The sequence below is a fragment of the Polypterus senegalus genome, chromosome 7 (assembly GCF_016835505.1).
Source record: "Polypterus senegalus isolate Bchr_013 chromosome 7, ASM1683550v1, whole genome shotgun sequence".
Taxonomy (NCBI): Eukaryota; Metazoa; Chordata; class Cladistia; order Polypteriformes; family Polypteridae; genus Polypterus; species Polypterus senegalus.
The window spans coordinates 166,669,321-166,741,409 of record NC_053160.1 but is presented as its reverse complement, the minus strand read 5'-3'; the positions used below and the strand labels follow the sequence as shown (position 1 = coordinate 166,741,409).

At 39.1% G+C, this 72,089-nt stretch overlaps 2 protein-coding genes and 1 long non-coding RNA gene across 5 annotated transcripts in view; 1 reads left to right on the top strand and 2 right to left on the bottom strand.

Annotated features, from left to right (window-relative positions):
* Positions 1-1,972, top strand: part of LOC120532986 — a 50,738-nt gene extending 48,766 nt beyond the window's left edge. The window contains exon 2 of the long non-coding RNA XR_005634415.1: positions 1,547-1,972. This is a non-coding gene — a long non-coding RNA (uncharacterized LOC120532986). The remainder of the gene's footprint in view (positions 1-1,546) is intronic.
* taf1c (TATA-box binding protein associated factor, RNA polymerase I subunit C) overlaps positions 1-8,484 on the bottom strand; it is a 29,909-nt gene extending 21,425 nt beyond the window's left edge. The window contains exons 1-6 of one of the 2 annotated variants that reach the window (XM_039759548.1): positions 8,213-8,484; positions 5,613-5,709; positions 3,469-3,575; positions 2,113-2,208; positions 1,921-1,991; positions 1,408-1,655 (exon numbers count right to left, since the gene is read on the bottom strand). In XM_039759548.1, coding sequence (XP_039615482.1) covers positions 1,408-1,655; positions 1,921-1,991; positions 2,113-2,208; positions 3,469-3,575; positions 5,613-5,709; positions 8,213-8,362 — 769 coding nt within the window. In that variant the 5' untranslated portion in view covers positions 8,363-8,484. Of the gene's footprint in view, positions 1-1,407; positions 1,656-1,920; positions 1,992-2,112; positions 2,583-3,468; positions 4,653-5,612; positions 5,710-8,212 lie in introns of those variants that run through there. The other variant, XM_039759549.1, reaches the window with a different exon arrangement.
* Positions 8,485-33,998: 25,514 nt separating this feature from the next.
* LOC120532978 (integumentary mucin C.1-like) lies at positions 33,999-67,318 on the bottom strand. 2 transcript variants are annotated; one of them, XM_039759538.1, is made up of 14 exons: positions 67,170-67,315; positions 61,890-62,024; positions 58,988-59,140; positions 57,703-57,837; positions 56,188-56,340; positions 52,155-52,289; positions 50,193-50,345; positions 49,061-49,195; positions 47,270-47,422; positions 45,325-45,459; positions 42,951-43,103; positions 39,761-39,907; positions 36,279-36,413; positions 33,999-34,204 (listed from the first exon to the last, which is right to left on the bottom strand). In XM_039759538.1, exons 1-14 carry the CDS (start codon positions 67,231-67,233, stop codon positions 34,179-34,181), a joined length of 1,812 nt encoding a protein of 603 aa, XP_039615472.1. In that variant the 5' UTR covers positions 67,234-67,315; the 3' UTR covers positions 33,999-34,178. The 2 variants fall into 2 exon arrangements, with proteins under 2 accessions (XP_039615472.1, XP_039615473.1); XM_039759539.1 differs by lacking the exons at positions 45,325-45,459; positions 47,270-47,422 and having other exon boundaries at positions 67,170-67,318.
* Between the last annotated feature and the right edge of the window lie 4,771 nt (positions 67,319-72,089).

Sequence of the window (72,089 nt, the reverse complement as noted above, 5' to 3'; positions counted from 1 at the left end):
AACATACAAGGAAAGAAACGGAGGATTCTGGAATGGTCAAGTCAAAGCCCAGATGGAGAAACTGTGGGAGGATTTTAAAAAGGCTGCACATGTAAGACACCCCTCAAACATAACCCAGCTTAAAGAATTCTTCATGGAGGAGTAGGAACAACTTTCTCCCAGTCAAAGTCAGAGACTTAGACAGTTCTAGGAAAGTTCTACTTGAGGGGGCAATATCTGCCATTACTTTTCCCATAGATGGAACTGGCATAGCTGATCATTTTTTGTTGAATAAATATTTGCAAAGTCAAATTTCGATATATTTTTTTTCCCCAATTATATCACTTTTATGTAAAAAGACGCTGCTTAAATGTAGATCACATCTGGATATGCCCCCATATGAGGAGACCCAAATAATTTTTCAACAGCATGGGAGTAGGGTGTAGTCATCAACTATGCTGCTAGGTATTTCATGCCTAATGCTTGTCAATCACTCTGCCAAAAGGCATTGTGCAGAGTTAATTGAGATGCATATTTCTGACATTTATTCTACAATTGTGCATGTAACTTTGGCAATTTCTTTCCAACAAGCTGAAAAAAAAGCACATCAGATCACATCAAATATCAAGTCAACAATGATTGTATTTTCTATATTAACAGACTTGTTGAGAATTTTCCTGTAAACAGACATGAAATACGTAGGTGTCTGCAGGAAAGCATCAATAGGGGAAAAAAAATCTAAAGTGGTGGCACACACAAAACTGTATTTTGCACCACAATAGCATACGTGCAAACAATGTATTGTCAGTCAGTTTATAACGAAAAAAAATGTGCTTGTTGCTTCACACCTGGCTGCTTTACACCTTGTGTATACACCATATCTCACTTCTTCTTTCGGCTGCTCCCATTAGAGGTTGCCAGAGTGGAGCATCTTTTTCCATATTTTTCTGTCCTCTGCAACTTGCTTGGTTATATACACCATATCTCACTACCTGTGACTTTTTGTGTTTACAAAATTACAATTTGGACTGAAGGAAAGACAATTTGCTACCTGTTAAAAATGTAGGTGCTAGACAAGGCAACAAATTATGGAGTACTGGAAACACTTCCAGGAATGAAGTCCAGTGACTAAAAGGAAATTGTCATCATTTCTTATTTAATTTTTTCCAACAGCTTTGGTAATTTATGGGTTCCTCCTCATATGTTAAAGAAAGAAAAAAATTCATAGAGTGTACTTACCTTTTCACATAACTGAAACGAGTTTGCAAACATACATGAAATTGTTAAAAATGTGAAACTTGGCATCAGGAAGATATCCAAACTACATAATGTAACTTAAACATGTCACATACTCCATAACACAGAAACTAAACTGTTAAGAAGAAAAAAAAAAAAGTTTCTAAACTTAGACACATTTCTGAAGGATACTGAGTTTGTTCATAGCAGATCTGCTGGGGTAAACCAGACAGCACTCCAAAGTCTTTGACTTGTTTTGTAATGGGAACAATTCCAGGGCTCCTCCTGTTGCTACGCTGTTAAAAAATATTTTATATTTCTCTGCTTTCAGTTCTTCATGGAGATGCTCTGCCAGAAGTACTGGAGGAATATCATAAATGACCTCCTTGAACAAATAGCTCTGAAGTCTTGCTCTCTTACAACTTCTCTGAAAAGGACACCTGAAAGACAAATTTATTGAACGGCATCAGACAACATGTTTGCAAAAGAGGTTCAGACATTTCACACCAGCAAAAGTCACATTTTTAAAGGATGCAATTGATGACTTCTTAAAGAATGTATTGAAATCAGCCTTGGATGTTCTCATAGCTGCTGTAAATTTTGTGCATTCTTTTTCCATCCAGGTAATGACTTCCAGTACCAAATTTAACCAAAATAAATTCTAATGAGAAAATCAGGTTAATAATCTAAGAAGAAAGTACTTACTTTTTAAAATTGATATTATCCAAAAATGTATTTGTAACCTTATGACCAATGGTATTTTTCCTTTGATTGTACTAAAATAAAAACAAAACAAAAAAAAAATCTGAAAAAGTCCATTATAAACCAGTTTTAATGTTAAAACAACTATAAATTAATACAATGTATTTTAAAAATGAATGCTATATCAATACTTACATTAAGTTTTTTATAACCAAAATAGAAGTTTTCTTCAAGTAGAGAAGACATACAGCCAAAGGCATCATTAAAGTTTTCTAGATAGAAAGCTTCCATCTGAAAAAAAAAACCAAGCAATTACTGAAGTATACATTTTTAACAGCTGTTAATATGACTGACAAATGACTATATTCAAGACAAGGAATTTTCCAAGTGTGTGTGTGTCTATAATATATAGAGAGTTTCACAATTGTTAAATAGTGTAGTGGATTTTTGCATCAATTTATTGGCACTGCATGGAAAATGAAAACTCCTTCTGTTTCACTCATCACTTCTCACACCACCTCACCCAATTTCTCATGACAACAAAATCTATGACCTCTTCTTCATCTTGAAATTCAATACATCTGTCTGGTTATTGCAGTTTCACTGGTCTCCAATTCTGCTTCATGTCCTACCTTTCTCTGCCACATCTCAATCCTATACACCATCTACATAAAAAAAAATCTCATTCAATGCCAGCGAGAGAATATTCTGCAAAATAAGAAAATACTTCACAGAATATCTGCATCAGATTCTCACTAAAGGTTAACACTGCAGAGTCAGCAAATCTAACTGTGATTAATAATTCATCAGAGTAACAGAAACTATTTTAAAACAGTTCCTGTTCTACTGATATCTAAACTTACACATACTGTAGCATCTGGCATTTATCTTAAACATTTTCAACCAATAAAGGACATACTGATCAACTTAGGATACAATGTCACGTAAATACATCTTTTATGAGCCTAATTCCAGCAGTATGTGCATGGTATAATTCTTTAGGTCCTTATCGATGTATTATAAGGACATGTTTACTTAACCATGTGTTGCTATTATGCCACTATGTTTCACCTAATTTGTAATTTAGATGTTATTATCATTACAGAATTATTGCCGGATTAAGCATAATGCAACACAATTCATGGCTATATGAGCAACATTCTCTGTTTGGTATGCTACCATAAATTAATTTCTTCCCCAACATACAAGTGATGCTGCATATTCTACTAGCTATTTTCCTCTGTCAATGTCCATTCAGTTGGTGCAATTCCACTTAACAAAAGATTGGGCCAAGGCCCTCCATCACAGACTTGTGCCTTGACTTCACAGATGGTATCTCTCAATAGGCTGGCAAGAACACATTTCCACATACCGTTCACTTAATAAGATGTAGATAAACTGAAATAATTTAAACATCTAATATTAGCAGTAATTATGTTAATTTCAAAGATCACATAATTTAATAAACCATCACTGGTTTTAACAAGTTACACCATTTAATCAGTTACTAGCTGAGCTTTAATAAATGAAAAGTAATGAACATTAAAATACATGTTTTGTAAAATCCAAAATCTCTTTAGGGCCACTTCCCCGGACGCTTCTTGATAATTGTCCTCTGTGGGTTATATCTTGCAAAGTTAAGGGTGGTATCCTGCAAGCTGGAAAGGGGAAAAACAAAAGTAGTTTAGAATCTCTATTTTCTGATCACAACTAAAAACTATTGATGCGTTCAGGCCATTTCCACAGCTAACTTCTCTTATACCGTAGGAGAACAAAAATCTTGTTATTTAGGCACCAATTTGCCTTCTTATCAAATATAACTAAATGTTTTAACACAGCTTCAATTCATTCAAAACAAATGTAACAAAACAGATATTTATTTTGGGACATGACTGACATTATGCTGCATCTACAGGTGTGTTCTGTTACAGCCAGGGACCAACTGAAGGACAACTCTGAAATCTACATTTTTTTCAAATTTGCTTTTGTTTCTATTTTGGCAAAATAGCTACATGAAAATTTTTTTCTAATGTAAGCCTTGGCTTTAGCTTTTTGGGGATCACGTTAAAACAATCTACTGTACTAAGCAGGCAATCTTATCTTTGTAGCCAATCAAAACCATTTAAAAATATAATTTCAACAAAAGGGAATTGTCTTGTATTTACTAGAAGAACCCGGATACTCCGCACATAAAGCCATAGAGTGAAAAATAGCTATAATCTTGAGCTAAATTCTTCACATCTAAGGAATTAGTAAGTTATTATTAAATTATGATTTTCATATTCATACCAGAACATTATCATATTCTTTGCCATTTTTTCCAATTATGTAAATATTGTATATTGAACGAGCACTTACTGGTTTAAACACTATATAAATAAAAAACTTTAAAAAGGGTGCAAAGTTAACGATGTCCTATGAAACTAAAACACTGACAGCTCCCAGTAAAGGTTTTTGATAACGAGAGACTATCAGTAAGCAGCTAAATGTACCACTACACAGTCTTTGATAGTTTACACAGCCCACTTATTTTGTCATTTGGAAAAGATCATTTTTAATAAGGTACATTATCTAAAAACGTATGAATAATGAGACATGTTTATTTATTATATCCAAAACACATGCTACTGCATGAACCTGAACTACTGTTACAAGTAAACTAATAAAGAAAAATCTTTAATTTTCCATCCAAAATATTGTTTGTATTTATTTGACAGCAAAAACATCTGTAGCTAGAAAAAATAACTAAAAGTGCCATTTTTTTCCACTTTATATACATAAAATGTCCACTAAACACAAAAATAAGAATTAGGCTGAAACCATTATTTTTGTATGGTTAACACATTAAAGAAATATTCCACTCAATTTTTTTTTATATATTTTACTTACCCCGTGTAGTTTGTAGTGATGACAAAAAAAAAACAATTACTCTCATGTTTTCATAGAGAATGGACACAAACACTTTTGACAGAATGGGGTCCTATGGTAACCAAAACTTGGCAACAGCAAATTATGTCAAAAACGTTTAAAAAAAAAAAAAAAAATATGTTAGGCGTGTTGCATAATCCATAATTGTCAAGTCGTCCAGTCACATGCTCACAACAGGCAAAATGCATGTATTTTTGCTAAGATATATTTTAAATAGCTCTTTTTTTGTGCTTTTGAATTGAAGACCTGCCACTTCACATCATTCATTGATCAAGAGTCCTGTCTTCAAATCAAAGGAGTGACCCCATGTGAAAACGCTTCCTGTTTGTGTTATTTATTTAGCAATATTTTAGCAAGACATGCATGTGTTTTGCCCGTTGTGAACGAACAACTAGATGACTTTACATGAGAGAATTATGTGACACAAGTAACATGACATTTTTACCATGGACACTTTCAATAGTACTGTATTTGTTGTTGTCCAGCGTTGGCTACCACGGTGTCCTGTTCTATTAGAAATTTTGTTATGACTGTTCTCCACAATAACATGAGATTAATCATTTTCCAGGCCATGACTACAAACTACATGGGATAAGTAATGTATAAAAAAAATATATATTATTTAAGGGTGGGGTATTCCTTTAATTCTCACATTAAACTATGATAAAGGCACCACTTTGGCACCTCTTTCAAGATAATAATAAACTCTCCTTAATTTAATGAAGCTAGATTGTCTACTACTCATGGAAATAAATGTCAGTAACCACCTGAGCAAGTTGAAAACAAAGGTACTGGAACAGGCTCCTCTGGCTTCCAAATTTCTCCTTCTGCACAGTGCTGAAAGTGATATTGTAACCGTAGTTCCTGAGAAATGATATACAACTGTGCTGTAATAGTATGAAAAAAAAATAATTCAAACATCAAGTAATGGTATTCGTCACTAACTGGCTCTATCCCAATTTCAGTAATGTGCGCACAGTATGACATAAACATGATTTATCACACTCTGTCCACACTGAGGTAATTTAAAAATGCAACTTAATATGAATGAAGGTGTTTGGACACTGACCATTACCTACTCTAGTGGAAGAAATCGCAGTCCCAAAGTTAAGTCTTGAGATTTTGAATTCTCCCATCTGCGTAATACAAGATCAGGGATTAAACCTGCTCTTCTCTGGCTATTTATAGGAAAGCGGCAGCATCATTTCATGACACTTATACAAAATCAGCAGCTTTGAAATTTATTTGATTTAGTAGGCTAAAGTGCACATGCGATGCCTCGTTCATTTAGATGTTTAAAGAGCATGTGAAAGTACCGCCTGTCTGACTCATGAGTCTTTCAAGTTAGAAATAACCATCAGCGAACTAGAACTCTGTCATTGGTCATTCTCTCTGCTGCTGGATTATGTGAATTTCCCCTTGGGATTAATAAAGTATCTATCTATCTATCTATCTCATTCACCATCCAAGTACGATACAGCATCAACACATTTAAAATAGAATGTAGCAATTGTTTGGTACCATTCATTATTGTACAAAACAGAATATTTAAATATAATATTCAGCTAACACGTTTATGTCCCTTTGTACATTCAACAAATTAGTATCAAGAAACTGAACCATTTAAAAATATTCTAATTTCTACTAATTATTTGCTTTCAGTTTTACCTTAGAGCACAAATTTTACACCTCACCGAATCCAGAGTGTGTATCAATGAAATATTCTTTTTGGAAAAAAAAACAACACACAGGATGGCACAGTGGGAGCACAGTAAAGAGATCAAAGGTTCACATCCCAGACCCTCCTTGTGTGGTAGCACTTTGACTAGTGAGAAATGTGCTATTTAAATGTAATGAACTATTAAGATTATTAAATGCAGCTAAATCATTACCCAAGAACAAGCCACACGATTCTCGTTCATGTCACTCACGAACTAATTACTACCTGAAAGTCTCACAATTCCTGGTTATTTGATTCGTGAACTGAATCATTACCCAAGAACGAGTTGTACAATTCTAATTTAATTGTGATTCTGTAACATAAACATCTTATTTTAATTATGTATATTAAATGTGTTATCGTGCATTGAGAACTGAAACAGGACAATTTCATATGAAACATCATCATGTTGAATATATAAATAATAATAATTATATATACACACAAATTTTTAAATCACATATTTGTGGAAGAATCAGAGATGACCCTCCCTCCCCCGGAATAAATGAATGAAATAAATCACATTAATCAAAAGAATTGATTCACTAAAATGGGTAGTTCAAATGAATTGAATCTGTAAAGTGAACTGAAATGGCCATCTCTATTACCAAAGTAAAATACATATGTATTTTTTTTATTATTATTATTAAGTATTATTATATGTGAGATGAGACATGGCAGTTTAGTTCCCACCTTCAGCTCACCATTTCACTTTAATCAAATCACTTAACTTATGATCCATTTATAAAAAGTACATAAACAATTGTACTCTTCTGATTTTGTACATGAACTTGCATAAAGGTAATACAGTATTATTATTATTATGTTAAATGTAAACGAGAACACTGGCTAATTCAAAAATTCCACACTGTTAAGAGTTGTGTTAAACTTTTGCGTTTTTCTTTTGTCCTCTTTGTGATCCTGTACTTTCATCTACAATAACCATTTGCATTTATATTTGCGTTATCTCCTTACACTTTCATATTAAATTTTGCTCGAATGCTGTATATTCAAATCCAAAACAATTTCACTAACATTATATGCTGACAAAATATTAATAAATAAACCGTGTGGCTTGCAAACAGAGTACATGATACATCTATCCATAAATAATAATAACACTTTACATTTATATAGGATAGTATCAAAGAAACCAAACGGGCATGAAAGTGCGCGCACTTGCACACTTAAACAAGGGTCACGCTCGTTAAAGGTAACACACGGGGTACGTTAACGGGTGACCAATATACTGTACTCGTATAATCAAGGTTTTTGTAAAAGTGGCCTGAAAATTACTGGCACCCAGTGGTGGTTTGAGAAAATGTGTAGCACTGGCTGCCGCGACCCTGAACGGGATATGCGAATTAGAAATACGTGAATATATGCAGAAAACTCACAGATACTGTGATCTGACTATAAACTGTACCCCAGATTTCGGCCGCCCACGTTACACCACCTTCGAAAGTAAAACGTCACGAAAAGCCTGCGGATGGTCAACGCGACTCCAGACCTGCGCCCCGTGCAGGGTTGGCTCCTTGAGCCAAGCGCTGCTAGAATAAGCCCGCGCGACTGGCAAACACAAAATTGGTTTAACGAGTTCTGAAGATCGAGGAGTAAAACGCAGTCTGTTTCACACATGTCACTAACCTCTTTCCGTTCTCCATGCAGCACTCCTAGCACCTGGCCATACTCTCCCCAGCCTTCAGTTGAAAGATTCGGGGGTTTTTGTGTGCTCGGGGGTCCCTCTGCAAAGAAACGAGGATACAACGCAGCGGGAAAGGCATGCCGCTTATGCATGCCTAAAAGTTTTAAAGAAGAAACTTCCAAAAAGAAAGGACAGAGAAAAAGCACGTCTTATTATGTTTGTACCGTGCAGGTTTCCGTCGAACGTGTCTGCTCTCGTGACGTCATTCTATGCGACTGACGTCACCATAAATCGACGCGTTCCAAAACCGAATGTACCTCGCTAATAATGAGTGGTGGTGTTTTACTTAGGAAACTGAAACCTTATAAGGCCGTATTTTTCTTTTACTTTCAATAAGACGACTTCGTAGTTTTGGAAAGACATCCACTTAAAGATGCAGAATACATTATGTAAAGCTTTGTTTGTTACTTATCTAGCTCTACTGGTGGGAAAGGGTCGTATAGAGGACTGACTGAAACAATGCAGCGGCAACTTCAAACACAAATACTTCATATTCAGTATTTTATTTTCCAAAGTAAAAAATACCGTAAACGCATAAATAAGATTTAAATACGCAATGTTTATAAAAAGCCCTCCTACGTCCCCCGCGAACCTAAAGCGGGTTAGAAAATGACCGATGTTTATAAGAAGGGGCACTAACACAAAGTAATAATATCAACAGAAATTGATATTCAGACAAATTGTGCCATTGTATACATAATTGAGTGATGCAGGATCACATGGCTCCTGTGTGTTGAATTTAACAGTTTCATTTCGTAATCGGCACTTGGGAAGACCTTTACTTTTCTTTGTAAACTCTGTGCAATAAAGATTGTATTTGATTAATAGTCTAATTTACTGTACATATTTACTGTTTATAAATTAGATTCAGACTCCTTCATTTTCTTCATACTATATTTAATATTAAAGGAATACATTTTCTTTTTTTACTAAGTCAATGTACATTCAATAACCTCCAATTCATCAAAGTGAAAACACGTTTTTAGAAAGGACTGCAAATTTATTAAAATCACAAACTGAAATAACTCATTCATTTAAGTATTCAAAACACTTATTTGGCATTTTGTAGAACCCCACCTTGGCCGCAATTCCAGCTTCAAGTCTTCTTGGGTAAGTCTCAACCAGCGTTGCACACTTGGATGTGGATAGTTTATTGCATTCTTCCTGGCAGATCATCTCAAGCTGCATTACGTTGGATGTAAAGCGTCTGTAAACTGTCATCTCCAGGTCTCTCCACAGATGGTCAATGGGGTTAAAGTCTGGGCTTTGGCTGTGGCCACTCAAGAAAAGATTTACACAGACTTGGCCTTAAGCCACTCCGGCATTGTCTTTGTCATATGCTTTGGGTCATTATCATGCTGAAAGGTGAACTGTCTCTTGCACTCTGAAGCAGGTTGTCTTCAAAGACCTCTCTGTATTTGGCTGCATTAATCCTTCCCTCAGTTCTGACCAGTCTGCCTACACAACCATAGCATGATGCTGCCACCACCATGATTCACCATAGGGATTGTATTAGGCGGGTGATGAGCAGTGCCTGGCTTTTTGCAGACAAAGTGCTAGAAGTTCTGCCCAGAGTTCAATTTTTGCCTCATCAGGCCAGAGAATCTTTCTTCATGCACTTGGAGTCCTTCAAATGCTCTCATTGGAAAAACGTAACTGTCATTTTTTTCAAAACAGTTTTTTAGTTTTTGGAGTTACTACGTGTTTCCTGATGTTATAAAGTAGTGGTGATGGCCAAATATGTCTTCATTCCGGTCACAGCACGATGGAAGAAGCTATTATGTACACAGTATTTTATATACTGCAAGACAAAAAACCTAGCAACTCCACTGACCAATGAGGAAAGACTACCTACCAATGAAAACATTGGATTACGATCACATGCTTTAAATGCTGTGACTGCATGATTTAAATGGCAGGTGTTCTTGATTTGTGAAAAACAGTATTGTGTACATGAAGCCCAGGAAAAATGAAATCTAATTATAATTAGATAATTATAGGGGCAACATCATTTTCTCAATTTGCAGAAAACTTGAAAGATGTGACATACTAGGCTTTTCCATAGTTGGTGAGGGCTATCATTAGCCTTTTACTCAAGGGTGTCTTCCATCTATCCCCTCTACTATACACTCCGGATTGGTGGAGTGTTGCTGAAATGATTGTCCTTCAGACAGCTTCTTCCATCATAACAGATGACTAATGAAGCTCTGCTAGATTGACCATTGTGTTCTTGGTCACCTTCCTGACCAAGGATCTTCTTGTCTGGTTACTCAGTTTTGTTTGAAGGCCAACTGTAAGAAGAGTCCTGGTGGTTCCAAACATCTTCCAGTTCACAATTATCAACACCGTTGTGCTGCTGGGAACACTCAGAGCTTTAGAAATAGTTTTATCCCCCTGATCTATTCCTCAACCCAATTTGATTGTGGAGGTCTACAGAGAGTTCCTTGGACTTCATGGCTTGGTTTTGTCCTGACATGCAGTGTGACTTGTGGGACCTCATAAACACAGGTTCACATGTGCCTTTCTAAATGATGTCAGATCAATTCAGTGTGTCACAGGCGGACTCCAGTCAAATTCTAGATACATCTCAAAAATAATTAAAGGAAACAAGATGCACAATGTGGACTGCCACAGCAAATGGCCTGAATACTTCTATGAATGAGAGATTCAGTTTTGAGTCTTAATAAATTTGCAAAAAATTCTGAAAGCGTTTTCACTTTGCCATCATTGGTTGTTGAGTATAGATTGATGGGCAAACATACAGTTTATTAATTTTGAAATGAAATCGACAGCTCAATAAAGTGCAGAAATTGAAGGGCTCTGAATACTTTTTGAATCCACTGTACATTCAGTGACCACTTTTATTAGGTTCCCCTATCTAATACAAAGTCAATGTCTCCTTCCCCTTAAACAATCTCAAATCTCCAAAGTGTTGATTCCAAAGGTGTAGGAAATAATCCATAAGGGGTTTGGTCTATGCTGACTTCATAGCACCACACAGGGCCTGTACATTTTTCGGCCATTCATGGTACAAACCTCCTGCTATAAGGTTATATGGTCATTATTGTCACATGCAAAGAGTACAGAGTACAGAGACTGAGTACAGTACATTTCTTACTTGTTTTTTTGCTAAACCTCATGCAATACATTCCTGCACTCCATTGCCTTGTTTAGTGAGTAAAACTGCCTTACGTTGAAACCCATCTTTCTTTCCTAAAAAATCTCAGCATGTCATGAAGAAGAAGAAAAGCCAGCCAAGTATGTATAAACAGAGTTTCTATGAGGGGACCATGTTTTTCACTTTATTTGTATCCATAATTTAAACAATTATCAATTCATCCAAACAGCACAGACTATTTCTCTTGGAAGTCACTGCCATGCTCGTGGAACTAGCTTGAGATGATCCATCCCTTGTGACAAGTCAAGGCACATTATCCTGCTGGATGTATCCATTTGACAATGGGCAGGCTGTGGCCTTAAAGAGATGTTACATGTTCATTAGTCAGGCTTGTGTATCCCATGTCACTCAAGTGATGCTAAGTTCATGTTAAGAGGAAACACTCCTCAACATTCCGTGACCACGACCAACTTGTACTGTTGACACAAGGCAGGATGTTGTTTATGTCAAATTCTGGCTTAACATCTGAATATCACAACAGAAATGAAGATTTGTCAGACCAGGCAGCAGTTTTGCGAATCTTCTTGACCCTGTGCCCACTGTTGCCTTAATTGCCCTTAACTGACAGAAGTCTTCAGCTGCTGAAGCTCATTCTTTGCGAGATCCGCTGCACTACATATTATCAGATGTGCCACTGGTGTAAAGATCTGTTCATCACTTGTAGCCTATTCTGTTAGCTTGAGTAAGTCTGCCCATTTGCTTCGTCTTCTAATTTAAAGTCACCATTGTAATTATTTGAACTCCTGGTTTATTCTGACAGAATGCTGAGAACAGCCAGGGTAAAACTGTTCTGAATCACCTGATGGTTTGCCAGAACCTCTTTGAATCCAATCAATAATCATTTTACATCTCTTAGAAGAAATCTCTTAGAAATCCTCCCACTCCCGGGTTTTTGCTTCTTTGACCATCAGGCCCGCAGCCCTTTTGGCCTGCCGGTACCTCTCTGCTGCCTTGGGAGGCTTCCATGCCAACCATACAAAGAAGGTCTCCTTCTTCAGCCTGATGGCATCCCTCACTTCTGGTGTCCACTATTGGGTTCTTGGATTGCCGCCTGGAGAGACACCTATTACCTTCAGGCTGCAGCTCTTGGCAACCACTTTGACAATGGAGGTTTTGAATAAGGCCCATTCAAACTGTATGTCCCCAGCTTCCCCCTCTTTCGGAGGTTAGAGTTTGTAGTAGTAGTGTGTTGTACCATGTTAACCATTATGGATCCAATGAGAACTCAAGGAAAAATACACCTTTTATTGGGTAACTGAACAGATTACAATATGCAAGCTTATGAGGCAGCTCAGACCCCTTCTTCAGGTCAGTTGTAAGTCTTCTAGTCCTCCACCAGATGTTCCCAGTCCACCCTCACTATTTGTTTTAGCTTTCCAAGTCTGTACAAGTGACTCCCCCACCATTTGACCCAACTCACCACCAGGTGGTGATCAGTTAACAGCTCTGTCCCTCACTTCACCCAAGTGTCTAGAACATACAGCCACAAATCTGATGATGCAGTTATAAAAATGAATCATAAATCATAGATCTTTGACCTAAGGTGCTCTTGTAACAAGCACACTTGTGAGCCACCTTATGTTCGAACATGGTGTTTGGTATGGACAAACCATGCCTAGCACAGAAGTCAAATAACAAAATACCAGTCATGTTTAGATCAGGGAGGCCATTCCTCCCAATCATGCCTCTCCCAATGTCTCCATTGTTACCTACATAGGTGCTGAAGTCACCCAGCAGAACTATGGACTCCCTAGCTGGGAGCCTTTTTAGAATCCCTCACAGGCACTCCAAGAAGGCCTGGTACTCTGAACTGCCATTTCGTGTATAAATGGCTGTTTTACTTGTGTCAGCAGGTAGCACTGGTGTGCAGACTGTAACACACAGAAAAACAAAAAAATAAGCTGGGACCCCCAGGGTCAAAATTTTGGGTTCCAAAATAGTGTGCCTTGTCCATATGGTCCTAGACAGCAACTATACAAAATGTGGTCCAGATCAGTCAAAGGGTGTAGGGTTGCATAGTTAACAGACAAACCGACAGAAAGACTTTCTGTTTTATGTACAATAGATAGATAGATAGAACTTTATTTGTTTCTGGAGGATAATTTAGCAATTATACATAAATACATACAGTCCAAAGACATGCAGGTTAGATGATAATAATAATAATAATAATAATAATAATAATAATAATAATAATAATAATACATGTTATTTATATAGCGCCTTTCCCATGCTCAAGGCACTTACAGAATATAAGAAAGAACGGCAGGGTATACAGCGTATAGCATTGTACAAACCAAATAAAGAAGATTAAGACAGTAAATTCAGAGAATGCCTAACAGACAACAGAATTGATGGTGTAGCACACAAACATACAGATTACATGAGCATCTTGAGAGAGAGGTAAACTGAGAGAAGGGGAATGAAGTCAAGTAGAGCTAAAAGCCTTCCTGAACAGATGAGTTTTGAGTTGTTTTTTAAAAGAATTCATGGAGTCGGCTGACCTGATTAATTTCGGTAGGTCATTCCATAGGTCCATTCCATTCATAGGTCATTCACCCTATGCCTGAAGGGATATGTTCCAGCTGCTCCTCAACCCTACTCTGGATAAGGGGGTTAGGGAAATGAACAATATGAATGAATATATATATATATATATATATACAGTATATATGTATACTGTATATATATCTACTCTCTATATGCCTAAAAGTGCAACTATTTTATATGACGTTTTTATGTCATGTTTTTTGTAACACTTTAAATCAGGCTTATTTTAAAACCTACATACATATGTTTCATATCATTCTTTTCAGAATTTATCGAACTTTAATGTGACGTTGTTAGTTTTCAGATTCTTATTCCGTTTTTAAATTTCAAACTAAAAAATGTCAAGAACTCACATCTTGCAAGACGAGACTTTGTGCCAAGAGATTTACCCATGCCCAGGACTGGAAATAAAAGACAAAGAGTAGGACAGCTGCTGTACAGGATTTTAAATGTTCGAAGTGCCGCGCAAGATGCAGATCACTTGGCACAGCAGCAGCAGCAGCAAGCCAGCAGCTGATCGAGCAAAGAGGAGGTAAAAAGAAAACTGTATTTGTTTCCCATTGTATCACTGTTTAAAAGGGGGTTTCGGAGGGGTGACTGCATCTCCTTGGGGTGCATTCAGCCCCCCTTTTCACAACGCAAGCGGCATAGATGCGAAGTGGCTGGCGCGTAGCGCAGGCCAGGGGGGTTGGCAAGCAAAGCGAGCTGGGGGCAAACCCCCTAGTATATATATATAAAATCAGGTCCATAAGTATTTGGACAGTAACACAATTTTCAAAATTATGGCTTTGTATGCCACCACAATAAAGCAATCATGATGTGATTGAAGTGCAGACTTTCAACTTTAATTTAAAAATATTATATGAATCATTTAGGAATGACAACCATTTTTCTGCATTGCCAAACCCCCCCTACCCATTTTCCATGGGTTCAAAAGTTTTTGCCCATTTAACTGGCAAGCTGTTTCATATCCAGGTGGAAGCAGGTCCTTCATTATTTCATTAACTATTAAGCAGGTAAAAGATCTGGAATTGATTCCAAGTATGGAATTTGCATTTGGAAGCTGCCACTGTGAACTCTCAATATAAGATCCAAAGAGCTGTCCATGCAAGTAAAAACAGGCCATCATTAGGCAGAGGAAACAAAACAAACCCTTTATATAGATTACAGGAACAACAGGAGTGGTCAAATCAACTATTTGCTACATTCTTAAAAATGAAGGAACACACTGGTGAACTCAGCAACACCAGAAGGTCTGGAAAACCCCAGAAGACAACTGTGCTAGGTGATTGCAGAATTCTGTCCTTGGTGAAGAAGAACCCCTTCATAACATTTAGCCAAACCAAGAACACTCTCTGGGAGGTAGATCTATCATTTCCAGAGTCTACAATCAAGAGAAGACTTCATGAAAGTAAAGACAGAGAGGATTTACAACAAGATGCAAACCACTACTAAAAGGACAGGTTAGACTTTGCCAGAACACATTTTTAAAAAGCTTGTCCAGTTCTGGCACAATTTTCTTCGGGCAAAGGAAACTACGATCAATATATACCACAATGATGGAGAGAGTAGAGTATGGAGAAGAAATAACTCATGATCCGATGAATACTGCATCATCTATGAAATATGGTGGAGGCAATGTAATGGCATGGGCATGCTTGACTGCCTGTGGAAGTCGGTCACTAGTGTTTATTGATGATATGACTGCTGGGAGAAGTAGCAGGATTGATTGTGAAGTGTACAGGGCTGTACCATCTGCTCAGATTCAGCCAAATGCTGCAAAACTGATAGGATGACGTTTCACAGTACAGATGGACAATGAGCCAAAACATACTGCAAAAGCAAACCAAGTACTGTTCCAGTCAAAATAGTGGAATATTCTTCAATGGCCAAGTCAATGAACTGACCTCAACTCAATTGGACATGCATTTCACTTACTGAAGATAAAACTGATGGCAGAAAGTCCAATGAAGAAGCAGCATCTGAAGCCAGCTGCAGTAAACGTCTGGCAAAGGTCATGGGTTCCAAAGTTCAGGGAGTCATTGACTGGAAAGGATTTTCCACCAAATATTGAAAAATGATTGTTATATTTATGATTATGTTAGTTGCTCCAAATGCTTTTGATCCCCTGAAAATAAGGGGAACATGTATAAAAATGTCTTTCATTCCTAAATGGCTCATACAATATTTTTTGGTAAACCCTTTAAATTAAAGCTGAAAGTCTACACTTCAATCACATCTTGATTGATTTATTTCAAATCCACTGTGGTGGCATACAGAGCAGAAAATAATGAAAATTGTGTCACTGTCCAAATACTTATAGACCTGACTGTATATAAACACACCTGAGGAATATGTAAGTAAATTAGCAACATCTGTAGGTGACATTGCAACAATGCAGCAATCAACTAAGATGGTGTGGTTTTCTAGTTTATAAAAAATTCTAATGTGCCTTAATCTAGCATTTTATATCAGCAACCTGAGTTGTGCAGCTGATTTTTCTCTCTAAGGATATTTAAGAGGTCTGAATTCACATTGTGAGGCCGAATTAACCTTGCAAGTGTGGCTTGTCCCTCCACATCCCAAGGATGTTCCAGTCTCTGTTAGTTAACTGGTTACTTTACAATGGATCAGTACGAATGAGTGTAGGTGTGGGTTTAAATGTGCTGAGAGGTGGACTGGCACTCCATCCAGGTTTGCGTCCAGCTTAGTACGTGATGTGGCCAAGATAGACGTTAAATATTCATGAAGCTGAACTGGAAAAGTGAGTACAGAAAATCGATAAAAGGAGAGACCATTATTAAGGCAAAAATGCATCATTTCATCCATCCATCTATCTATCCATTAGCCAACCCACTATATCCTAACTACCCAGCCAACACAAGGGTGCAAGGCAGGAAACAAACCCCAGGCAGGGTGCCAGCCCACCGCAGGTCACACATTCACTCACGCACACACCAAGCATTCACTAGGGACAATCACCAGTGCACCTAACTTGCATGCCTTTGGACTGTGGGAGGAAACTAGAGTACCAGGAGGAAACCCACGCGGCACTACCACTGCGCCACCGTGCCACCCTGCATCATTTCACTTGTGTTTAAATTTGAGCAACTATAGAACATGCTCCACCATGTGAAAATACGTAAATTACAGAATTAAAACAGAAAATGCATACAAGTAACAATTCTTTAGGACAGGGGTGTCCAGCTCTGGTCTTGGTGGGCCGCAGTGGCTGTAGGTTTTCATTCTGACCCTATTCTTCATCAGGTCCTTCCATGAAAACCCTCAATACAAAGAGGACTGTTTGACTTATGTTAGGTAGATTGCCCAGAGGGGACTGGGCGGTCTCGTGGTCTGGAACCCCTACAGATTTTATTTTTTTTCTCCAGCTCTTGGAGTTTTTTTTTGTTTTTTCTGTCCATCCTGGCCATCGGACCTTATTTATTCTATGTTAATTAATGTTGACTTATGTTTATTTTTTATTTTGTCTTCTATTTTTCTATTCATTTTGTAAAGCACTTTGAGCTACATTTTTTTGTATGAATATGTGCTATATAAATAAATGTTGATTGATTGATTTATTGATTTTCTTAATCAGTGACCAGTTTTCACTGCTAATTAACTCCCTTTCCCTTCATTTTAATAGCCCTGTTTTTAAGGAGTCAGTCCTCTGAATCGATTCGTTTCTTCATTAAATGACAGCCAAGCAGAAATGAGATATGAAACGAGCAAACAGATGACCAGCTAAACTGGAACGTCAAACTGCAGCCAATTTCACTCCAACCAGTTTCTTAATGAGAAGCCAATTCTTGCTGTTGAATATCAAAACTTGCTTGCTGCTCTCATTCTGCCACAGCAGACCTGTTGATTTTATGTTTTTTCTAAGAACACTGTCAAGATGTTTTGGTGACCTGAGCAGACCAACATGACCGAGACCGTCACCTTTCTTTATTTTTAGGTGAGCTGGTCATGTGGTGTTTTATGTTTATTGTTTTATGTCTCATTATTGTTAAGGAAAAAGAAACGACTAAGTGGTCTGAGTTACGTCAATTAGAACTAATGCAAAACAAGTTAATCAGCAGCAAAAATGACTCACTAATTAAGAAGATGGTTAGAATGAATACCTGCAGCCACTGCGGCCCACCAGGACTGGAGTTGGACACCCCTGCTCTAGGAAATAAACATAGAGGAAGGAGTCGTCCCTCACCTCAAGTTACTGGAGCCCCAACGAGCCGTTGTGGAGGATGGCCGGCTGTTTATCCCGGCCAATACCCCCAAGCCGCCAGGTGGAGCCCTCCTTGCAGCATGGAGGTCCCCAGAAGACCAGCAGGGCATCATGGACAATGGAGTTTTTATGCACCGCCCTGCTGGATGCCATGGGGGCCACGAGAGGGAGCTGCAGGGAGGACCGAAGAGTTCTTTGTGCCCTATGACCCGGAAGTTCGTCATAGGAAGAGCGACGGGCTTCCGGGGTGAGAAAAAGCATTGTTTACCCTGACCCGGAAGGAATAAGGACTTGTGGACTGTTGGATTGGGAACACTTCCGGGTCGGGGGATATAAAAGGACTGTGGGAGCTCACAGACGGCGAGCTGAGTTGGGAGGCAGGGTGGCTAAGCGTCTGGGAGTGGAGGATTGGTTTATTGATTATTGTTATTGAGTATTGTGGAGAGGAGCGTGCTTTGTGCACATAATTATTATAATAAACAATTATTTGGACTTTTATCTGGTGTCTGACGTGTGGTCCGAGGGTACAAGGGTGCGAGAAAACCCTTAATCTACCACACTATTAAAGAAGGAGTGAAACAAGGCAGGTATTTGTTAATTAGAAGCAGGCGGCATTCATCTCTCGACTTTAAGACTTGGTGTTGTCTTTAATGAAGAGTGGAGCTCATGCATGCATATGTGGCTAGCAAGATAATCAGTAAGCTGGTTCTGCTCCTTTTTTGTGGGGAGTACTCAAGTACAATTTTCTCAAGATTACGTATGTATATTTCATTTTTTTTGTCTGCAAAGAACCTGTCTTGTTTTCTCTTTGAAAGATAAGTAGCAGCTCTCTGTTAATAGTTTTCAGTTAAGTGGTGTCAGACATGGACACTCGCAGCCTTTATTTTATTAAGAGCCATTTATAGTAATTAGTACTATGTAACTTATTTTTTTTGTTCCTGTCTTGTTATAATTCTGTAAAGCAAACACCAGCTGTGCTTTCCTTTTCTCTCTACTCCCCTTAACAGCAATGGAGTGCAAGATCAGTGCCAAAGAGCGGGTCGCCTGTGGGTCTAATGAGATCGGTGCATCTGCATGTAAAGCCAAAGGCTGCTGTTTCAGTAATGCCCTGTTTGGAGCGAAATGGTGCTTCAAACCCAAAGGTCTGCCACTTTTTTTTTTTGGCTGGCGTGAAACAAGAAATTCACTTATTTATTACAGAAATCTTAGTTTGAAATCTGATTGGTGATTTGGGAGCTTTGGATGATAAGTGTCCAGGTCGAAATATTACATGTAAAAGACAGAGTTGGTGCTAGAGTGTCTTCATTGTTGAATACTCCCTTGAAGGATAGTGAAGGCCACAGTGAAAATGGCACAATAGAGAAGGAACATGGGGTGGGTTTGGGCTATTGGACTTAATACTGAAGGAGAAATAACAGCAACAACGTTTATTTTTATACCACTTTTTCATACAAATGATGTAGCTCAAAGTGCTATACAGGATGAAGAAAGAGAAAAATTACAAAATATATTAAAAAATGAAAGTAGCAGGACTCTAACAAAGTGGGTGTTTGTCTTATTTCAGGCTGCATTAGTGTCACCTCCTTTGAATTTTTTAATCTGGGACAGGTTTCTGTCCTAAGCAGCAGTATCTAAAGTTCTATGTGTGTAGATATAAATCCAAGTGAGTTGTGCTTTCATATGATAACGCATAAGGTAGCTTGCATTTAAAGGAATGCTCCACCTAAAAATGATTTTTTCTTTTAGGTTATTTAGCCCAGGTAGTTTGTGTAGTGAGGGAAGACTATAGTGATCAATGGTAGACAACTACACACAGGACTGAAATATCCAGGGGAATGGCATTACATGTGTTGCATAATCCACATATCAAGTCATCCAATTGTATGCTTACAATGTCCCAACTCCAGGTATATTTTGCTAAAAAGTTGTGTAATAGGGGAGGAACAACAACAACAGTTATTTATATAGCACATTTTCATACAAACAGTAGCTCAAAGTGCTTTACATAATAAAGAATAGAAAAATAAAAGACACAATAAGAAAAACAAAATAAATCAACATTAATTAACATCGAATAAAAGTAAGGTTCAATGGCCAGGGGGGACAGAAAAAACAAAAAAAAAAACTCCAGACGGTTGGAGAAAAAAATAAAATCTATAGGGATTCCAGACCATGAGACCACCCAGTCCCCTCTGGGCATTCTACCTAACATAAATTAAACAGTCCTCTTTGGATTTAGGGTTCTCACGGAAGGGCTTGATGAAGATGGTCACGTAGACTTCTGCCGTTTAATCTGTCCATCATTGTTGGAGCATCATGAAGCTTTGAGTAGGTGGAGGTGGCGCAGCCCACCATCACAAAGAAACCGGAAAAAGAAACAGAAAAAGAGAGTAGGGGTCAGTACGGATTTTAGAGCCACCATGAGTAAATATTATGAGGAAACTGAACATATAGAGTATCAGGATTAAGTTAAATTAAGTTAAATTGAAGTTATAGAAAGGCCATGTTAAAGTAATGTGTTTTCAGCAGTGTTTTAAAGTGCTCTACTGTATCAGCCTGGCGAATTCCTATTGACAGACAATTCCAGATTTTAGGTGCATAGCAGCAGAAGGCCGCCTCACCCCTTCTTTTAAGTTTTGTTCTTGGAATTCTAAGCAGACACTCATTTGAGGATCTGAGGTTACGATTTGGAATATAAGGTGTCAGACACTCCGATATATACGATGGGGCGAGATTATTTAAGGCTTTATAAACCATAAGCAGAATTTTAAAGTCAATTCTGAATGACACAGGTAACCAGTGTAGTGACATTAAAACTGGAGAAATGTGTTCAGATTTTCTTTTCCTAGTTAGGATTCTAGCAGCTGCATTCTGCACTCTTTGCAAATGATTTATGTCTTTTTTGGGTAGTCCTGAGAGGAGTGCGTTACAGTAATCTAGTCGACTGAAAACAAACGCGTGAACTAATTTCTCAGCATCTTTCAGTGATATAAGAGGTCTAACTTTACTTATGTTTCTTAAGTGAAAAAATGCTGTCCTAATGATCTGATTAATATGCGATTTAAAATTCAGATTACAGTCAACAATTACCCCTAAGCTTTTTACCTCCGTCTTGACTTTTAATCCTAATGTATCCAGTTTATTTCTAATAGCCTCATTGTATCCATTATTGCTGATCACTAAGATTTCAGTTTTCTCTTTATTTAACTTGAGAAAGTTACTATTCATCCATTCTGAGATACAAGTCAGACATTGTGTTAGTGAATCAAGAGAATCGGGGTCATCAGGTGCTACTGATAAGTACAGTTGTGTGTCATCAGCATAGCTGTGGTAGCTCACGTTATGCCCCGAGATAATCTGACCTAACGGAAGCATGTAGATTGAGAAGAGCAGCGGACCCAGGATGTGGAACACCATATTGGATATCATGTGTCTTCGAGTTGTGATTACCACAACTAACAAAATATTTTCTCCCTGTCAGGTAGGATTCAAACCAATTTAAGACACTGCCAGAGAGGCCCACCATTGACTAAGGCGATTTCTAAGAATATTATGATCAAGAGGCAGTGAATCGGACGGCCGCATTAAGCATGATGTAGTCGTTAAAGGAGACAAGGCGGAAATAAATGTTATTTTAACTTTTAATATTTCATAGTGGATAGTAAGTTTAGTCTTCCTCCATTTAAGCTCAGCTCTGTAGCATGTTCTCTTTAAATCTGACACTCTTTGGGTCTTCCATGGTATAACAATGCTAGAAGATTTTTTAACTGTCTTTTCAGGTGCAACTATGTCAACAGCAGCTCTCACTTTAGAATTAAATCTTTCCACCTTACTATTTACATTGTCCTCGCTATTATAGCTGGCACTATAAACGGACTGATTGCTTAGAATGTTTGTAAGTTTTAAAGCTGCTGCTGAGTCAAAGAAGCGTTTTTTAACAATATGCTTCTCATGGGTGTTTTTTATCATTATTTCTATATTAAAAAGTAGAAGAAAATGGTCTGATACACCAATATCAGTGATCTGCTTTATATCAACTTTCAGTCCTTTAGTAATCACTAAGTCTAAGGAACGGTGGTGCTGCCTTGCAGTAAGGAGACCAGGGTTTATGTCACAGGTGCTCCTGGCAAGGAGTTTGCTTGTCCTTCACAGTCCAAAGACATGCAGGTGAGCAGGATATTTGTGGCTAACTTGGCCTTTATGCACTTGCTCGTTTTTTGTGTGTGTGTGTGTGTATATACACTCTGTTCTGGACTGGTGCTCTATCCAGGTGTTTTTCCTGCCTTGCGTCCTATGATTGCTCAGATAGGTTCTAGCTTTTCCACAGCACTGCCCTGAATAAATGAGTTCAGAAGATGGAGGGTGGATATTATTCAGTAAATCGCTTCAAGAAACACTCCCCTGGTCTGTCCAAGAGCATTCTATTTTAGTTCAATTATTTTTTTTAACACTACTTTAGTAAAAAATGTTGTTAGCATACAATTGGATGACTTGGTGTAGATTATGCAACACAAATAACCTGAGAATTTTTTTTCCCATGGACTTTTTAATATTGCATGCTTTTGTTGGACACCATAGACACCTGTTATGTGAAAGTTTTGTGTATTTTGTGTTGTTTTTTTTTTCTCCCATTGTTCTGCATGAAAACCTGAGATTATTATTTTTTTTTTGCATACAAGTTACATGTTGTAGGTAAGAAAAAAATCATTTTTAAGTAGAGTGTTCCATTTAATGCAGTGCTTTAGGTGTATAAGTGATATTGACAGATCAAATAATGACTAACCCTACTGTCGTGTTTTGTTTTTTTTTCTTTCTGCTCTAATATATGTATGTGTCGTCATATATGATGTGTGTATTTTAATTTTTAGTTTTAATTTAGAAGTTAGTGAAGAGTCAAAGCATGTCCCAACATTGAACTACATACTATAACAGCATAAACCTTTTGAGGAGAACAGGCCATTCAGATGGCCCTAAATCGTCCATCTTAAGTCACCTAACTCTTTTTAAATTTAGACAGCTTGAGATTTGAAGGGCTCAAGGTTCTACTGTATACTAAACTGTTTTGTAATTTATTCCACGTACCTTTTGTCTTGTGCATAGAGGTGAATAGAATGCCTTTAGCCAACATTTCCACAACATTTTCTGTTTTTGTTAAAATTCAAATGAGCTTGATCAGTCCTTAGAGAAATTGCAATAGATATTTTTTATTTTTTTCCCCAAAAGTTTTGCTTTTTGAAAAATCTTAATGTTTATGATCGACCACGTCAAGTTGAACATAAATATAATTTGACCAGTGACGGCATTCATAGTTTTCATAATCTTTCTTTGTACGTTTAGCATTCATTTACTCAGAGGTTGATGCACTCGCTGCTTCCTGAGCAGCTCTTCTTTTCTCCACCCTAGCGACCCGCTTCTTCTTTCGTCGGCATCTTTCCATGTTAAAATTGATTAAGTCAGTATTTGTGTTGCAATTACTTAGTTGGTTTTCTTTAATTACTCACTTAAGCTGGCACTAAAGTCTTCAATCTGCCTCAAGAATGATTTAAGACATGAAGAGGTAGGGGAAGTGACGGCAAAGGTGGTAGGGATGAGAACGGTGCCCATATGCATGAGCTGCACGGCCACCCTGCTGGCCACTGCCAAGTGTTGATTCTACAATAAAATTTAAAAATAAAAAGAGGAATAACCTTGGAGGACAATCATCATCATCCCGAAATTGGATAGTAGAGGTCACGTAGTATGTGTACCAAATTTCAGGTCAATAGCTCAAACGGGTTTGTGAGGTACAGGTGATTTAAAATCCTGGACAGACAAACGAACAGCCACAGTAGCATATTATATATGAAGATCATGTAAGAATTTGGAGAAACGTGAAAACAATCATTATTAGTGTGTGTAATCACTTAATGCATTGCATCAGTTCAACTCAAGTTTAGCATGGAAGAAATCCAAGCATGAATGCAGAAAATGAATCTTTAGCAACGTGTTCAAGCATACAAAACTACAAATTGCAACCTGTTGTTAACCAGTAGTTTGGTGTTCTGTAGTCGCCAAGAAATTTCTCAATAACATCCTTGAATGTGTTCCATACAATTTCCTCCAGCCCCACTAAGAGGATCTTTTGAACTGCTTGTCATTGATGATGTGTCTCAAATATCGAAATCCTTTATTTCCAAGAAAATTTTCATCAGTCCGGGTTGTATGTGAAGATATAGAAAAAAAACATTTTTATTGGATTGACCAGTGGTTTATGTGTCCACTTATTTTTTTCCTCTGCCTATTTTTTTAAAGTAAAGTGACTCTTTAAGATGGTTGTCCCATTCACAGTGCTTGGTATACCCAAGCTACATTTCTAGTAGCAGTGCCATCACTTTTAGATCACCACAGATGTAGTTTTTGTACTGTAAATGTATACTTATGAGAGGAAATCCCAAAAATAGACGATTGCAATAAAATATGTGATAAATTTTACATGATGTTTGTGATCAGCAACCCAGAATCCATAAGTTACACCCAGAAGTGTCAGGAAACAAGGTGTGTTGCGCAGGAATTATTTGAATGCAGGTTTGTCAATGGTCAATACTGTGTGGCCTGCCCTAACCTTGCAGACCTTTTAAAATTTTCATTTATCCACATTCATCCTTTGAGCACTCGGGGTTTGAATATTGTGATTGGTGATACAAGCACTAAGGCAGGATAAAGTGACTCCTGAAACTGCCATTCCAGTAATGTTGGCATTCTGAAGAGAAGTAGAGTTGGAAATGGTGTGTCGCTTCTATCCAAAGCTACGTGCAGATCATATTGGTTTTAGTGTTTCTAACCACTACACTGAGACAGGTTAAAGAACTTGGAGTCTGTGTAGACAATTTAAATGAAGAACTTGTGATAAACTGTCCAACCTCTCAACAACTAGGCCACTCTTCATCCAAAGGCAGAACTGAATATTCACTTGTAAGTTGTGCTGAGTGAATCTCTTGGAGCTGTTTGGACCTCAGCAATTGAACTCTAGTCTCTTGTTCTATGTGATGCGGAGGAAAGCTGCAATATGTCAATCACCCTGGACAGTTTTTCTATGCAATGGTGAGATTTATCTAATGGATGCTTATGTCGTTGTGTTCCTCCAGTGGTCCAGTGCTCCGTTCCTCCAGTGCGAAGAACTGAATGTAAGCACAACATACGCTGTGAGAGGAGCTGTCTGGAAAGAGGCTGCTGTTTCAGTGCTACAATAGATGGAATCCAGTGCCACCAGCCAGAAGGTAGGGTGAGTTAAGTGTAATGTTCATGTGCTGCCCTGAGTGAAAAACATAATCTAAAATGCACCCGAAGCAGAGGTCATTTGTTTTATTCTTAGGGCACTCCTGTCTGAGGAGGCGTATTGCTGTATATATTCGGGTGCTAAGATGTGTGCTCTGCTGCATTATACATTAAAATGTGAATGTTGAGAGCAGGGTACCTGTGGTCTGGAAGTGAATCTGATCCTGCAGTAGTTGCCAATAGTCCTACTGGCTGGGAGCAATGTGTCACAATAGGCTTTGGTGACCATTCTGGTGCCTAATAAAACATTGTGTAGCACTCAACCATCATGGGATCTTCTGAGGCCATATAACAATATCAAAACTATACCATTAGCTAGAAATTTCCACCATCCAAAATGGCAGTTAAGGGGAATAATAATGCTTAAGACAAGACATGAAAGATGAGAAAAAACAACTGACGGAACTGCTCCTACTATTTAGGAAGGCAAAGCAAATCCAAAATGTGTCTGCGCGGGACCTGCTGACAGGCTTAATTGAGAAAGGAGTGGTGGCGCTCTGCTGTGAAGTGTACAGACCACAGCCTTCATCAAAGAGCCATCAGGAAGAAATATATCACCCGTTATTTCATCACAAACCGCTGCATAAGGCAGGCATTTTGGTACAAAGTGCTGTTGACAGTTGAAATTAAAATCCAACTCATTGTCAACAACCACAAAGGGTTTGTTTGGAGCAAAAAGTGGCATTTTGAAGAAAGAACCCCTTGCCAACTGTGAAGTGCAGGGAGAATTTATTATGTTTTAGGGAAGAATGGATTCCACTAAAAATCAATAAATCCTCAAGGGGAATGTCCATCAGGAAACTGAAGCTGAAGAAAGGATGGCTTCCTCAACAAGAATACGATCCAAAACACACTTCAAAATTTACTATGAAATACCTTGGAAGGACTCCAGGTGAAGATTTTGAAATGTCCCTCGCAGTCTCCAGAAATGAAAATCTTTGGGTTCTGTGCAAGTTAGCCAGCCCAAGGATATTTCTCAGCTGGAAGGGGTCTGTAAGGAAGACTTGGAGGGTGTCCCAAACAAAAAGCTGTGGCTTCTGCCAAAGGGGATATTAAGTATTGACCTAGAAGGGTGTCCAAACATTTGCTGATGCCACATTTATGGGTTTTTCTTTTAATTTTCTGTTCATTAAATCTTGTTAATTACATTTTTATGAAAACCCTGTCAAGTGGTGTGGTGGTGTTGTTGTGGGGTTTTTTTTTTTATTTTTTTATTTTAAAACCTCAAACATCTTCAAAATATGTAATTTGGTGAAGGGTGTATAAACATTTGCGTGGAATTGCACTTCTGTATGTAAAACCTCATGGTTATGTACTTTTCCCCTATTTTGATCTGAACATGTCTTCATGTATAAGCTGCACAGTAATTAATCAAACTCGCAGAGATGCCACAATGACTTGGTACTGCTTTTGAATGTAACCCTCAGAACTTGAGCCTGGTGGGTAGTTGAGTCCGCTTGAAGACTACACTGAGAGGTGCGGAAAGAACTGTCTTTTGATTTTTGGTCCTCCAATATCTCCTCCACCACAAGTGGGAATTCATGGACCATAATGTATCTCCTTGGCATTGTCATTTACTGTAACTTTTGATCAGCATGGTTTTTTATTATACCAGCACCACAGTATAATTGTTGGGGGGGGCGCAAATATTCATGCAGCCCTTAATTTGTTTTTCTTGTTGTAATGGGTTCTTTTGCAGTGTGCCTCCCAGTCGACGTGTAGCATGTGGCTATCCTGGAATTTCTGTTACCAAATGCAACAGGCAGGGCTGCTGCTTCGATTCACGGAGTCGTGAGGCTGTTTGATGTTTTCATCCAAGGTTCTGAAGTAATAACTGGAAGCAAAAAGATTTTGAGACATGGCAACTCCTGAGAGATGGAGGGGAAATTCTGAATTGAACACTAAGAATTACAAGGAGACAAAGGGGCTACACTTTAAACGATCAATAGCCAAGCTAGAATAAGTCCTCCCCAGACAAGAAGATTATTGTGTATAGAAGAGGTTGTGGATCATTCATCATTTTGATGTAACACTAAATGTTTGTTTAGGCATATTACTGTGAGATTTTATAATGTATGTTCCTGTAGTTGTAATGAAGAATGGGTAGGTTAGTGTGCAAAATAAGAGGGGGAAAATGGCTAACAATCAAAACCTGCCAGTGACAAACTTTTTAATGTGAAAAGAATGGGAGGGTAAAAGAAAGATCTTGGTAACACTTTAGGTAGTACAAAAATGCATCTATAACTTGTATGTAAGAAGAGCTTAACAAAGGCTTCTTTTGGTTTTTATGACCCTTCTAAAACAGCATTAGATGGGTTATTTGACTCTGTGAAGAGTGGAATATTGACATGATGGTGAAATTATTTGTAGGTGCCCGTTTTTAAAGAACATACAGTGGTGTGAAAAACTATTTGCCCCCTTCCTGATTTCTTATTCTTTTGCATGTTTGTCACACAAAATGTTTCTGATCATCAAACACATTTAACCATTAGTCAAATATAACACAAGTAAACACAAAATACAGTTTTTAAATGATGGTTTTTATTATTTAGGGAGAAAAAAAATCCAAACCTACATGGCCCTGTGTGAAAAAGTAATTGCCCCCTGAACCTAATAACTGGTTGGGCCACCCTTAGCAGCAATAACTGCAATCAAGTGTTTGCGATAACTTGCAATGAGTCTTTTACAGCGCTCTGGAGGAATTTTGGCCCACTCATCTTTGCAGAATTGTTGTAATTCAGCTTTATTTGAGGGTTTTCTAGCATGAACCGCCTTTTTAAGGTCATGCCATAGCATCTCAATTGGATTCAGGTCAGGACTTTGACTAGGCCACTCCAAAGTCTTCATTTTGTTTTTCTTCAGCCATTCAGAGGTGGATTTGCTGGTGTGTTTTGGGTCATTGTCCTGTTGCAGCACCCGAGATCGCTTCAGCTTGAGTTGACGAACAGATGGCCGGACATTCTCTTTCAGACAGTAGAATTCATGGTTCCATCTATCACAGCAAGCCTTCCAGGTCCTGAAGCAGCAAAACAACCCCAGACCATCACACTACCACCACCATATTTTACTCTTGGTATGATGTTCTTTTTCTGAAATGCTGTGTTCCTTTTACGCCAGATGTAATGGGACATTTGCCTTCCAAAACGTTCAACTTTTGTCTCATCAGTCCACAAGGTATTTTCCCAAACGTCTTGGCAATCGCTGAGATGTTTCTTAGCAAAATTGAGACGAGCCCTAATTTTCTTTTTGCTTAACAGTGGTTTGCGTCTTGGAAATCTGCCATGCAGGCCGTTTTTGCCCAGTCTCTTTCTTATGGTGGAGTCGTGAACACTGACCTTAATTGAGGCAAGTGAGGCCTGCAGTTCTTTAGACGTTGTCCTGGGGTCTTTGTGACCTCTCGGATGAGTCGTCTCTGCGCTCTTGGGGTAATTTTGGTCGGCCGGCCACTCCTGGGAAGGTTCACCACTGTTCCATGTTTTTGCCATTTGTGGATAATCGCTCTCACTGTGGTTCGCTGGAGTCCCAAAGCTTTAGAAATGGCTTTATAACCTTTACCAGACTGATAGATCTCAATTACTTCTGTTCTCATTTGTTCCTGAATTTCTTTGATCTTGGCATGATGTCTAGCTTTTGAGGTGCTTTTGGTCTACTTCTCTGTGTCAGGCAGCTCCTATTTAAGTGATTTCTTGATTGAAACAGGTGTGGCAGTAATCAGGCCTGGGGGTGGCTACGGAAATTGAACTCAGGTGTGATACACCACAGTTAGGTTATTTTTAACAAGGGGGCAATTACTTTTTCACACAGGGCCATGTAGGTTTGGATTTTTTCTCCCTAAATAATAAAAACCATCATTTAAAAACTGCATTTTGTGTTTACTTGTGTTATATTCGACTAATGGTTAAATGTGTTTAATGATCAGAAACATTTTGTGTGACAAACATGCAAAAGAATAAGAAATCAGGAAGGGGGCAAATCATTTTTTCACACCACTGTAGGTGGAATACATTTTTACTCTGCCAAATCTGAAATGAACCTAGCGTCCTGCTTTCAAAGTGAGTCAAGCAGTGGAGATGGTTCTAGAAGAGGAAACCGTTTACAAGTATTAACTTAAAACTGTCACACTGAATTAATATTTTTGTCAAATCCCTAAATTGCTGTTCAAGGTCCTCTTTCTTCTAGTCTGCATATTCTTGAAAGCCTGAAGAGCAATATATGTTGTTTGTTTATACAAATAATGAAAATTTTGACAGTAATAACCCCTTGTACGCTATTTGGCCAAATTGAGTTTGGGTGTTTTAGCTGCACCCGTTGTTACCACATGTTTTATATCGGCAGCTATCCTACAATCGTTGTTGAAAACATTGGCAGTAGATTGGCTCGTACAGAAGAACTCAGTGACTTTTAGACACTGCACTGTCAAAGGATGCCACCTTTGCCACAAGTCAGTACATGAAATTCTGCTCTGCTAGATCTGCCACCTACCTGTAAGTGTTCATGTGAATTTGAAGTATCAATGAGAAACAGCAGCTCACACAACCTCAAAGTGTGAGGCTGCTGAGCACTGAAAACTGTAAAAAGCATTTCTCCTCTGTTGCATCATTCATGACAGACTTCCACACTGTGCGTTGGTAGTTTCGTAAAATGGGGTTTCCATGGCTGAGCATCCACACGCAAGTCTAAGCACACTTTGTGCAATGCCAAGCATCAACCAGAGTGTAAAGCACACAGCCATTGAACTCTTGGTTCCAGCGAAGGGTCTTGTTAATGCTACAAAATATGAGGTGTGAATGTTTTAAAAAAAGAAATGTTTATTGCAGGAAAAGATTTACAACTACTAGTCATCCTCAAAATACTCGTCTCCACTTCAAATGCACTTACCCCAACACTCCTGCCATTTTGCAAAGCAGTTCTGGAAGATTCCTTTGAGATTGTCTTTAGTTGGACTGTCGTGGTTGTCTGGATGTCCTGAATGGATTGAAATTGTTTGCCTTTCATGGTCATTTTCAATTTAGGGAACAGCCAGAAGTCACACGGTGCCAGATCCGGCGAATAAGGTGGATGCAGACACGGCTTAATGTTTTTATTCGACAGAAATTGTCATATTAGAAAGGATGTGTGACAAGGACATTTGTCATCATGAAGAATCAAACCGTTTTATGTTAGGTAGAATTCCCAGAGGGGACTGGGCGGTCTCATGGTCTGGAATCCCTACAGATTTTATTTTTTCTCCAGCCGTCTGGAGTTTTTTTGTTTTTTCTGTCCCCCCTGGCCATTGAACCTTACTCTTATTCGATGTTAATGTTGATTTATTTTGTTTTATAATTGTGTCTTTCATTTTTCTATTCTTTAATATGTAAAGCACTTTGAGCTACTGTTTGTATGAAAATGTGCTATATAAATAAATGTTGTTGTTGTTGTTGTTTCAATGATTTCCTCGGTTATTGATGTTGAAGGACGTCCTGATCTTTTCTCGTCTTTACCCGAGTCATATCCATTACGAAATTGATCAAACCACTTGTAAACAGTCTTAATTGTCAGTGTCACCATAAACCGATTTTAACGTCTGATGGGTTTCTTGAGCTTTTTGCAATTTGAAAGAAAATTTCACGTTAATGCGTTGCTCGATTATCCTTTATTAACGACAAGAAAAACACACTTGAACTCAACGGTGGCTCACAAACGACTGACAGTGTCAAACAATTTGAAACTTGTCACAAACTCGGCTCTAGGATGGACATGTCAGAACCTGCATTGAATTGTTTTGCGTTGCTTTCAGATGGTGCTGTGCATCAACATTCACCGTATTGTTTGATCACACCTCGTACAACGATATTTTAGACAATTGTGCACTTGCAGCTTTGTGGTAACAGTTTGGAGAATGCCCTTTTTGTTCCAACATGACTGTGCCCCGGTGCCCAAAGCCAGGCCCATAAACACATGGAGGGATTCAGATGGCCTGGGCAGAGCCCAGATCTCAACCCTATTGAATACCTTTGGGATGAACTGGAAGGCTGATTGTGAGCCAGGTCTTCTCATCAACATCAGCACCTGACCCCATAAATGCCTTTTTGGCTGACCAGGCACAAGTTCCCACTGACACACTCCAAAATCTTGTGGAAGGCCTTTCCAGAAGAGTGGAGGCTGCTATAGCTGCAAAGTGGGGTACAACTCCATATTAATGCCATGGTGTTGGAATGGTAAGTTCATTCCAACACCATGGCCATTAATAACAAGGTCGTAGACGTGTGACGGTGAAGTGGCCACAACCTTTCAGCCATATACTATATGTTAAGAAATGTCAAAGGTGCATGTAGAATTCCAATTATTTTCATGCTTCTGCCTGCCCTACCTCATTTGATATCTTTAATTTTGCATTGAGCATATGGTATATATGAATAGGACATGGGCTCTTTTGTTTCTTTGCCAACTATAGGGCAGACAAATGCTCACCCTGGGCCAACTCAGAGTTTACAGCTCAATTGAACGTGAAAGCTTTTGGGATGGGATATAAAGCAGTGTCCGTGTATAAGCTCCATGCAATGCAAGATGTGGGTTCTTGCCCATGTTTCTTGAGCAGTGCAGGAGCCACTGCATGGAGATTTGCCTTCCCTCACCTCAAAGCACTTTGATTAGCCCAGCATTTGTCCGCTATTAAGGACTCTGTAGTCCTTGGTTTGCTCAAGTGATGGATGGGTTAAAGTAAACCTCAATGTCTAGATGTATTAAGAAGTACAGAGGATGAGCTTTGGTGTCCTCTTCTCTTGCAGATTAAGTCTGCTTGCTTTTTGGGCCTAAGTTTAAATAAACCTTTGATATTCTTTTAAATACTACTCTATGCAATCATTTCGCTTCTTCAAATCCTCTCTTTCATTCATTACACAGATCGGATTTAAATAATATAAAATAATATGAATTAATCTCTGTTTTGTAGGAGGTGCTGGTCGCTAATTGGGTTTGAATCCTGCTGTTTGGATGGAGTCTGCATACTCTGACTGTCTGTGTGGGTTTTCCTCCCATAACCCAAAGATGTACATGTTAAGTTTAACCGATGGCTCTAAACATGCAGAGTGTGTGTGAGGGCATGAATGTGCTGTGCTACAGCCAGTGCTACATCAAGGGTCACTTCCTCCATTATGCCTAATATTTCCAATATCAACTCTGTCCCCAAACAACCCTGAATTGAATTATGCGATTTTTTTTTTCTCTTTTTTATACAGCAGGCTTAGGAAATATACAGAATACATTATAATTAGTAATCTTTTAATTAGGAAAAGTGTGCAGAATGCATAAGGGAAAGAAGACAAACAAATACTGGTGGCCTTGACCAGCTCTTTGCCCAAATCTTCCTATTGTGGTGTTATGGGTCCACAGCTCGTGGAGAAAAGGCCATTGATTTTAAATAAATAATCACCGCACCCGAGGCGGCTTCGTGAGGGGGGCGTTGTTGTAGCGAGCCGCGGGGCAGTCGTCGATGTGGGCGTTTCTCACCGTGTGCACAGGTGAGGAACTGCCCACATTCGTGATTGCTCCCGTGGCTAATGCTGCAGCTGTGATGGCCCCTCACGTTTTTAAAAGAAGCGCAAGTCGGTTGGGGAGAAAGAGAGAGAATCGATCGGAGAGAAAGGAAAGGAGAGGACGGAGGTTACAGGGAGCGTGGAAGCAAGCGGTGCAGGAGAGAGACGGACACGCGGAGCGTGTGGTGAGCGCGCGATCGAGCGCTCGTGGGCAGCTGCGAGGAAGCTGGGTGTTGGGCCGACACCCAGGTGTTTGTGTAGATGTCGCTCCCGCTGAGTGATCTGGTAGCGGGAGTGACAAGGTGAAAGCGACGGGCCGCAGAGAGGCCATGGAAAAGGCAGCGGAAGTCGGGAGACTTGGTGATGGAATCCCCAACGTGGGCGACCTGGCCGTTGAGGGTAATCAAGTCTCGGGGACTGGGATGAGTGCCAGACCGAAGCCAGGGATCGGGAGGTCTCCAGTCTCGAGCGTGTGATGTAGGAGGGCAGCTGCAGAGAGCGTCTTGCCTGCTGCTAAGCCCGTACGGGATAAGCAGGTGAGACGCATACAGAAAAGAAGCACCAAGCTTATTTGTTGTTGTTTTTAAAGACAGCTTCCTGATCATTTTAACCTCTCGATTTTAAGGATTGTTTTTCTATTAGTTTTAACCCCCACGTGTTCTTTTTATGGATTATTTATTTAATGAATATGAAGAACTGCACTATTTATTTGAACACTGTTTTTGTTTTGTTGACTGCTTTTAATAAAAGCACTATTGCACTTTTTGTATACCACCCCTTGCTCAATTGTTTATTTGCCTCCATTGACTAGCTCACTCGGCAACATTATCGACGGTGTTGGGTTCATGTGCTTCCAATATCAAAGGGAGTGTGGAGCCTGAACCTACATCGTCACACCTATACATTGCAACATTTGAAAACAATGAAAGGAGAGATATGCCTGGACATCCTAGTATAATTGAATATAATTAGTAAGCATGAATACACAAGAAATTTGATCTTTGGCAAAGAAATCTTATTTCTACAAGGGAGATGGATTATAGCACTGCTGACTTTTCACATCAAATCAACATCCATGCCTGTTGCATTCCTCATGTGAGATCCCAGCAGAGCCGCACTGTTTACGATCATTTGGTTGAATCTCTCAGTAATTCTGTTAGACAAGGAAGGAGAGATATGTCAGTTAAACAAATTTATGTTGTGACATGTAAATACACAAATGCTGATCTGAGCCACTACCATATTTAAGAAAACCCTTTTCTGGTTATCAAAGTCTTAGAGTTTCCATACACTTAAGAAATATGAAAATGTTAATTTATTGTGATTGATGCCCCATATGTGGTTTGCTAGTGCCTTGTAGCTAGTGCTTCTTGGATGGGCTCTTGGGTGCCACAAGTTAATGTATACTTTTTCAGGAAATTTGTTAAAATAAAAGCAGCCCCAAAGGCATTACCAATCTTTTTTTTTCTAATATATTTTTTAATAAGGCTGACCACTGCTAACTCATCCAACATATATATCCGTTTCCTAATACTATAAGTAATCAATGCAATGACACCTTGCAATTTGTTTAGTTTTTGTGGGTACAGAGTATAGACTGTAGATTATTCGCACACTGATATAAAATGCCAAACTTAACATATCAAAGTACAAAACCATTGCTGTTCAAAAGTATTTGAATATCCTTTTCCTTTAAACACTGATCTCACATTTGAGTAGGCATCTGTGATAGTGTTCTACAGCAGGGTATTTTAGGTATATGGCCCATTCCTGAATGCACAAACAAAGAAAATCATCCAAAAATATCAGCAATTCCTGTTAAACCTTTAAAAGAATGCCAATACAAAGATGGTGCAATCACATCTGATAAATGAAATAACAGTTTATTCTTTGAACGCACTTTTTTCTAATAGGGATGTGGAGTTTAAACACATTACTTGTGTCTTTCTGTGGTTTCTTCATGTACTCTTGATTTGTTTCAAACATCATAAAGTATATAAATAAGTCATTAGATTTAAATTAACTGCGGTGGGCTGGCGCCCTGCCCAAGGTTTGTTTCCTGCCTTACACCCTGTGTTTGGCTGGGATTGGCTCCAGCAGACCCCCGTGACCCTGTAGTTAGGATATAGCAGGTTGGACAATGACTGACTGACTGACCATTGCCAGTGCCTTTCAGAAAACTGAGTTTTCAGCCATGGGCCAAAAGGGAAAAAAAAATAGCCCTCAAAGAGTTAAGGAACATTGCAAAAGTTAGACCTCTTATAACATTGCAAAATGCTTTTCTTTTTAGTCGACTACCTAAGAAAGTCGTTGATCGCCTGCAGTTTGTCCAGAATGCAGCAGCAAGAATCTTAACTTGAAAAAGAAAATCTGAGCACATCTCACCAGCTTTAGCATGTTTCATTGGTTACCTGTGTCCTTCGGAATGGATTTTAAAACACTATTAACAGTCTATAAAGCTCTCCTTCTTAAATTCTGGACTACCTGTCCCCTAGTCTAAAATTTGTAATCGCTTGGAAGGTCATGTCAAAGAAAAGCAAGAAGGGGGATTGAGTGAATGTCTGAGAAATGTGAGGAAGTGGCTTAAGGACATCATGTAATATTGGCCATAAAAGGAGGCTTGTTAAGAGTGGACGTGCTTTAAGCTGCTGCAAGATATGGGAATCCTGTTTCATTTGTGTTGTTGCTTCAAGTGTGTTATGGCTTGGTCCAACTGGGATGAGACATCTATCTATCAGAGGTGATCCTCTGCAATGCATGGGTGACTCTACATAGCATATAGCGCCTTTCATAACTATCTATGATATACCGCCTTTACATCTATCTATCTATCAGTTATATAGTGCCATTATATCCATCTATTTATCTATCTGTCTATCATATAATGCCTTTCACATCTATCTAGTATATAGTGCCTTTCATTTCTATCTATCTATCGATCTATTTAGTATATTGTCCCTTTCATATATATCTATCTATTTAGTATATAGTGCCTTTCATAATTATCTATGATATGCCGCCTTTACATCTATCTAGCTATCTATCTAGTATATAGTGCCTTTCTATCTATCTATCTATCAGTTATATAGTGCCTTTCATATCTATCTATCTATTTATCTAGTATATAGTGCCTTTCTATCTATCTATCTATCTATCAGTTATATAGTGCCTTTCATATCTATCTATCTTCTACTTCCATAAATGAGTACTAATTCTATCATTTTTACCTGTAGGCATGTAGCACAGTGGTAAAACACCAACTTGTTTTTCAAAGCAACAGTCTCTTCTATGGCACTCCACTTCTTCAATTCCAGTGAAGCCACAAGGTGTCCTTTGCTCTGGTGCCAAAGAACAATCCCCCCCTGCAAGAGTTATTTTACAGATGTTAAAACAATAGAATACAAAAATACAATTGCATTGTAAATTGTACTTTTGTTACCTTTAAGTTCCAATTTAACAAACTCCGCTTAAAAGTACAAAATAAGCAACATTATAGAATCTTAAACATAAATTCTCAACATAGTCTTCATATTGCAATATACAGTTAATAGTGTGTGGTTTTCCTGGCATTCCATTCAGAAGTAATTCCTGTCTTGTGTCCAGTGCTTTCCAAATGAGCTCTTTTGCCCACTGACCCTGAAAGCAGAAAATGTCAGCTCAGTAAATGGATGTTTCTTACCCCGTGATACATTCAGGGGCATGTGAGGTGTCATCCCAAGCTACATTAACTTGTGATCATCCACAAGATGAAAAGTGAGCTCAAGTGCAGTTCCACTTGTGTTATGTGTAAGCCGGAGTTTGCCATCTGGCTTATGCTTAAGATTGCTTTTTTATGTCCATTTTGTTTATTTTTGATTCCTTGACTATCATTGCTTATGTTACTATTGTTATTATTTTTTATTATTTGCCTAATTATGTACAACACCCATTCCAAAAAGTTGGGACACTGTGTAAAATGTAAATATAAACTGAATGCAATGATTTGCAAATCTCATAAACCCATATCACACATTGAAAGTGAGACATTTTACTATTTCATGAAAAATATTAGCTCATTTTGAATTTGATGGAAGCAACACATCTCAAAAACGTTGGGAGGGGGGGCAACAAAAGGTTGAAAAATTAAGTGGTCCTAAAAAGAAACAGCTGGTGGAACATTAATTGGCAACAGGTCACGAACATGACTGGGTATAAAAAAAGCATCTTAGAGAGGCAGAGTCTCTTAGAAGTAAAGATGAGCAGAGGTTTACAAATCTGCAAAAAACTATGTCTACAAATTGTGGAACAATTTCAGAATAATGTTCCTGAACATAAAAATGTGAAGTCTTTGAATACCTCATCATCTATAGTACATACGTAATATCATCAAAAGGTTCCAAGAAACTGGAGGAATCTCTGTGTGCAAGGAACAAGACCAAAAATCAATATTGGATGGCTGTGATCTTTGGGCCCTCAGGTGGCACAGCATTAAAAACAGACCTGATTCTATCATGGAAATCACTGCATGGGCTCAGGAACACTTCTAGAAATCACGGTCTGTGACGACAGTTCATCATGCCATCCACAAATGCAGGTTAAAGCTCTATCATGTGAAAATGATCCAGAAACACTGCCATCCTATCTGGACCAAAGCTCATTTAAAATGGACTGAGGCAAACTGGAAAACTGTTCTGTGGTCAGATGAATCGAAATTTGAAATTCTTTTTGGAAAACATGGACGCCAAACTAAAAAGAAGATGGGCCATTTGTCTTGTTCTCAGTGCTCAGTTTAAACACCAGCATCTCTGATGGTATGGGGGTGCATTAGTGCCTATGGAATTGCCAGCTTGCACATCTGCAAAGGCCTCATCAAAGCTGAAAAGTATATACAAGTTTTACAGGATGCTTCCATCCAGATGACGCCATTTTCAGGGAAGGCCTTGCAAATTTTAAAAAGACGATGCTAAACCACATACTACATCTATTACAACAGCATGACTTCATAGTAGAAGAGTCCGGGTGCTGAACTGGCCTGCCTGAAGTCCAGACCTTTCACCAACTGAAAACATTTGGTGCATCATGAAACAAAAAATATGACAAAGATGGCCCAGGACTGTTGAGCAGCTAGAATTCTATATCAGACAAGAATGGGATAACATTCCTCTCCCAACAGTCCAGCCACTGGTCTCTTCAGTTCCCAGACCTTTATGGACGGCTGCTAAAAGAAGAGGGGATGCTACACAATGGTAAACATGGTCCTGTCCCAACTTTAGCAGACGTGTTTCTGCCATCAAATTCAAAATACAATGATCCCTCGCTATATCGTACTTCGACTTTCGCGGCTTCACTCCATCGCGGATTTTAAATGTAAGCATATCTAAATATATATCACGGATTTTTCGCTTGTTTGCAGATTTCTGCGGACAATGGGTCTTTTAATTTATGATACATGCTTCCTCAGTTTGTTTGCCCAGTTGATTTCATACAAGGGATGCTATTGGTGGATGGCTTAGGAGCTACCCAATCAAAGCATGTATTACGTATTAACTAAAACTCCACAATGATATATGATATGCTTCCCGCGCGGTGCTTGATTGTTTGCTTTTCTCTGTCTCTCTCACTCTCTCTGCCTGACGGAGGGGGTGTGAGCAGAGGGGCTGTTTGCACAGAGGCTGTTTGCCTAGAGGATACAGACACTCCTCTACAAAATGCTGCCTTATCGCGGTGCTTCGGCATACTTAAAAGCCCAAAAGCACGTATTGATTTTTTGATTGATTGCTTTTCTCTCGCTCTCTCTCTCTCTGACATTCTCTGCTCCTGACACGCATTCTTTGAAGAGGAACATATGTTTGCATTCTTTTAATTGTGAGAAAGAACTGTCATCTCTGTCTTGTCATGGAGCACAGTTTAAACTTTTGACTAAAGGGTGTTATTTCATGTCTAGAGGGCTCTAATAATGTTAACAGTGTGGGAGAGTTTATAAGGGCTTAAAATATATAAAAATAACTACAGTGTATACAAACATATGGTTTCTACTTCGCGGATTTTCGTCGAGGAGGGATTACTGTAACCTTATTCTTTTCTTACAATGGTGCATTTTCTCAGTTTAAACATTTGATGTTTTCTGTGTTCTGTTGTGAATAAAATGTGGGTTTATGAGATTTGCAAATCTTTGCATTCTGTTTTATTTGCATTTTACAAATGCGTCCCAACATTTTTGGAATTGGGGTTGGATTTTTTGTCAATTTTGATTATCTAGTTTCTGTGTTTCATGTTCTGCTTCGTTCCTTGTGTTTTGTGGGTGCTTCCCCTACTTGAATGAGGGCACATGTGGACATATCCAGACAATTTTGATTTTACCAATAGAAACTGATGTGGGAAATCATGTCACACATGACACGTTTGGCTCTGTAATCAGTTCTTCTGTCCCAACATTGTTTCTCTTTTACTCTGGTTTTCCTCATTAGCAAGACCCCCAATTGATTAAGTTAGAGTTTGCATAAACAAAGTGGGCGAAAAAAGAATGTGTGAACATTGCCTCATTATCCATGTCCTCCTATTTGTTTAGTCTATTTTCTGAACCTTCTTATTCAACATAGGATCACAGAGACCTGTAGCCTACACTGATATGGGCACAAAGCAGGAACCAACCTATGATGGGATGCCATTCTGCCTCAAGGCACACTTCATTTTTGTGGGACAGCTGCACATTGAATTGATTGTAACATACCATTTGAAAGGTAGCAGCCTTCATGAGGAACAGGAGAACTGAAGCAACATCCCAAGGCTGTGCACGTAGCTTCACTGGATACATTTGATCCACACTCTTTTCTTTCCTTTGGGTTTATAGAGCACTGCATTACTTTACTGGTCATGTCTGAATGAAATATGGAAAGAAGTATAGTTACAAGCCTACCAAATTGGAGGAAGGGGAGCCAAAGCATAAAATCTAAATTATATTTTTTTACATCTCAAACCATCTCTTTTTCTTTTTTATCTTCATATTTCACCATACATGCTGCTCACTTGCAGTTAGTGAGGAAATATCTTGGATTAAAACAATTGAGTGGAAAAATACAACAGTTGCGAGTGCCCTGATGTGTCCTGTAATGGAGAGTAATATTAAGCATACTGAATGAAAATGTTTTTATATTAATATCTAACACTATATAATTTTAAATGTTTACGCTGGCAGGGAAGCTGGAGAAGCCATTTGTTGTTCAGGCACATTTATGACCTTACTGGATAAAAGAAGAATTTTTACTGTGCTGCTCTGGGGTGTGCCATTTGCAACAATATGGTTGTAGAATTTCTAAACCTCTGAAAGGAGGGCAAGTTTTAGAAGCCATAATCACTCCCTTCCCTTCCAAGAAGACCGTCTGAGGAAATATAGGTGGTCAAGATGAAGGGCTAGGCATGGAATGAAGGCTAGTTGCTGAGATGAAAGGCCATGGACAGCTCTCTGCTGGCCAGCATCTGGTCTGGAGAGAGGAATACGTCATACTGAATAACTGAATCATTGACATTCTCGCTCATCCAAGACGTGTGTCAAAGTCTGGATAAACTGGAGAGCCGTGCTAGTATCTGTCTCCTGTTGCATTAATGCATGAAGGCCATGCTGCCTGTTTTGGACAATCCATCCAAGGGTCATGTTGGACCAGAGAACAACCAACATACTCAGACAGAGAGACACCTGGTAGACTAAACACTGAAAGGAACTGTTTTTTATCCAGGTTGTATTCTTTTGCCAATATTTTTATTCTACTTATGCTGTAGTTTGGGCACAATTGGAAACTACGAGTAAATCTATGAATAAAAAGTAACTTTCTCACCTGCCTATTCTGGTACTCTAATTGGCTAGGGTTACAAATATAAAAGAGAGGGGGCAATATTCAACTACAATAGCAGTCAACCCCGACAGTGACCGGGCTGGTAAGAATTAACATTCAAGGACTATAGATAGGATTTGGGCATTCTGTTAAGGCCTACATAGCAAACAGTCAGAAAGGGAAGCCATGATAAAACACAATTCTTAAACTGTTTTTTATACTTTGATGTTTGTGGGTCAGCACATATATATATATGGAAAGACTTGTGAGGTCCTATGCTACTTCTAAACCACTCAGATCTGCAGCTCAATGGTGTCTTGTGATACCTCCATCTCTACGTCAAATCTCAATCCACACCCTTCTCATGTGTAGTTCCTAGCTGGTGGAACAAGCTGCCTACCTCCATCAAAACTTCTGATTCCCTCAATATGTTTAAGAAGCATTTGAAGACGCTTGTTTGATGAATTTCTGTCTAATTGATAATACCTTTATTTGGTTTCTGTAAACAAGGAATTGTAACTCGTATGCATTTTGTTCTAAGCTTTTTACTTGTGACGATCAACTCTGTAACCTTGTCTGTAACACTTGACCCAAACAGTCCCTCTAGACTGAAGCTTACTCCATTATCTTGACCTTTTGCCTGAAGAAGGGGCCTGAGTTGCCTCGAGTCTGCATATTGTAATCTTTTTAGTTAGCCAATAAAAGGTGTCATTTTGCTTGGCTTTTCTCTACATTCATAATGGCTAACACGGTACAACACCCTAGTACTACTTGACCTCTTCTGTAAGATGCTTTGGATAAAAAGTGTCTGCTAAGCATATCAATGTAAATGTAACACTTTTTTAGAACTCTGAATAGTTTTTAAAGGCAGTCTTTAACTTGAACTTATTGTTTGCATGAAATTGATATGCATTTGAAGATTGTGAGATTCATTTTATTCTTCTGTTTTTTAAAAACGACTTTGTTTTACCATCTCTCCCTCCACACCCTACTTTGTCAATCCCAGGGTGTTCATGTGCAGTATGTTTCCTTTAAGAATGCAGAATGCAGATTACTAAAATTAATTTGCATCTTCATGCTCTTCCTGTATTAAAATGGGAATGACGTTTAGCCTCCCCATCTTAAGTCGCTGTATCAATAAGAATCTGCCTCATCTGAAGTTTGTTGTCAAATTTGAAAAACAATTTCTATCTCTCTCTTGCCAAATCTGAAATCTAATAAAAGCAGAAATATACTTTTTCCACCCTCTACTATAGCACAGATTTAAACATTTATTTTTCTAATAATACAAACTAATACTGACATAACTATTTCTGTGTTTCAGTGATTAAGCACAAATTCCATGTAATTGTCCTATAAAATGCTCCATTTTTGGTTCATGTCTGTTTTGTATTTTAGCATGTCTCTACTGTTTGCAGATAACGCTGTCCTCTTGTCCTCTTCAGACTCTGAATGCTGGGATGTCCTTGAGTGGTCCATAGCTAAGTGTGGTGAGGTCAGAAGGAGAAAAATCCCTCCATATCTATGTGATGGCACAGCTGTTAGGTCAATCCGTTAGGTGACATAGGTGGCTGCCTAGGGCGCCATCATCTGAATGGCACTTTTTATGAAAGTAAGGGGCACACGCTCTGGCCACTGAGGGGGATCCATAACCCGGGTCATATAAGTGTGATAATAATATCTGCAGTATGTACACAAAGGGGTGTTGTTTGTGCTTCTGAAGGAACAAGTGCTCTGGACAGCGAGTGGAACATCCCCTGCCCACCCTTTCATCAAATTCTGATGATATTGAGTGGGCGCCATTATTCGTTGGGTACTGCTTATGAAAGTAAAAGTGTGCACGCTCTGTTTACCAAGGGGCCCACGCTCCTTAAAGTCCAAAGTATATTCGCAAAGGGACACAGTCAGTGCTGTTGAAGGGGCACATGCCCTGGCACTGAGGGGAAACCCCACCACCACCACCACCCCCAGAGGTCTAATAATACTGCCTACCTACTATAGACAAAGAGGGGTGACACCATTATTATATCTTTGGTTGAGTAGAATGCCATTATAATGTTCTGCTCTTCAAAAATAAAAAGGTACACTCACTGTACAGTTTATCTCCTTCAGAATGAAAGCACCACTTGGCATTAACGGTACGCGAGTCAAAGCAGCATCCCCTGTTGTTGCATTCAGAGATGGAAATCCCAGGGTACCCACACTCGGTGCGTTTCTGAGGCTGCACTTCACACTGTGTGCTTACTGCAGAGAAAAAAATATAGGAAAGGGCGTGCAAACTGAGTTCAGTTTCAAAAAGGCAAATCTTACTTTATAGCTTTTACACGAGGGACGTTCAAAAAATTTACGCACTTTTATATTTTCGTTGGAAACAGTGAAGGCGAGATTAGTAATAATTGGTGTGGAAGTTGACCCGGACACAGACAGGCGGACATGTTGTTTTCAAACCACCTCACGTTTATTTATAATATTTATAACAATTCAATGGTCACACAGACCCAAATAATGGTCACTAAGACCCAGTTGTGCACAAACCCCAAAACACTCAGTCCTGGCCACACAATGCCTTTTCTTTGGGCCGCCTCCACAGCTCTCTCTTGCCTCGTCCTTCTTCCACCCGACTCTAGCCTCGAATGAATGGAGACGGCCCCTTTTATTCAGTACCCGGATGAGCACCAGGTGTTCCCGGCATTCCTCCCTTGGCCACGCCCCAGCGTGGCGGAAGTGCCGGCTGTCCTCCCGGCAGCTCTCCGGGTAACGTCCAAAGTCTTCCCCCCAGCACTTCCTGGTGTGGCGGAAGTGCTGGGGTAACAGGTCCCCAAGGCATTGGGGCACCTCCTGGCGGTGACCACGGGCCCCTACAGGGTGGAGCTTCCATGCCCTGTACCTGTGGCCCCCAGAGCAACCCGGAAGGCAACCACCACGTGATCCAGGGTGGGCACAGACCCACATCCGGTCCCTCATGACGTCCCGGCCGGGTCATGGCCCCTGGCATCCCTGACATTGGGCATTAAAAAGCTGGTATGATGCTGGGAAAATTGCATCGCAAATGAAGGTGACTATGTAGAAAAGTGATGTCATTTGTTTTTGAAACTCTTAATAAATAGAGTTATAAAAAAAAGTACAGAAACTTTTTGAACGTCCCTCGTATAATCCTTACTCAAACATCGTATTATTCTGTGGTCTGCATTTGGTCACTTTAGTGTTATTTCCTTGTCAATCAATTTTCAACGCTAATGTTGTTAACAGCTTTGCATTTGCTTAACATCAAATATTCATGAGACCTTTAAGAGGCAGCAGGTATTAAACGTTGCTCTGGAGTCTACCGACTACTGGGAATGAATTCCATATCAAGAATAATGGAATGTCACACAGATTGAATAATTATGCCACTCTGTGAGCTGAAGTTCATATTCAAAAGCACCTTTATATTTGGTGTTCAGCTTCAGCTGGGATTTGTCATATTTCATGGCTTTCATATTGAACTGATTTTGCAAACTCTCCTACAAAACGTTCATTCTGCTTGGCTAAAGTGTTGATCCTTCCCCTAATTATATTTTCAAACACTTTCATTTATTGACAGTGCCTGGTATGATCTGGCTCTGTCACATCAAGGACAATGGTGCAGTATGAGCTGTTCTATTGTTCCGCTCAAATTTAAAGCAAGTTTGCTTCTGTTATTGTGAGGCAAGGGATTTTTTGTTATCAGTTCCCCTCTCCCTTTATGAGTTCAGAAGCTTGAAACCCTGTTCTGCTGGGCCAGTGAAGGCCACAAGGTTGCTTCTCAAGTTTGGGTTACAACTCACTTTGAAGCTAGGCTTCTTTAGAGCAAGGAGGCCTAGTTTTGAGTTCCATGTAGCCCAGCAGATCATAACACCTCCTTCATTTCTGCTCAAAGTGCTGGCCTCTATCCTTCCTATAACCAAGGTTTCTCCCCAGCTTCTCTCCCAACATTAGACTCATTGAGCTTTTGTTAATTTCTGTAGTAACTTCAGGGGTCTGAGGTGGCTTTCCCAAGTTGGAAATGAGAGCAGCAGGCTCAGACCAGGGAACTGCTTACTCATACATGCCACTATGCAGATTTTGACTTGGTCTCAAGCTAGCACTTCATCCCCTTTAAGCCAATATGCTGAATATCCTTGTTCTGTATTAATTATAAATTAGAAACAGAAAGTGATCAATTCAATAAGCATTCACTTGTCTTTACTATGCCACAGCTCCTTAGACTCTAGTGTTCTCCTATCTAGCATGTTTTTGTAACACTCTAATGTAGCACTAGGAATGAGGCTGTGGAGTCAGAAAGTACAAAAAGTACAAATGTGGCCATTTAAGTGCAAGGAATATTGCTAGAGAGTGTTTCGAAATTGAGTGAGGAGTTAAATGAGAAAGACAATTCCTGCATTCCAAATAATAAACACAGATTTTCATTCTGCCTGTATTTGTTATATGATATTGTATAATTCACCTTTGGGACGGAAACACCATTTTACATTAGGAGTGCTTGAATCAAAGCAGCAGCCTCTGTCTTCACACTGCTTCGAAGTGATGCCAGCGAATCCACATTCAACCCTTTCTTGTGGTTCAACAACACATTGCATGTCTGCATAAAATGAAAAAGAACAGTTCAGAGAGTTACAGGCTAAAATCGTTCCTTTACTCTGCTTGTTTAATTTTTAACTACAATATATAAATGAGTACCTTAGCTGCTCTCTGACAACGTATCATCGGACTGTGGGGTTACATCTCAATTCATGGAGAAAACCCAGGAGAAATGATACACATTTTTGTTCAAAATGATATATAAAAATGAATTGTAATTAGGTGTGTTTGCATTTTGAAAATTCACTTTATAAAGGAGTTTTCAGGAATAGGAAGCCCATACACCTCTCCCATTAGTGTCTATCCCACCCACTTAAGTACACTTAATATCATATACAGTAAAATTTCTGTTTGAGTTGTTTTCTTGTGGATCACTTCTACTCGGAGTCCTGCCACGTGCAAAAGTTTGCTGATGACACTGCTATTGTGGGCTGCATCAGGAGTGGGCAGGAGGAGGAGTACAGAAAGTTAATCAAAGACTTTGTTAAATGGTGCGACTCAAACCACTTACACCTTAACACCAGCAAGATCAAGGAGCTGGTGGTAGATTTTAGGAGGCCCAGGCCCCTCATGGACCCTGTGATCATCAGAGGTGACTGTGCAGAGGGTGCAGACCTTTAAATATCTGGGAGTGCAGCTGGATGACAAATTGGACTAGACTGCCAATACTGATGCTCTTTGTAAGAAAGGTCAGAGCCGACTATACTTTCTGAGAAGGTTGGCATCCTTCAACATCTGCAGTAAGATGCTGCAGATGTTCTACCAGACGGTTGTGGTGAGTGCCCTCTTCTACGCGGTGGTGTGCTGGGGTGGCAGCATAAAGATGAAAGACGCCTCACGCCTGGACAAACTTGTTAAGAAGGCAGGCTGTATTGTAGGATTAAAGTTGGACAGTTTAACATCTGTGGCAGAGCGACGGGCATTAAGCAAACTCCTGTCAATCATGAATAATCCACTGCATCCACTTAACAGTGTCATCTCCAGGCAGAGGAGTAGCTTCAGCGACCGACTGATGTCACTGTCCTGCTCCACTGACAGACTGAGGAGATCAGTCCTCCCTCACACTATGCGACTCTTCAATTCCACCCAGGGGAGTAAATGCTAACATTAATTTTATTTTAATTTTTTTCATTTTTATTACTATTTAATTTAATATTATTTCTTTGTATCAGTATACTGCTGCTGGATTATGTGAATTTCCCCTTGGGATTAATAAAGTATCTGTCTATCTATCTATCTATCTATCTATCTATCTATCTATCTATCTATCTACTTTTATTTGAAATTCCAGTAAGGCAGCGTTTCTCAATCTTTAAGTATTTGCGACCCGGGTTTTCATAACAGTTTTAATTGCACCCCAACATTTTTTGAAATGTAGATGCATATTTTATTATACCTACTTAACTTTTATCGACATTTATCTAACTCTATATTTATTGTTCTAGTATCAGAATGTAGTTTAAGTTCATTTGTTTTGGTTTCAACAGATGTTTTTTTCATATTTTTGATTCTTGTTTTCTTTTTTTCACATCTTTGCGTCCCCTAGGGGGGCCTGCCCCACAGCTTGAGAACCACCGCAGTAAGGTATCCCTACTTTTACTCAAGTCTGGTTTTTGGATATTTTGTACAACACTAGTCTAGAGCTGTGTACAGTTGGTTGGTCTGAATGGACAATTGTCATCAAAGTAGTTGTAATGTTCCAATTTTCTTAAATTTTAATTTGTATTAAGGGTGGGTCAGTAATAATAATAATAATAACTCGCAATCTAACTATCAATAAATTTATATTATAAACAAATCTCAGTACTCACACTGAGGCGGGTACTCGCTAGAATGAAAGCACCACTTGACGTTCGGTGTGCGAGAGTCAAAGCAGCATCCTTTATTGTTACATTCTGCGATAGTAATGCCTGGGTATCCACACTCAGCTCGCCGATTAGGCTGAACTTCACAGACTTGGTTTACTGTAAAAGAAGACAATAGACAATGCATTTACATAAAAGGGTACTTTTAAAAATGAAAATGATTTAAACAAAGGCTCTCCTAGGGTAATATGCAGAAAGGATGGTACAATGAAAAACAGGGCACTATTAGAGTATTCTAAGTGCAAATTATCAATATTTACAATTTTTTTTAAATACTCAGGTTATCAAAAATGTAAAACTTGTTTTTATAATAGTAATGGCCATCCAATCACATTCATTAGGTCAATACTTCATAAACTGGATTTAATCTAATTAATAACAATATTAACATCCACTTGGTGTTACATAACTTCTAGGTTACAGGGGGACTGTCGCAGTCCTCAATCTATGCATCATACACTCACACACACACACACAGACACAATCTCTCTTGGTCTGGGGCACCTCTCAGATTTGCATGGGTTACCATATTCAGTTTTTCTTTTTCCCAGGCCTTATGTCTGTAATGTAAGACCAATGTGTCACCTCTGCCCCTGAAGACACCTTGTCAAACTCGACAGTTCCAGTATACATACATATTAATCAATAAAATGGTAAAATAGAATATTTATTCCAGAATATGTTACAATGTGAAATCATTATGTTTTTATGTGTAATTTTATACTATTGATCAGCACATCTATCTATCTGTCTATCTATCTCATCATCAGAAGAAAATGATTCGATGATGATACCTGACAGACGTGGAAACCTCACGAATAAAAGACTATTTTAAGATATGTGATTAATTTTCTCCCTTTGCTATATCTACCTATAAATATGCAATCCACATCACAGACATTCACTTCTAGCAGAATGGAGACAGCTTAAGGGCTTTTGTGATGGTAATTACCCTCCAGACCAGAGGTTGGCGCTATGCACTAATGCCTTCTTTTCTCATCTCTCTGCTGAAAAGAAGACCGACAGCCAGTCCATCGCTCACGTCACCTCTTTGTCCGTCCACCTGGACTCTCCCCTTCCTGCCACTTGAACTCACAACCCAAAAATCGGCCATCTTGTTTCAGTTCCTATTCAGAATTACAGTCTTAAAAGACTACTCTGTATTTACTTTGTGTTTTTTGCTTTTGCTCCTCCAATTATACAGTGTTACCATATATATGTGTGTGTTTTAATATATACTTATATGTAGAACAATAAAATGGAAACAAAGTTTTAGAAGTTCTTCTAATTCAAGGCTATTAAACTAGTAGCGCACTTGCTGCATGAAACCTGCAATTTGCTCATGATAGGAGCCTACTTCTCATTTTTCCCATGAGTTTAGAAAGGACCCTTCCCTCCAAAAATGTATTTGTCCATCAACTCTCTTTGTGGCCTTTATAGTAAATAAGTCAAATAGCTTTTGTCAGTATTAATTATAAATTAAAAAAAAAAAAATGTTTTTACTATGACACAGCTCCTTTAGCTCTAGCATTCCCAAATGTTTTTTTAACACTCTAACGTAACACTAGGAATGAGGCCACAGAAGGTACAAATGTGTCCATTTAAATGTAAACATTTTTGCTCGAGTGTTTAGAAATAGAGTGAGGAGTTACATGAGAAAGTCAAATCATTCAATCCAAATGATAAACACAGATTTTCATTCTGCCTGTATTTGTTCTATGACATTGTGAAATTCACCTTTGGGACGGAAACACCATTTTACACCAGGAATGGCTGAATCAAAACAGCAGCCTCTGTCTTCACATTCCTTTGAAGTGATGCCAGCGAACCCACATTCAACCCTTTGTTGTGGTTCAACAACACATTGCATGTCTGCATAAAATGAAAAAGAACAGTTCCGATAGTTACAGGCCAAAATCATTCCTTTACTGGTGTTTTTTTTTTTAAATTTTATTAATTTTATTGTAATCATTCTATACAAATAGATCAAAATTAGGATTGAAAAAAAAAAAAGCAAATCGACCCCCGACCCCTGAGAGAGAGAGCATGGCCAACGGAGTAAAACTTTAGACTTATAAACATACCTAAATTGATAAGTTTAATAGGGCAACAGAGATGAATGGAGAAGAAAAAGAAATGCAGAAATAATTGTGTCTTCTGTGCTTTAAGAGCTTATTCTAAAATATTATTGATTAAATCCTGCCAGGTTTTGAAAAAAATTCTGTACAGATCCTCTAACTGAGCATTTGATTTTTTCCAATTTCAAATAGTATAAAATATCGGTTTCCCACTGACTTAAAAGAGGAGAGTTAGGATTCTTTCAGTTTAGCAAAATAAGTCTGCTTGTCAAAAGTGTAGTGAAGGCAATCACAGTTTGTTGGTCCTTCTCCACTTTAAGCCTATCTGGAAGAACCCCAAACACAGCTGTTAATGGGTTAGGAGGGATTGTGAGGTTGAGTTCTGAATGCAGAGCCTGCCTTTTCCTATGTAGAGCCTTGCTTGGAAGCCTGGTGTTGTTTAATTTTTGAAACAATAACTAATAAGCATCTTACCTGCTATCAAAAATACCATAGGACTGGAAGGTTCAACCTCAGTTCATTGTGGAAACCAAGCGGAAACAAATGGGGGAACATGCAAAACTCACCTAGATGTGCTCATGACTTTGGGATCCTTCAACAATTCTTTCTGATGCCATATTGTAGAAATTAGGTAAATAGGATTGATGAGCGTTGTTGTCTAAATGGCCTATTGTCATCAAAATAATCCTGATGTTCCAATTCTCATTAACATGTAAATGTACTAAGGTCAGTTAAAAAATTATTATAACTTATATCTGTTAATATATTAATAAACAAATGTCAGAACTCACATTGAGGCGACTGCTCCCTAGAATGAAAGCACCACTTGACATTCGGTGTACGGGAGTCAAAGCAGCATCCTCTGCTGTTGCATTCTGCAACAGAAATCCCTGGGTATCCACACTCAGCACGCCCATAAGGGTGAACTTCACAGACTTGGTTTACTATTAAAAAACATAAATAAATGATACATTTAAATAACAGTATACTGTACATTTGAAAAATGGAAATAGCTTCAATAATCCATTAAGACCAGAATGAACTCATGGCTTATTTAAAACAAACACAAAAGAGAATGATAGACAAAGGAAAAAACATGTTTTATAGCAACAATACCAAAAGGAATAACCCTACTGTCCCCATCTGGGACATCCTGGACAGTCTGTTATTCTGTCAGTTATGTTGGGTTGCAGCTCCATTTTCCCATCTCATGACCCTACAATAAAGTCCTCCATCTCTCCTCAAGAAACTGCCACGGTCTGTGAAAGTCTGTAACCTCCTTTCTTCCCACCAATAAACCTTCAGCTCAAATCACCTCCTGACTTCAGCTTTGTTGAGCTTTTGTTTCAAGGTAGCTTTTAAACCATATCCAAGGGTCACTTCTGAGGTCTTGGGTGGCTCTCCCTGATTTTAGCACTACCAGGTCAGCACACAACTTAGCTAAACCTGTAATACAACATCTCTGACTGAAGCCAGAAAGCACTTTTGTAACTGAAAGACTAGTGGCAATCTGGCATGAACTACCAAGGCACATAGCAGAAACCATAACAACCGCTAAAGAAGTAAGTATCTGGATGAGATATTGAGACAGCTTGTCCATTAGCTAAACAAGCTAACTTAATGGAATGAATGGTCTCCTCTCATTTTCAGATTTCTTATGTTCTTACGTATGTCTGCTCTCCTCCTTAACCAGCAGGGTCACATCTACCGTTACATGACAATGTGGCCTCCAGCTAGACCTCCATAATCTTACTCCCTCTCAAATGGTCACACTACCTGTTAATGTTTCATCCATTGGATGTCACTATTATCTTCTTGGGCTTACCTGCCTTCTATATTATTGGGTGAACTTCCACTCTTCCATTCAATGCACCACACACACACACACACACACACACACACGCACACGCACACACACACTTGCTCTGGTGCCCTCAGAAAGTTTTTGTCTGAAACCCCTCTTACAATTGCAGGAGATACCACATCCTTCCTCCCAGGCTTTTGACGGACTCTACCTCTATCTTATTAGACTAATGTGCCATCCCTGCCCTTGAAGACACCTTATCAACTGGACAAATAGTTACAATATGCATACATATTTGTCAATAAAATTGTTAAATAGTGTATTTTTTCTAGAATATGTTACAATGTGAAATCATTTTTTATGTGGAACTTTACTCTATTGATCAGTATATATACAATTGTATGTGTGTATGGAAAAAATATACACTGTATTCGTATAGAATAATAAAGTGAAAACAAAGATCTGGAAGTACTTCTAATTCAGGACTGTTAGAGCAATGGCATACTTTCTGCATTCAACCTCCCATTTGCTGATTATAGCAATGCACTCTCCATTGTGCCCATGAAGTTTAAAAAGGAACTTTCCCCTAAAAAATGCATGGCCCAATAATAATTTACATAGGCCAAAGCTATTCAGTTTATTTAGTATTTAAGTATAAATTAAAAAGAGAAAACTACCGCTTTTGTAAATATTCACTTGTCTTTACTATGCCATAGCTCCTTAGACTCCTTAGACTCTAGTATTTGTAACACTCCAGTGTAGCACTAGGAATGAAGCTGTGGAGTCAGAAGGTACGTAAAATACAAATGTGGTAATTTAAATGCAAAAAGTATCACTAGAGTGTGCTTAGAAATAGAGTGAGGAGTTACACACGAATGACAAATCATACAAGTGCTAAACCCAAATCTTAATTCTAGCTGTATTTGTTTGATGATATTGAATAATTCACCTCTCGGACGGAAACACCATTTTACATCAGGAATGGTTGCATCAAAGCAGCAGCCTCTGTCTTCACACTGCTTTGCAGTGATGCCAGGGAACCCACATTCACTTCTATCATCTGGCATAATAACACACTGCTTGTCTGTATAAAAATGAAAAAGAACAGTTCAGACAGTTACAGGCCAAAATCATTCCTTTACTGGGCTTGCTTAATTTTTATAAACAATATACATACAGTATAACCAAGCACTTGAGCTGCTATTTGAAACGCATTGGACTGTGGAAAGAAAACCACAGGAAACACCCGGTGGCCATGAAACTCCTACACAAATGGGTGAATGTTAGGTGTGAATGCACAATACGTGAAATTTAAAAAGGTACACCTGATGAGAAGGACCTGGGGGTCTTTACTATCCACATTCAAGCAGTGCCCAGAGGCAATTAATAAAGCAAATAGGATATTGGAGTAAAATCAAGGGGGGCTCATACTGAAGCTATTGGACACATCTGTGAGGCCTCGTCTGGAGTACCATCTATAGCAGGGGCTCCCAACTCCAGTCCTGGAGGGCCGCAGTGGCCACAGGTTTTTATTCTAACCCCTTTCTTAATCAGTAATCTGTTTTTGCTGCTAATTAACTTCTTTTGAATTAATTTTAATTGACTTGGTTTTTAGAAATGTTTCCCTAAATTTCTTCATCGTTAATCTGAATTGCTTCATTTCTTTCCTTAAATGGCACGTAAACAGAAGTGAAATGTGAAGTGAGTGAGCCAACAGAAGACCAAATAAGTCAGGGTCTAAAACTCCAACCAATTTCATTCTAATCAGTTGCTTAATTAGCTGCTGAGTCTTGTTGTTAATTAAACCCATTCTTTAATTCCATGTCTTGTTGCTGCTCTGATTGTGCAATAGAAGACATTTCCGAAATTGTGGATTTTCTTTTTTCTAAGAGCAGATCAGCATTCCTGAGGCCTTCATCTTTCTTTATTTTCAGATATTGTATGATGGACACAGTTTGCTGGTCCTGTTTTGGTTCATTTTGTATTTTGTTTAGCTGCTAATTAAGGAAAAAGAAACAAGTGTGGGGTCTGAGTATTTAAGAGCAAGTCAATTAAAATTAATTCAAAAGAAGTTAATTAGCAGCAAAAACAGGTCACTAATTAAGAAAAGGGTAAGAATGAAAACCTGCAGCCACTGTGGCCCACCAGGACTAGAGTTGGAGACCCCTGATTTATAGTCTTGGCCTCCATATTATAAAAAAAACAACAATAGAGAAAGTTCTTCTTTTTATTATTTTTATTAATTTTATTGCATTCCATACAAATCAATCAAGTTTTACATAAAGAAAATTTGAGTTAAGAACAAATCGATCCCCACCCCTAAGAGAGAGAGCAAGCCAAACAGCATGAAATTTAAGACCTGTAAACAAACCTAAATTAATAGATTCTCTGTGCTTTATGAGATTATTTTAAAATATTACTGATTAGATCCTGACATGTTTTGAAAAAAGTCTGTACGGATCCTCTAACTGAGTATTTGATTTTTTCCAATTTCAAATAGTATAACACATCAGTTTCCCACTGACTTAAAAGAGGAGAGTTTGGGTTCTTCCAGTTTATCAGGATAAGTCTACGTGCCAACAGTGTAGTGAATGCAATCACAGTTTGTTTGTCCTTCTTCACTTTAAGCCCATCTGGAAGAACACCAAATACAGCTGTTAATGGGTTAGGAGGGATTGTGAGTCCAAGACTGTCTGAAAGGTAATTAAAAATGTTCTTCCAGAATGATGTTAATTTGGTGCAGGCCCAGAACATGTGACCCAGTGAGGCTGGAACTAGTTTGCAGCGTTCACAGGTTGGATCATGCCCTGGAAACATTTTGGAGAGTTTTAGTCGAGACAGATGTGCTCGATATATAATTTTGAGTTGTATAATTGTATGCTTTGCATATGGAGCTCGAGTGAATTCTCTGCATTGCTACTTTCCACTCCTTTTCTGATATATTAATTGAGAGATCTTTTTCCCAGTGACCTCTTGGATCTTTGAAAGGGAGGGATTGTAAAATGATTTTATATATTGTAGAGATGGAGTCTAAGTCCTTGAGATTGAGCAATATTTTTCCAGCATGGATGAGGGTGCAAGATGAGGAAAATCTGGGAGTTCCTGATTTGATGATAGTAAAAGAAATGTGTAGTTGGAATGTTAAATTTGGAATGTAATTGTTCATAGGATGCAAAGACGTTGTCTATATAAAGATCTCTAAGCAAGTTAATTCCAAATTTTTTCCAGATATTAAAACTGCATATGTTTGTGAGTGTTGAAAGAGGTGGTTCTCTTGCAGAGGTGCCACAGATAGAAGCTTCTCCGTCTTAAAATGCTTTCTACATTGGTTCCAGATTCTAAGTGAGTGGAGCACAATTGGGTTATTAGTGTATTGCCGATAACGTGTGTTTATTGGAGCACAGAGCAAGGAATACAAAGAAGTACTGCAGGATTTTACTTCTATTGCGGTCCATGCCTGTGTATGTTCTTCTATTTGTGTCCAGGTTCTTATCGCCTGTATATTTGCTGCCCAGTAATAAAACTGGAAGTTATGTAGAGCCATGCTGCCTTCTGCCTTTTGCCTTTGTAGGGTTGCTCTTTGGAGGCGTGGATGTTTTGAATTCCAAATAAATGAGGTTATTGTTGAATCTAATTGCTTAAAGAACGATTTATTAATGTATATTGGAATGTTTTGAAATAAAAAAGGAGCTTAGGAAGAATATTCATCTTAACAGTGTTAATTCTTCCAGCTAGTGTGAGATGAAGGGTTGACCATCTATGCAAGTCTTGTTTAATTTTTTCCATGCAGACTGCGAAATTTTGTTGATAAAGAGCTTTATGTTTACTTGTGATGTTTACCCCGAGGTATTTAAACTGTTCTGCAATGATAAAAGGTAGAGTATCTAATCTAATATTATATGCTTGAGATTTCACTGGAAAGAGTACACTTTTATTCAGATTAATTCTGAGGCCAGAGATCTTTTGAAATTCTGTGAGTGCTGTTAGAACTGCAGGCACAGAATTTTCTGTATATACAGTACCATATCATCTGCATATAATGAAATTTTCTGTTCCAGTCCTTCTCTGCTAATCCCCTTTATCAGATCAGTATTTCGACAATGTATTGCCAGTGGTTCAACGGCAATTGCAAACAACAGCGGTGACAAGGGGTATCCTTGTGTAGTACCACATTCTAGTTTAGAGTAGTCTGAGCAAATGTTGTTTATGTAAACTGAAGCTTCTGGATTAGTATACAGTAATTTGATCCATGTACAAATATTCGGGCCAAACCCAAACTTCTCCAGTGTAGTAAAAAGGTATTTCCATTCAATCATGTCAAATGCTTTTTCTGCATCCAATGATAATAATATTTCTGGGGTGTTTGATTTAGTTGGTGAGTATATTACATTAAACAGGCATCGAAGATTTGAAGATAAGTGTCGGCCCCTAATAAATCCAGTTTGGTCTTGTGATATTACCGAGGGGAGCACACAGAGAAAGCTCAAGGAGAAGAGTGTTTAAGTTGGTTCCAGGACTGCCAGATATAAGCTTTGAGGACAGACTGAAGATGCTGAGCCTTTTCAGTTTAACCAAACAGAGATTAAGAGGTGACATGACAGAAGTGTTTAAATTTATGAAGGGTACAGGGAATATAAGCTGTTATTTTAAAATCTGTTCATCAACAAGAACACGGGACACAGATGGATCCTTCTAATCCTCAGAAAGATTTCTTCACGCACTGAATCATAGACTCATGGATAAAATGTGCGGTATATAGTGGAATATTAGGGGACTTTTAAAACTCTACCAGATGTAATTTTGCATAAATTAGGTGAATAGAATTGGTATGCTTTGCTAGGCTGGTTGGCCAGTTCTCATCAAAATTTTTTGAATGTTCCATTGCTTATGATCCTTTAGTTACGTTTATACAAGTTCATTTCATCCAGTATAATTTTATTATCTAATGGTCAATTAATTAACAAACAAATGTCTGTACTCACATTGAGGTGGTAGTTCACTAGAGTGAAAGCACCACTTGACATTCGGTATGCGAGAGTCAAAGCAGCATCCTCTACTGTTGCATTCTGCGATAGTAATGCCCGGGTATCCACACTCGGCACGCTGCAGAGGCTGAACCGCACAGACTTGGTTTACTGTAAAAGAAGACAATAAACAATGCATTTTAATACTGGTCTTACTATGAGAAAGAAATGATAAAGAGTTGGAGGCAGACTAAATATAATACAGTATGCAAATTGTGATTCCCTCATACTTCATTAAAGCAGGAGGAGTCCTCCAGGACATGCAGTAGCTCACTGAACTGATTTGTTTTCATTGCAGCCAATTAATTCCTATCTAACACCAAGAATCTGTGTCAAAGAACAATTTCCTGTTACAACAACATCCATTGCTTGGTGGGAAAGTCCATGTAGTGGATGGAGGCTGTAAATGAATGGCTATCCTGACCGGGACAGTTTGTGCTACGTTCCCCAGGCAGGACAGCGAAGCAGAAGGGCAGGAGTTGATTAACTCTCGGGGTTACATACTCCTCCAAAGCATTAAGTGGCAACATCCTTTACTGAAGTGCCCATGTTCACAAACATGGGGCAACCTGGGAATTGTAGCTCCATTAGGTGGCCCTACTGGATGCCATTGTGCCACCAGAGGGAGCTGCCGAGAGTAGGTGTCCCTGCTTTGAGGCGCTTCTGCCTGACCCATAAATGTTACCGCTACACAATGTTGTGGCTATGATAGTATTCCCAAGTCCAGCATAAAAGGAGCTGCTTCACCTCAATTGGAGAATTGGAATTGGGTGTGGAGGAGAGATAAAACTCATTGGAAATGAGTGGAGGAAAAAGAAACAACTCCATTAATATTGTGGAAGAAGACTGCCATAGAGGTAATTTCTGTTTAATAAAAGGGGTTATTTGAACATTTGTCTGTGTAGTTGTGTGAAAGGGTTGGGGATCTACAACACCCCCTAGTAGTCACAAATGGTGTAGTCAGCAGGATCATCTAGTTATCTGGTTGGCAGTAACCTACATTTTTTAAATTTGCTGTGGTGAAAAACCCTTATGACCCAACTACACACAAACAGTATGAAGCATGCCTGCTACCCCAACAAAAAACCCGCAAAAAGAGTAGAAAATCTCTGGGCAAAAAAACAAATCATTGGTATCATATGCCAACCAGAATGCCCAGAATTATATAGAGAAGAGTTGTTCTCACGGAACACAACTGTCAAAAGATCGTGCTTCCCCTAAGCCATGTAATGGAGGACTCAATAGCTGCTGGTGATTTAAGATGATTTAAGTTGATTTTAGGGAAGCACAGAATGTGCTGATCTAGACTGCTTAAGCTACTCCATTGGCAGCAGCCACTATGAAAAGTGTTATACAATAAAAGGATTGATTTACAGCATGCTTGCAAATGAGGGTGGAGAGTTAAACAAAGTGATCAAAATAAATATATTTAGACTCTGCTCAGTCCTTGCGATATCTCATCATGCAATTCACCTTTTGGGCGGAAACACCATATAGCATTGGGAACCGAGGAGTCAAAACAGCAGCCCCTGTCTTCACATTGCTTTGTAGAGATGCCAGAGAAACCACACTCAGACCGTTCTATGGGCTCAACAACACACTGCGTGTCTGTATAAAAATGAACCAAAAAGAAAAAGAAATTGGTTTGGTCAAACAGAGGCAGAAGTGATCCATATTGTTATTAACAACCAATCATTCATTGCTAAGGCTGTTTAGGTCAAGTGCAAGTAATAATGTACCAAAATGCTGCATGAACTTTATTAGTACATAAGGACTGGAAAGGCTGAGAAGAAAGAAATCACTACTTTTAGGAAAAGTGAATTACTGAACTTTAAGTGTAACATGCCCAAAGGGGAATGAGAAAAGCCAAATAGGCAGTAGAAAGAGAAAGTCGTCTCAAAAGAAGCAAATTTTAAAGGCTGATAGCTTGTTGCAAATTGTCATGAACGTACTGTAAGTCTGGTGCAACTGTTTCCCAAAATATTTTTAATAGACGATTTTTAAACTGAGGTAATATTATAGGTTGGTGGTGACAATGTTAACACAATAATAATACTGGTTCTTTAATGGCACTGTATGCTTCTTTACTGGATTGTGTGGTTCCTCGTAGAATTATTGCTTTAATGTTTGGTAATGAACTAGCAGTCTGTTCTGTAACTATCTGTTAGACACTAACAGATTAAGAAAACCTCAAGTTAGTCTGTGTTATTGCAGGCAGTGAGAGTCCTTTTAAAATTATGAGCCTTTGGTATTTCACAAACCTTTTACCATTCATTCATATTCACTTACCATATAGAGCATGTTATGGATCTAAATAAGTAAAAGTTCTTTCTGGAACATTCATGTGGAGGGGTCTTTTGGGAATATTCCTCTATGGCATTGTTCTGAAGAACCCCTCTGGCACCTTTATTTTGTGTACTTTAATCCACCTTATTAAAAAGATAAGTGTCTGTGTGTCTGTCTGTGTCCGTCCGGATGCTATGTCTTTTTCATTCCAATGGATGGTGCATGACAGATATTTTTAGTAATAAAATACATCACATTTGTCAGCCCAACAGACGGTGCATCACCAACATTAACACTGCTTTTACGCATCCCATACCAAATGGCATATGAGAGAGAAATATGCATTGCAAGGTGCAGCACAAAGATTAGCTCTGAGGTCTACATTGATTATTTAGATTTCAACCCGTTTTAGATGCGTAGTACAGTTAATGTATACACTGTATATATATTAAAATCAGAATATAGAACTTACATTGAGGCGGTAGCTCTTTAGCATGAAAGCACCACTTGACATTCCGTGTTCGAGAGTCAAAGCAGCATCCTCTACTGTTGCATTCATTGATAGAAATCCCTGGATATCCGCACTCAGCATGCTGATTAGGCTGAACTTCACACACCGGGCTTACTAAAGGTAAAAATAAATACAGAAATATTTTTCAAAATGTTGCACGGGCACTGACCTCTACTTCACTGAAGTTTGTTCCTGCTTAGGGAAAAAAACAGAAATGTTTGGGGATGCATAACTGAATTTGGTGAGAATGTAAAACCACAGAATTGAAATTGTGTGAAGAAAGTTGGATTGAAATGCAATTAGTTTGTCTGTGAAAATCACTAGAACTGGCTACAGAGAGACTCTTGTGGGCTTCCTAGGGGAGATGAATTCTCTAAATCTGTATCAGATTGCAATTAGCATCCTCAAATTTCTGTTTTTATTATTTAATAAATGCTATGAGTGCTTCACTTTATGAGCTTAAGCTCCTTCAAGTATTACTCTGATCATTCTTTTCATTATTACTTAAATATTAAAACCAAAACCAGATAAGTAACACGATGTTTAAGAAGACTTAAGATGGATAAAAATAAGATCAGCCTTCATCGGCCTCCCAAATCAACCAAACTCTGTTAAGGAACTACATGAAATGGGTTAAGACGCCTGAGCTACCCAGAGAGAAGGACACCAGCTGTCTTCATAACAAAGAAAATAAAGGAAAGAACCAAAAATGAAACATCAGATATTAAGAGCAAGGCCGGTGCATCTGGGTACCTGCCATCTGAAACAGAATGAGCTTTACCACCGACTTCTACTTTTTAATGTCAAGGCCAGGTGACCCCTGGATCCATGCTGGTGAGAGTTTGTCAAAAGAAAGTACAGAAGGATGATTTCTAAAAGGATAAAAATGAGAGTGTTGGAAGTTTCAGTGAGCAGAAATTGTGCATAAACAGAGTGAACACCACTGGATGGCCATATAAAGAAGGTAGGGGAGGTCTAACAGAAGGAATATTTGAGACACTAGATGAACAGACATAGAAAGAATGGAAGACAGTAGCTGGAAAGAGCAGACCACAAACCATTGACTGGTAGGCAATTCCAGGAACATGTGCAAAAATACTTCTGGAACCTTAATCATACAATGATGATGATTAGAATCCACACTTAGCCCATGGCACAATGTTTATGGGTGAGGGGTAAGATATAACAATGTACATATTTGACCTAGACATGCTGATAGTTTGTGTTCTTAGTAGAAAATGTGATCTTTTTTAAAAAGTATTCTCTTGAAACAAAGTGGACACAGGGAAGATCACTGCACCAGACTGAAAAAGTATTTAAGGGCTTCACAAACAATTGCATACAGGACAACCACTGCCTTTGTAGTGGAAGAAAGAAATCCAAGGAAGTCATATAGAGAAAGGAAAGGACAGTGGTAGACCAGACACTGGAAACGGTGGAAGAGAGACTGTTATACAGGGTGGGCCATGGAAAAGTAGTCCATCCCCAATACCGGTGCCATGCTCTTTGAAGGAGCCACTTCACAACCAGAAAATTGTGTTTTGGTGCACGGTGTCAGGAACACGAACAGTGGGCCCAATTTTCTTCAAATCAACTGTGAACACTGCAGTTTACCTGGATATCTTTGGACAATTTTATAACCAATTAACACCAGAAGAAAAAATATACTGCTTTTTCCAACAAGATGGGGAACATGCCACACCTCACGTGACTCACTGGCATGAACTGTTTACAAAGGAGCAAACTGTGAGAAAGGGGTTATGGCCACCATGTTCCCCGGACTTTTCCACATGCAATTTTTATCTGTTATCACTATTGAAGAGCTGCAAGCAGTATCGGCCAACATGCTCTGACGTGCCCACTGGTGCATAGACGTGAACGGGGACCACTTTCAGCATCTGTTGTAACTTGTGGGTAGGTGAATTAAAACAATCCACTTGCTCGTTCATCTTGTCATACTATTGCCGGAGACGGGCTTATTTTCCGTGGCCCACCCTGTATCTGCACCTCAGCAAATGCATGGCCAGTGACCAGTGTCATCAGAATACCCTGATGCATCCAAGGTGGGAATGAAATGGAGTTGCCACCAATACACAAAGCTGTATTGTGGAAAATAGAGGAATGTAAGTGCCAAACGGCATTGACCAAGAAGCTGCCTGATCCTGTGCCACATCCTCCAAGTATAGGAAATAACAGAGCCAAGCTTCAAACCTCCCTTTAGGTTTAAAGTAGAGGAAAGAAGAACAGTCAGAGAACTAGGAGTAACTATATTAGACACAACAGGAAGGCAAGGGAGAGGACCATCAAGAAGGTCTAGCCAGGTCCAAATCGGGTTAATTGGAAATGCCTAGTGATATAACAAGTCTGCTAAAAATTTGCCTCCCTCAGATCACTTTCAAATTAAAGATTGGTATTAAATGTGAGGTCTTTAATTATTCCATAAGAACCAGGATATTAAATATCTAATTTTCAGGGAAAGGGGTCACATTGTACTAATTAAATTAAAGTGAGGAACCCCATTTTAATGAATCTTGTGCTATCCTTCAACTGCAACCAGAAAGAAACAGAAAGTTTAGCCAGTGCAAAGTAGGATTAATATGCAATGCCCAGCTTTTATTCTTAACCCACCTCATGCAGGTCACATGCATGACTACAAGTTTGTTGTTTTCCTACTCTTCTTATGGAAAAAAAACATGAAGTATTAGGTTGTGTGACTTCATATTCCATAAATCCATGGCTCTGATTAGTCCAAACTGCCTCATGATTCATTTTGAAATAGTCATTGGACTAGTTGAAAGGTTTAGTCATACAGCCAATAAACAGTGCGCATCTTTGGCCTGTTGAGTTTTCAATCATAAATTACCTTTTGGATGGAAACACCATTTTACTCCAGCAATGGAAGAATCAAAACAGCAGCCTCTGTCTTCACATGTCTTCGCACTGATGCCAGGGAAGCCACATTCAATTCGGTCTCCTGGGCTGACAGAGCACTGTGTGACTGGAGAAATTAAAATAATAATGAGATCAACCTGCAAGGAAACCTTCATAGTCCTGCTTCTTCTAGATAATAGTTGTGTTGCCAAGGGGCACTCTGATTTTTTGGATGACGCTCATAATGCAACACAGATCTTTTTTTAAATAATTCAGTGACTTGATTATAGCTTGTGTTCTGCTCAAAAACAAATGAAAAATACTTTATTTCATTGAATTCAATTGAATTTAAATGTAAATGATACATCAAGAGCAAGATGTCAGTCATGTATATAAGTGTAGGTTAGCAGGACAAAAGAAACTTGTAACATTTTAGTAAAATAAAGGCACTAAACCAAACCTGATGTCAAATTCAGAACTGTTTTCACTAAAAGTTTGGAGTTTTTTTTTGTTTTTTCTGTCCACCCTGGCCATCGGACCTTACTCTTATTCTATGTTAATTAATGTTGACTTATGTTTATCTTTTATTGTGTCTTCTATTTTTCTATTCATTTTGTAAAGCACTTTGAGCTACATTTTTTTGTATGAATATGTGCTATATAAATAAATGTTGATTGATTGATTGATTGATAGAAAATTGTATAAATTTAAACACATTACAAGTTTGAATGCCTAACGTGAGCAGTGATCTTATTTATTATAGCCATGATGATGTCATAGGTCATTCAAGCAGCATAACTGTGACACAACACACAAAATAAGTGGCACTCATAAAAGTAAATGCAAATGATGCCACTGCAATAACAATGAAATATATAATGAATGAAAATTAAAATGAATAACATGCAGAAACAAAATAAAACAAATCAGTCTAATTGTTAACAATATAGCACCCAGTTGTCCTATATTTTTATGATGTACTTCCTGTATGTTCAGACTGTATGGATATTAAAAAACGGTCAGTGATATTCTTATAAATTGTTCCATCCATCTATTTTATGAACAACCTTTTCCTGTATATAGCTGAAGGAAGCAAAGCCTACCATGGCAGCAGTGGATACAAGGTGGGTCAAGCTCTGGGTGAGTTTACCACAGGGCAGTGTCATTGTGAAGGAAATTATATATATATATATATAGTTTCATGCGGCTGGGGGTGGAGCCCAGCCGGGACGCCCAGGAGGACCGGAGGAGGGCTTGTACCTCCTCCAGACCACGAGGGGGCGACTGCCCTGGTTGTGTTGGGGGCCAGGCGGCGCCCCGGTGCCTGAACAACCCTGGACCTCAGCACTTCCTCCACACCAGGAAGTGCTGGGGGGGGAAGAGGAGCAGGGACACCCGAAGGGCTTCCGGGTGCGCAGCTGGCACTTCCGTCACACAGGGGTGTGTCCGCGGGAGATTGCTGGGAAGCAGCTGGAGCCCATCCGGGTTCCTATATACGGGGCCGCCTCCCTTCATTCGGCAGCGGAAGTCGGGTGGAAGAAGGACGGAGCTGGAGAGAGGACTGGAGGCGGCCAGAAAGGCATTCGGACTGTGAGGCCTGGACTTTGGGGGATATGTGCTGGAGGCACTGGGACGTGCACTGAACTTGGTTGTAAATATAATCAGTGTAAATAAACGTGTGTTGGGTGCAACAAATGATGTCCATCTGTCTGTGTCCGGGTCAAGGTTCACAATATATATATATATATATATATATATATTGTGAACGCTGGTCCCGGCACAGACAGACGGACAGCATGTTTTCACCACACACCATTTATTTATATACACTATTTACAGTATATAAAGTCACGTGCACTCACACAACCCCCAGTGCCTTCTCGCACCGATTTCCCCAAAGTCCATGCCCACAGTCTCTTGTGCCTTCCTGGCCGCCTCCAGTCCTTCCTCTCGCTCAGTCCACTTCCTCCCGACATCCACCAATCACTGGAGGGAGGCGGCCCCTTAAATAAGGCTCCCGGATGAGCCCCAGGTGTTCTCGGCATTCCCTCTTTAGCCACGCCCCAGCGTGGCGGAAGTGTCGGCTGTCTTCCTGGCAGCTCTCTGGGCGCCACATAAAGTCTTCCCCCCGGCACTTCCTGGTGTGGCGGAAGTGCCGGGCTCCCAGGATAATTAGGCACTGGGGCGCCACCTGGCGGTGGCCACGGGTCCCTACAGGGCTGGGCTTCCATGCCCTGTACCTGAGGCCCCCTGCCTAACCAGGACGGACGCCCCCACTCGGTCTGGAGGAGGCACAAGCCCTCCTCACGTCCTCCAAGGCGTCCCGGCCGGGCTCCAGCCCTGGCCGGCGACCGCACGGGATAAACCGGCATCGGGGCGCCGCCTGGCGGTGACCACGGGCCCCTACAGGGTAGGGCTTCCATGCCCCCGACCCGTGGTCCCCAACAGAACCAGGACGGACGCCCCCTCGCGGTCTGGAGGAGGCATAAGCCCTCCTCTCGTCCTCCTGGGCGTCCCGGCCGGGGACCACAATATATATATATATATATATGTGTATATATATATATATGTATATATACAGTATATATATATATATATATATAGATATATATATATATATACTTATATTCTGTATGTAAGTGAAGGTCTGTGATACGGTTTACATATTAGTAACTAGTAATCCACAAATAGAAAATGAGGTAAAAAATAATAAGGTATCTTAAAATAGTTTTTTATTCCTAAACTTTCGATAACCTACCAGGTGTCATCATCAGAGGAAAATGATTAGGGTTAGAGTTAGGGTTACGCCCACTACATGACCTGCTTGGCGAAATACGTGTTGTGTACTCTGTATTATTTGGTAGGTACTGTATCACATATCTATAATCTGCTTCTCACAACTGAGAGGATGTGGCAGATGTTTGCCGCATGTTTGACCAGTCACAAGTGTTACCTAGTAGTTAGCCATTTGAATAATCAGATTGCGATTCAGACCTATGAATGCAATACTCCGATTTTCACAGTGTCAAGTAAGTGAACCAGCCACTGTGATGCAACATCAGAGGCTTCGCCTCAAGCGCTGACATCCAAGGTTTTCGATTCCCGTAAGGGGAACCAAAGGTGCTCACACCTAATGAGCCCCAGTTGGGGTGAAACCATGTATTGTGTACTCTTTGGATTATTTGGCAGGTACTGTATCATATATGTGTACATATGTGTATATATATATATATATATAGTGGAAGTATAAAGGAAGTAGCAGCACTTCAACTGACTCAACTGGCACTACATTACAGTCACAGATTCAAACATAGTGTATTTTATTATACTAAAGTACCTTTACAGGCCTTCTTGATCTGTTTTACTGGACAGAAAATTAAAATTCTGTCTCGTCCTTCTTCCTACCCTTCTTCCTCCTAGCAAGTGCTGTCCTCCGCCTCCCGACTCCAACTCCCTGAGGTGAGGGGGCAGACTCCCTTTTAAGCTGCACCCAGAAATGCTTCCAGTGTCGGAACAATTGCTGAAGGAAGCACTTCTGAGCCACGGACCCGCTATACCACACTGTGTGTAACTAAGATGCAGAGTTGTCAAGCTCGACCACAGTAATGTCACGTTTAAATTAATGTCGCTTATGCTTGTAATGTAATATGAAGACATAAATGCCTCATCTATGACCTTTTAAAATGCCTCTCTGCCTTTAACCTTTTTTTCCATTTTTAGCACAAAACGCATAAACGTAAAAACAAATTGAGGCAGATAGGTTTTATAGAAAATTATTCCAAAATTAAAAGTAGTCTTAGATATACTGTAGAATGAATTTATAGGAAGGTGCCTCCAAATTAAAAAAAAAATTGATTGAAAAACACTCCTCACAGTAATATTGGTAGTACTAGTAGTATTGTCATGTATACACAGTACAGTGAATTTTTTACTTATACTGTATTGTAGATATTATCAATAAGAATGGGTTTTAGGTTTAGGTAGACTTTATTATCCAAGAGGAAAATCTATTTGAAGCAGGAAAGTACAAAAAAAAAAAAAGACAGAGATCCAATAGATAAACAAAGACACAACATTTGATTATTGCATAAACACACTCAAGATCAATACAAAGAAAAATAATTACTTTCAACAGTATTCAAAATAATAATGCAGAAAATAACATTTAGCATCATCCCAAACAACTAACAGAATTTAAAATGCTTAAAGCTCTAGGAATAAAAGAGTACTTCAATCTTTTGCTCTTTACCTTTGGAAACCTAAATCTGCAGCCTGATGGTAACAGCAGAACTTTAGAACAAAGAGGATGGCTACTGACTGACAGAACTGAGTTGGCTTTCTTTCTAACCTGTTTGCAATACATTTCAGTGATAGAGGTCTGCTGTGAACTAATAATTTTGCTGCAAATTTTATAATGTTGTTAAGATGACTTATACTCTTATTGCTGATATAACAATGGATTCAATAAAGGACTTCTAAAAAAGTGTCATTATGATTCTGCCTACGTTAAAACAGTTGAGTTTCCTAAGTAAGACTGTTGTAACTGCCTTTTTTGCAAATTTGTGCTGTGTCAAGATCAAAGTTTAGTTTGTTATCAATGATTGCTCTCAGATACCGGTATTTGTATTGCTTTTAAGTACTAGGATGTTGTACCATGTTAGCCATTATGGATGTAGTAGATCACATCTTGCCTGAAGAAGGGGCCTGAGTTGCCTCGAAAGCTTGCATATTGTAATCTTTCTAGTTAGCCAATAAAAGGTGTCATTTTGCCTAACTTCTCACTATTGCTTTTAATTAAAGTTGAGACAGTGGATGGTGAAGAGCAACCGATATCTAAAACCATATTTTTTGTCTTAGAAATACTAAGACATCAATTAGAGCAATCACACCATTGTACATACTCATGTCTGTCTTCCTTATCTTGTAGAAGACTTACAATGACAGAGTCGTCCACAGATTTCAGGATGTGTCTATCCTTGTGTAAAATCCTGCAGTCATTTTTGTACAGGATAAACAAAAGAGCAGATAAACAACATCCTTGTGGAGTGGCCACAGATGTACTTAGGCTATCAGAGCAACAGCCATTAACACTCATGTAAATGCATAATTCTATTTGCGAATGAAAATGCGTAATTCTATTTTAATTAGCAGAAACCACAAATCAGCTTACCTGATGTACTTCCTAATCGTTTTTTTATGCCACTGGATTGTTGTATGATTACTGAATAAATTATCCAGTTTCCTGTAATGAATTTTAAATAAATTAACTTACATTTTTGTGACTTGGATGTGTGGATAAGGAGCAAGAAGAGCAGACTGGCAGATAAGATTTCCATTGAAGTCTAAAAGTAAATGCTTTAATCAAAACCCGTGAAGCTTTGGTGGTTGAAATGTTCACTAAAAGGTCTGGCTGTTGTGTTTTATAGCAGATTTTTGTATTTACTATTAAAAAGACAAACAAGACTTCCCAGACATTTCCTACACAGTACAAAGATCGCTCAAAGTAAAGAGTATTTGCAAGGACAAACTATGTAGTAATGCAAGTCAATAATTTAGAAGCAGGGAATATTTAAACAGAATGGAAAATCAAAATTGTGGTTTAAAATAAACAGGGGGGTGGTAAATAAATACGAACTACACTCGTACGCACTCATAAGTGTTCACTTTACATTTATATTTATTGCTTAGTAGATGGTTTTATTCAAAGCAACTTACAAAAGAGTTTAGTAATGTAATTGAGTAACATCAATCTAAGGATTGTTTTGACCAAGTGTAGAAGGAACGGTTACCAAAGTTGATCAGAACAAGTGAAGAGCTATAAGGCTAGCATAACAAATACATTATGAATTAACAATATGACAGAAAAAACATTTTTAACAAATAGACAGATATCCAGAGAACAGTAGGGTTTTCGATCACTTCTTGGACACTTTGAAGAAGTCAGCAGTTCAGATGGAGGTTGGTAGCTCATTCCACCAAGTAGGAGCCACATATGAAAAGAGTCCGGATTGAGTTTTGACACCAGGCAGAGGTGGCATCACCAGACGCTGTTCACTGGCAGACCCAAGTGGGTGAGAAGAAACGTAGCACCTCATCAGTGTCTCCATATACACAAGTGCTGACCCACTGACTACTCTGCAGGAGAGTATCAAAGATTTGAACTTACTGTGTGCTGCTACAGGGAGCCAATGTTGTGATCTGAAGAGAGAAATGACATCTTGGCTGGTTGAAAGCGAGATGATCCGCTGCATTTTGAACCATCTGAAGTGGCTTCATGGCACATGCAGGTCCTCCTGCAAGTGTTGAGTTGCAGCAATCCAGATGTGGGAAGACCAAAGCCTGAACTAGAATTTGTGCTGCCTACTCAATCAGATGAGGTCTGATTTTGCTATACAGAGTGAATCTGCATGAATTTGAGACAATTGGAATACAATCAGAGAATACATTGAATTGAATTGAAATGCAATCAATCACCACCCCAAGATTGTGCATTAACTTGGCAAGTGTTAGTGACAATGAGCCAAGTTTTACAAAAATGGGGAGTTGAACAGATGCTGGCTGGCCATGATATACAAGGGTGCTCTGTCTTTTCCAGGATGAGCTGTACATGTTCATCCAGGTAGAAATATCAATAAGACAAGGAGACTCTGCCTGATACCATGTTGTCCTCAGGAGGGAACAACAGGTACAGCTGTGTATTGTCAGCATGGCACTGATGTGAGAAACCATGGAGCCCAGTGAGGTGGTGTAGAGAGTGAAGAGTAGTAGAGGACCCTTCACCAATCTTTGGGGAACCCCTGTGAATGTCTGTTGCACTCCTTGACATTTCACCTTGCCAGGACACATGGTGGGATCTGCTCAAGATGTAGGACTCAAACCATCTGAGAACAGTCCTGGTGATGTCAATGTCAGAGAGGGTGGCAAGAAGAATCTCATATCTAGAAGGATCAGAACTGAAGCGCTCTAGCTCACTGTAGCTAGCTGACCATAGTCAGACTGGTTAAGATCCAATAATAATTGATCTACAAAGAAAGCTTGGCTAGACACAGCACGTTCACGTGTTTTGGAAAGAAAGGAAAGGAGAGAGACAGACCTATGATGTTAAATTTTGAAGAGTGAGGTTATCAGAGCTTGTTTGAAAATGATGGGAAAGGTACCTATGTGGAAAAATATGTTAATGATGTGTGTAATTGCAGAAATGAATGAGGGAGAGAAAGCTTGAAGTAAATGTGAGGGAATGGGGTAAAGTGGACATGTGGTGGGGTGATTGAAGAGAAGGTGGGAAACTTTAGTGTCAGAGAGTGGAGAGATTGTGGAGAAAGCTGAAGTAATGCTTGGGAGGAGGCATAATGACTGACAGTGATGGTGACAATAGCAGACACTCTTTCCTGGAAAAAGGTATCAAAGTCACCAGTCAAGGAGGTGGTGCAGGGTTAAGAAGGGAGGTGAAAGCAGAGAACAGAAAGCTTGTGTCAGTGGTGTTGTTATTTCTGTTCTGATAGAAACTTACCTTAGCATTGGTGGTATAAGAACAGAAGGATGATAGAAAGGATTGATACTTATCCAGGTGTGCCTGAGTCTTTGACTTCCTCCATTTCCACTGATTTGTAATAATCTCAATTTGGTGACTGCTAAGTGCTTCAGAAAGCCAGGAGCAGGAAGGTCTTTCACATGCAGGCAAAGAAGATAGTGGACAGACATCATCAAGACAGGAGGACACAGTTGAGCACAGGGTGTCTGTAGTAACATTAGTATTAGAGGGAAGAGAAGTGTTGGGAGGGGGAAGAACAGAGGAGAATAGGGAAGAGAAAATGGTTGGAGAGAGGGAGCAGAGGTGACAGCAGAAGGATGCAGCAGTGGGAGAAGAAGAGTTAGAAGTGGGAAGCAGCAGAGAGAAGTGAATGAAACTGTGGTTAGATCTGTCTAGACGAGCAAAATATGCATTTGTGGGGGTGCAGAAGTGTGAGAGAACAAGGTCTAGCAGATCACTAACATTTTCTGATAATTAGAACTGCACTGGTGACATCTTGGAGGGAAGAGAGAAGTTCATTAGGCTCTTCGAGGAAAGTCTTGAACAAACCTGGAGGGAGATAAATAACAACAATGTTAATGTTAATAACAACAATGTTAATGTTACTGTAATTGGATGGAAGACGGTGATCACATGGTATTCAAAAAGTACTGTAGTTACATACAGTACCCAGGAGATGAACCTCCAGTTCTTTGACACAAGGATACCTGTCATTCCACTGAAACTGGTGGAAAGTGATGTTGGGGCTGTTGTGTTTTTTTGGGAAAAGCCATGTCTCTGTCAGAGCCACAAACTGGAGACTACTTTATGTGGTGAAAGCTGCAATTAAGTCTACTTTGTTGATTGTAGACTGGCAATTCCACAAGCCAAAGGAGAGGTGGCTGTCTGAAGAGGTGGCTCAATGAAGCAAAGATTGTCAGTGTTTCTCTAACAAAAGGAATGATTTGTAGACATGCTGAGGAAGAAGACTAAAAGGAAAAACAATAGCTTTGTTAAGAATAAGTGTCTCCTGCCTTGTCTGATGTCCTTGCTCTGTGGACTCAAACAGGTAGACTCACAGTCTTTACATTGTAGGTCTGCACAAGAAGGGCTGATGCTTATAATCAATAAACAGATCAAAACTAGTCTGTAAACAAGAAATCAAAGCCACTATTATAAAGTACAGAAAGGTATACAGTAAAATAAACTTAATAAGAACTTAACAGAAATAACTATAGCAGTAATGAATCACAAAAAGATATTGACCTTGACTATTGATATTGATACACTTACCGCTCTTGAACAGACACCCAAAAACCAAGAAATTACTCACCTGAGTCACTGATTAACCAAGCACATGCAAACTCTGCAAAGAGGCCAGACTCACATTCAAACTAGTAGCATAGCCAGAAATTTATCTGGTGGGTGGGCATACAGTATACAAAACTAGGATCCATCCATCCATCCATCCATTATCCAACCCGCTATATCCTAGTTACAGGGTCACGGGGGTCTGCTGGAGCCAATCCCAGCCAACACAGGGCGCAAGGCAGGAAACAAACCCCGGGCAGGGCGCCAGCCCACCGCAGCAAAACTAGGATGGTGAATAAAATTTCACCCAGATAAGACAGTTTATAGAACCTAAACATCAGTTCTATGGGATGTTATATGGGATGACGAATAATACTAACATAAATATCAAAACTGTTTTTACATAAAATATACTGTATATTATATTTGAATTTGGAAACTGAAAATTGATTAGGTGGGTGAAGGCCCTGAGTGGGTGGGTGATCGCCCATCCACGCCCACCTTTGGCTACACTACTGTCTCAAACCCAGTCTGTTAGGAATGTAAGGCATCACTCTCTGCTGCTCACTTTTGCATTTCCTTCTGTCTTTCCATTTTCTTAACCCATTCAAATTCAATGGAGGCTTATCAGGATCGAGAACCCATCCTGAAATTAAATTAACCTAAAACACATATCGATAAGAGTACCGGGAGAAATCCATATGACATGAGGAGAACCTCCACATAGACAGAGATTAAGCTGGGATTTGAACTCAATATCCCAAATTGAGAGTCAACAGCTTTAACCACTGCATCACAACGCTGCTCCTTGTATAGTTGACTAAGATTTGACTAAGCTCCTGTCAATTCTTTTTCCAAACATAGTCTCGGTGCTTTCGAGGTATACTCCAGCTCAGTGACACATGGAGGATAAAGCTGCGGACGTGTACGTCTAGATACATAGTCTGGTAAAGAGCCTGGTAAATACTATTCATTGAAGGAAGGCATAAAGCTCCTTCAGTGACAGAATTTCCTTCATTTCCATAGTTTCCTAGCGTAGTTTCATTCCTACAGCAACTTGGTGAGACATCCTAAATCAGGGGTCTCCAACTCCAGTCCTGGAGAGCTACTATGGCTGCAACTTTTCATTCTAACTTTTCTTAATTAGTGACCAGTTTTTGCTGCTAATTAACTATTTCCCTTTATTTTAATTGACTTTTCTTGAGACTCTTACTGCTGAATTGATTCTTTTTTTTTATACGGCACCTAAACATAAATTTGATCTGAAGTGAGTGAACAGATAAGCAACAAAGTTGGGGCCTCAAACTCCAACCAACTTCGCTTCATTCAGTTTCTTAATTTGAAGCCAATTCTTGTTACTAATTAAACCTG

Bases quoted from the DNA above. Each gene is read 5' to 3' on its own strand.
- LOC120532978 (XM_039759538.1), bottom strand. From the start codon at position 67,233: ATGGAAATCTTATCTGCCAGTCTGCTCTTCTTGCTCCTTATCCACACA. The intron at 50,346-52,154 runs GTGAATTATTCA...GTTTTTTAATAG, and splicing joins ATGGTGTTTCCGTCCGAGAG to TAAACCAAGTCTGTGAAGTT. The intron at 49,196-50,192 runs GTGAGTTCTGAC...CATTTTATGCAG, and splicing joins TAGGGAGCAGTCGCCTCAAT to ACATGCAATGTGTTGTTGAA.